The sequence below is a fragment of the Pygocentrus nattereri genome, chromosome 1 (genome assembly GCF_015220715.1).
Source record: "Pygocentrus nattereri isolate fPygNat1 chromosome 1, fPygNat1.pri, whole genome shotgun sequence".
Lineage (NCBI taxonomy): Eukaryota > Metazoa > Chordata > Actinopteri > Characiformes > Serrasalmidae > Pygocentrus > Pygocentrus nattereri.
In genome coordinates this window covers 48,115,615-48,187,703 of record NC_051211.1, presented here as the reverse complement: position 1 = coordinate 48,187,703, position 72,089 = coordinate 48,115,615, and the positions used below count along the sequence as shown (strand labels likewise).

General features: G+C 40.1%; 1 long non-coding RNA gene across 1 annotated transcript; it reads left to right on the top strand.

The window, feature by feature from the left end:
- The first annotated feature begins 44,656 nt into the window (after positions 1-44,656).
- On the top strand, positions 44,657-49,946 carry LOC108435992. The gene is made up of 3 exons (XR_001858485.1): positions 44,657-44,784; positions 47,603-47,714; positions 49,690-49,946. It is a non-coding gene; the product is annotated as an uncharacterized LOC108435992 (long non-coding RNA).
- Positions 49,947-72,089: the final 22,143 nt, after the last annotated feature.

Below are 72,089 nucleotides of genomic sequence, written 5' to 3'. Positions count from 1 at the left end.
AGGGTGATTACTGTTACAATGTGAATCTTTTCTAAAAAGGTTCAATACAAAACCATCAACAGCACGTTCTCCATCAATCTGAAGAACCACTTCACGATGTAAAGAACTCCTTAATAACGCAAAGGGTTCTTTGAGTGGTCATAGTTCTTCTTTACTAAAGAACCCTTGAGAAATAATCATTTTTAAGTGTCCCGCTAACATTGCTAGTTGACTCCCATTGAGTCTGAATGCCATTACATTTTAGCTTAGCTTGGCAGCATTAACCCTGTGATGGACTGGTGACCTGAGGGTGTATCCTGCCTTCCACCCAATGACTGCTGGGATAGGTGTGTGTGTGTGTGTGTGTGTGTGTGTGTGTGATGGTATCATTAAGAAATATTTGACTTGGCATTTAATGTGTTAACATTACACAACTGGGACCGAAACATTTTCCAAAAAACTCTGACAGTCCTCTCACGGGACACAAAATCTTGCAAGTTTCCAATTTTATTATCATATCATATTTATATTATAAATTAGTAAAAATTGTACGGAGATATTTTGAAAATTCTGAAACGTTTGAAAGTTTAAACGACAACTAAATAAATGAAGAGTTTTCAGGAGAAGGGCTGAAACAGCTTTTTTTTAAATCTATTGTTAAAACTCTCCTGTCTTCGCTCTGTAGTCAATTTTTTATTGAGTGCATAAAAAATACATATAAACAGCGATGTTCTTCACTGCTTTCCCCCCTAATTAAAATGTAATGACAAAGAACCAATAGCTGGACTGGACAGAATCAGTGAGTGAGTCAGCGCGCGAACATGACTGACTCAGAAGGATAGAGAAGGCGGCTGGGCCCAAGCGTCCAGAAGAGTGCGATGTGGACGCATGTTCCCGATTTATATCTTGGATGCTTGGAAATGCAGGGAGGCAGCAAAGTTCTGCTGAAAGTTCTACTTTTCAACCTTTTAAAATAAATGTGCTCAGATGAATCTCAGCTGATGTTTCTACCTATCAGAGCACACGCGGATGAATTATCTCTCAAAGTTTCAGAGTCTGCAATGAGTCTTTATTTGTCATAAGAGCTGGAGCTGGATGTGTGAGCGAATGCAATTAAAATGGAAAATATTGCGGCTTCATTTTGGCACTGCTGGGCCTCAAATGACGATTTTGGATTTGAGTTTAGCATTTTAGTGCTGGAGCCCCGCAGAGTTAATGGCTGAGTCTTTGCCATAAACCAGACAGCAGTTGACAAATAAAAGAGAGGAAAAAAAAAAAAAAGTCAGCATTGACATTTAGTCAGAATATTCACTTTTTGTTGAATCTAATTTGCTGAAGCTTTTGATGTGAGTGTCTCTTAATGTAAACAGACAACAGTGATATTTCACTGTGGACAAATGAGTGTCAATATGAGGCGCTAATGCTTCCTTATAATGGATAAATTGCACATTTATGCTGCAATTTGACGGTTTTGTTGCTCATGGCTGTGTGTGGATGTGCTCCTGTGTGCTAGTGTCACCATTTCCTCCACATTCCTCACAGCCGATTGCATTTATGTTGCCATTTCCAAATATTGTTGCTCATAGCTCCGTCGCTGGGTGAGTATGGCTGCTAATAGGCTGAGGTGCTTGCAGGTGATTCTCGGTTGTCGACTTCCTGCGCTGTAGGTAATCAGTAGAGATGCCTCGTTGAGTCACAAGATGACCCACTAAGAATAGCAGCCATTTGGCAGCCATGAATGTCTCAAAGGGCCCATATAGTGGAAGCCTGACTTTTTTACTTTAGATGTAAAGACTGTTCCATTCACTCCCCAGTCTGTGCAGCCCATATGTGGAAATTAAGCTGCAAAAACAGGCCATTTAGAATTCCCTGTTTTTGTGATGTCACACTTTCAGATTGCCGTCTTTTTAGCCTACAGCAGTTTAGCTCTGCTCGCTCACAATGTTTCAGCCCAGCATTTTCAAAGAGGTACAGTACAAAGCAACCAATCAGCACAGAGGTTTTTTACATATCGCTCTTGTTGGAACAAAATCTTTTATCTCAAATGGAAACTTTACAGGAGAAGGAAAAAAAAACTACTTTTCTTTTAATGTAATGAATTTTATCCAAGTCATTTTGGGCCATTTCTTTTGGTCCATTCATCATGAAATTTTCACATGATGTAAAAAAACAACAGGCATTTTCAAAGTATAGCAAAAACTGAAAACCATCAAAAATGGAGATACGAGGTTTTGTTCTGAAAACAGTGATATATTAGTCTTAAAGGCAGAGTAATAAAAACAGCCTGCTTAATTCTAAGGGATAAAAACAGGATGGAAAATTAAAAATATATATTTTGCGAAATGACTCAATGATTCAATGGTTTAAATGTAAACAAATTCATTTGGTTCAGCGTGAAATGCGCCTTTCTAGAGAAATTCCAGAGTCAGAATTGTTCACCACTGTAGCACTAGGAACCAGATGTCTGAGGTGTTTAATGGCTCTTAAAGCTACATTCTGTTAAGTTATTACACAAAGCGGTTATGAGTGCATTGCTTGACACCTGTGACATTGTTTTGTAATAGTTTTGTTATAACATTTTGGCCTAAAACGTATTTTTAGTATAAACGGTTACTCTAGGATCAGTTCTGTTTCACATTCTCAATGGAGACCAATGCGCACAAGTTACCTTGCTTTCGTCATTACTAGCCTGTAGCTAACTTTTGTAGCAGCCAGCTTTTGAAGAAATCCACTTTGCATTGTTTTCACTGCTCTTCAGTGGTCTTTGTTGGTGAAGTGGTCACTACACACAACAAAGCTGTTTGACATTGGTATTTGCGTGTTGCTTCAAAACAATTAGCCACAATTACAGGATTTCTGGTTCTTGTAACAGCAATAATAAAAACTGCCCCATACTTTATTTTTATTTTTCCACTTATTTCTGCATTCAGGTACACATACACAGTTGACCACCACTCTGAATAATTAATCAGCAAAGTGCCACTGTGTCTATAGAGCTGCTCCTCTGATGACTACTCAGTTCATCAGATCTCAATTACAGTAAAAGCCAAAGGGCAGGTGCTTTATTTAAAGCAATGCTTTAGCATTTTTCAATGTTATGTCTTTCTCCTACTGTAGCAAATGAATAATTACCACCAACAGTAATTTCAATGCACTTTCCTGTCCTTCGTAAATAAACAAAACCTGGTGACTCAAACCTTACAATAGAGGCCAATGTGGCGGTGCTTGATTTAAAGTCATGCTGCAGTGTTTTTCAACCTAATCTCTGTCAGCCCCATCTGTACGATACAGTCCATGCTTCCCTGTACTTGAATAGGACAGACAACCCGTTGACTCAAAGCTCACTTATATAGAACCAGTGGGCAGGTGCTTCAGTTGAAGCATGCACTCATTGCCTTCTATTATAAGTGTGTTAACAGTCAGCAGGTCTTCTGTTCTGCATTGAAATGATCGTCTGTGGCAGTCGACCCTGTGCTACAGATCCAGCTGACAGAGATTTGGTTGAAAAAGACGTGATGTATTTATTGTGGATGAGTCTTCCTAAGTTCAGCTGCAGAGAGACATAGATATGGAGGGCTTTAATGGGGTGGCCAGCGTGGCCAGTACGCTGCCTCAAATCTAATTGGCCACCCCAGATGCCACCCAAAATTTCTGCCACGTCTTTGGCTTCCAGCTCGCTGTGGTGGGTGTTTTTGCCTTTCGGCAATATGAGCCGAGCAGAACTCTCAGATCATTAGGAGCTGGTCACTTGTTCCTGCTGAAGGTGAAGACTAAACATGGAGAAGCAGCGTTTAGCTACTATGCTGCTCTTAAATGGAGCCAATTAACAGGGAGCATTAAAAGAGCCTAGACACCAGAAACTTTTAAATCCAGGCTTAAAACTTTTCTTATTTGAGCAGGCTTTCAGTTTAGTTTAAACACTGTGGGTGTTTCTAGCCCCTTTTTAAATCCTGAGTTAACTTTTCATTTTTAATTAGATTTTTAAATTTAATTTCTAATTGATTTTTATTTAGTACGTTTCTCTTAAATCTATTGCTCTAATTATGTTTTTCATCTCTATTCTCCTTTACTTTGCTTTTTTAAATGACTGTATTTTCTCGTTTGTGGCACACTTTGAGTGACAGCAGTGTATGAAAGGTGCTATGTAAGTAAACCTCCTTTGCCTTGCCTCGCCTTTCACACACCAGCGCCAACACTCCATGTCGACAGGTGCCGGCGCTCAGCAAATCCAAGCGCTGTTCAATTCCTGAGGTCGTCTCAGAGTACCACACTGACTAACGTTGCTAGTCTAGCCTTTTTCAGCTCGTATCTTTCAGTTCGAACATAGCCAGTTTTTAAAGAGGCAGTATTACCAAGTGTGATAAGTGATGCTGAATGCTTTATGTCATTTAATTTATATGGGTAAAGTCTAAAGATTAACTTGAACGTGACACATTAATCAACAGTTTTGTTGACACCGTGCAACACAATGCCTCCAACCTAAACAACAAAGAAGGCACGCAGGAAGAAACAGCACCCAAAAAAAAAGTTTTTTTTTTATTTAGAACTATTTTATCGTTATCAGCATGACATGTAAAACCATAGTAGACTCATGATAAATGGTATTATTTGTAGTGTAGACATAATGATGTCTGGTTCCTAGTACTACAATGGTAAACAATATTGACTCTGTAGATTTCTCTAGAAAGGTGCCTTTCTCTCTGAACCACTAAATAATTTTGTTTACATTTAAACCACTGAACGATTCAGCAATTTTGCAAAATCAGTGGAGTTCCCCTTTAATGAAAGAAAGGAAAACCTGTTGATTCAATCCTCACAATGGAAACCAATGGGCAGGTGCTTTATTCAAATCAATGCTCTAGGAGTTGTTTTCAACTTTACATTCATCCTATACATCTGTGGCATACTGATAATTTAATGAATTTAACTAATAATTCATATGAACATTCATTTCAGCTCTTTTCCTTGTACTTAGTAAAACAGAAGACCTGTTGGCCCCACACTCACAATAGAAGCCAGTGGACAGATGCTTCTTTTCAAGGAATCCTCCAGCAATTTTCAACTTATTATCTATCTGCTACATGTGTAGTGCATGAATGATTTACCACAAGCGTCATTTTACAGCATTTTGCTGGATTGAGGTTAAACCCATGGCTCAAAACGCACATTAAAAGCCAGTAGTAATTCATTTCAAGGAATACTCTAGTTTTCTCAGCTTCTACCAACCCCATTGGTAGCATGAAGTCATTTGTTATAGGCAAATTTTAACTCTTTTCCCTGTAATTAGTAAAAGAACAGAACATCCAGTGTCATGATTCACTTACAATAGCAGGCTGTAACGTGGAGCGAGGTAATCCCCACCCCAATCCCCACCAGGGCAAACACCCAACACTATACCAATAAGAGTCCTTGGGCAAGACTCCTAACACCACCTTGGCCTGCCTGTGTAAAATGATCAAATTGTAAGTCGCTCTGGATAAGAGCGTCAGCCAAATGCCATAAATGTAAATGTAAATGTAGTGGACGCATGTGCGGAGGTAAGCGAGGGCAAATCCAGAATCAGGGACATAATGTTCCAGGGTCAAAGAGCCGATACGGACAGATCGTGGGGCAGACATGACATACAAACTATAAACAGGTTCAAACAACACAGCAGAGATACAAGCAGAGATACAAGCAGAGATACAAGCAGAGATACAAGCAGAGATACAAGCAGAGATTCAAACAAACATCAAACATAGACCAATACATCCAACAAAGACCGATACAAAGACAAAGTGCAAACAGGGCTTAAGTAACAAAGGGAAAACAAGGGACAGGTGAAAACAATCAGGGGAGGAGACACGAAACAAGGGGGCAGGACTAGAAAAACCAAAACAAATACACATGGGCTAAACCAAAGCACGAGCACATGGACAGGACTGGGAGGGGCCAATCATGACACAGGCAATAATCAAGTGCTTGATTTAAAGGAAGACTCTAGTATTTTTTTTTTTTTCAATTTCATGTATTTTTCAGCTTTAATTCAATTTGATGTCTACCACATCTGTAGCATTCTGATGATTACTAGGAACACTAATGCAACGTCTTTTCTCTGTACTTAATAAAAGAAGAGAAAGGAAGAACTTGTTGACCTGAACCTCTGCTACCATAGGAGCCAATGGCCAAGTGCTTTATTAAAAGCATAGTCCAGCATTTTGACCTAATCTCTAGTATCCACATCCATAGTAGTGTACAGATGATTACTATGAATAATAAGTTCAACTCTTTTCTCCTTCCTTAGTAAAAGAACAGGAAACCTGTTGACTCAAATCTCAATTACAGTAAAAGCCAAAGGGCAGGTGCTTTATTTAAAGCAATGCTTTAGCATTTTTCAATGTTATGTCTTTCTCCTACTGTAGCAAATGAATAATTACCACCAACAGTAATTTCAATGCACTTTCCTGTCCTTCGTAAATAAACAAAACCTGGTGACTCAAACCTTACAATAGAGGCCAATGTGGCGGTGCTTGATTTAAAGTCATGCTGCAGTGTTTTTCAACGTAATCTCTGTCAGCCCCATCTGTACGATACAGTCCATGCTTCCCTGTACTTGAATAGGACAGACAACCCGTTGACTCAAAGCTCACTTTATAGAACCAGTGGGCAGGTGCTTCAGTTGAAGCATGCACTCATTGCCTTCTATTATAAGTGTGTTAACAGTCAGCAGGTCTTCTGTTCTGCATTGAAATGATCGTCTGTGGCAGTCGACCCTGTGCTACAGATCCAGCTGACAGAGATTTGGTTGAAAAAGACGTGATGTATTTATTGTGGATGAGTCTTCCTAAGTTCAGCTGCAGAGAGCCATAGATATGGGTGGCTTTAAAGGGGTGGCCAGCGTGGCCAGGACCCTGCCTCAAATCTAATTGGCCGTCCCAGATGCCACCCAAAATTTCTGCCACGTCTTTGGCTTCCAGCTCGCTGTGGTGGGTGTTTTTGCCTTTCGGCAATATGAGCCGAGCAGAACTCTCAGATCATTAGGAGCTGGTCACTTGTTCTTGCTGAAGGTGAAGACTAAACATGGAGCATAAACATATGCTGCTCTTAAATGGAGCCAATTAACAGGGAGCATTAGAAGAGCCTAGACACCAGACACTTTTAAATCCAGGCTTAAAACTTTTCTTATTTGAGCAGGCTTTCAGTTTAGTTTAAACACTGTGGGTGTTTCTAGCCCCTTTTTAAAACCTAATTTAACTTGAAATTAGATTTTAAATTTAATTTCTAATTGATTTTTATTTAGTACTTTTCTATTTTAAATCTATTGCTCTAATTATGGTTTTCATCTCTATTCTCCTTTACTTTGCTTTTTTAAATGACTGTATTTTCTCATTTGTAGCACACTTTGAGTGACAGCAGTGTATGAAAGGTGCTATATAAGTAAACTTGCCTTGCCTTGCCTCGCCTTTCACACACCAGCGCCAACACTCCATGTCGACAGGTGCCGGCGCTCAGCAAACCCAAGCGCTGTTCAATTCCTGAGGTCGTCTCAGAGTACCACACTCACTAACGTTGCTAGTCTAGCCTTTTTCAGCTCGTATCTTTCAGCTCGAAAATAGCCGTTTTTTGAAGAGGTAGTAGTACCAAGTGTGATGAGCGGTGCTTTATTTCATTCAGTCTATATGGGTAAAGTGTAACGAAGTACATGAACCTGGCATTAATCAACTCTCCCTTCTAGCATTCTGTAGCAGTGCTCTGTGATGTGATGCTACACGATGCGTCATGTCCAGTGTGCATTGGCCTTAAGAGGCAGAACAACAGTCCAGCCTCTCTCCAAAACCCCCGCCTCTGCTCGTACATTCACATTGTTACCCTGCCAAAACTTCCTGCTACGCCTTTGTTGCCCCTGAATTTCTAGAGCCACCTCGGACTATAGAGGAGGCTAGTCCAAAGGTACAAAGGCACAAAAGCAATGTCTGGCCTTCCTAAATGGGCCTTTATTTTAAAAAGCCCAGACCAAATCTGCTCTACCTACAATCACTAATAATCACCACAATCATTCATGCTCACCTCGTCTGCCACTGTTTCTGGCTCTGATGTCTGATAATGATAATGATAATAGAGATGACTCAGAAAGGATGGCTGTCCACGCTCTACTCCTGCTGATCTGTGCAAGGCTAAACATTCTTTATCTTGTAGGCCTTGGCTTGATCTAACTAGCAGTCAGTGCTCTGCCTTTCTGGCGTCCAGAGGGAGTGAAATTTTAATGTCACTCTTTCTCCCAGCAGTCAGTACATCTACTCAGCTACCTGCTCACATACGCACACACGCTCACCTAGTGTGGCAGCGGGGGGGTGTAGGGAAAGTAGGCTGAATCGGCGCCTCTGGCTAAAGAAGGGAGAGTGTGTGTCCACAGGAGGCTCAGGCTCAGTTCTCTCCTCCAGACTCAGGTGGTTTAATGGCAGCTTCTCCGTCGCTTTTATCTAGTTTGCATTGTTCATCTGGTTTTGTGCTGACATCTCTTAGCTTGCCTGCCTTAACAGGAAATTCCACTGATTTTTCTAAATGTCAGTACAGTTATATCAATAAAATGTAAACAAAGTGATTCAGAGTGGTTTGATGTGAAATGAGCTGTTCTGGAGACGGTTGCTGATTTAGAATAGTTCAGAGTGGTGGTGATAGGAACCAGATGCCTGAAGCGTTTAATACCTCTTAAAGCACAGAAAGCTGGGCAATGCTTTTTTTTATAGTTATGCACGATATGTACAGGTAACCATAAGGGACAAACTCCAAAGTACTAGATAATTATTTTGGGTAAGATGATGAAAAGTTCCAAGACAGTTTAACCAATTTATAATGAAATGGCCAACATATTCTAGGTAATAACTGGTGAAATGGGTGGTACAACTCCAAGATACTAGGTAATTATTTTGGGTAAAATGATAGACAGTCTAACTGTGTGTCAGTTCTAGATAATTGCTAATAATTGCTTTCTTTTACAGCCCAACTAGTTCATATCTAGAACCTGTTGGGCATTTCCATGTGATTTGGTTAGAGAGCCTTGGAACTTAACATCATACTATTCAAAATAATTCTCTACTGTTTTGGAGTTTGTACCTCACACTTACCTGTCTAACTTAGGGAACTGTAAAAGAAACTGTGAAAGTTGTTGCCTTTTATTATTATTTTATGATGATTATGATTATATGGCTTGATGCCTGGGATGTTTTATGATATGTTTGATAGAATTTTGGGCCTGAAATATTTTCATAAAATCCATTCGTGGCAGGGGGGTTCATGCAGGCTATTGTAGGGCACAATTTTTGGGGATTTTTTCTTTGGAATTTTTGTGGAAGGGGCGGCACGGTGGTGCGGTGGGTAGCGCTGTCTCCTCACAGCGAGGAGGGCCTGGGTTTGATTCTCTGGCCGGGTGACCGGGGTCCTCTCTGTGTGGAGTTTGCATGTTCTCCCCGTGTCTGCCTGGGTTTTCTCCGGTTTCTTCCCACATTCCAAAGACATGCAGTCAGGCCTGCAGTGTCTGTCTGCCCTGCGATGGACCGGTGACCTGTCCAGGGTGTGTCCAGCTTCCGCCCAATGACCGCTGGGATAGGCTCCAGCCTCCCACTGTGACCCTGACGGAGAAACGGCTTGGAAAATGGATGGATGGAATTTTTTGGATTTATCACTATTTTGGCTTTAACAACATTACATATAAAAACTCAGTGGACATGCATATGTACAGTGATCCTTTTGGACAGTAAATAAAATGGCTGTGTTTGCCTTGTAGACATTATTCACTGAGTCAAGTCAGTTTCTCTACAATGCGCCATTTCACACCAAACCACACTTTGTTTAGCTCTCAATGAATGAACTATGCAGAAATCTTGAAAAATCAATGGAATTCCCCTTTAAGACCCCTCACTGAGAGCTCGTATGTCTAGTTGTGCCTCTGGCATCTGTACTGTGTTTCCATACATTTGTTTTTATGCTTTCTTCCACTGGCTGGCTTCATACTAAGGTTTTATGCACAGGCTGGACTTCCACATGTCCAAGCTTTCTCTTCATTTCAGCCTGATTTCAGTTTTTATCCTGTAGGGGTAGATTGATACATGGCCGATAACATCAGCCGATATTGAGTTCCCATGCATCTGTCAGTATCAGTAAGACTCTTACTAATTATCAGCCTTTGTGTCTAGCTGGTAAATTTGAATAGCTTGCTTAACCCCTTTTAATCAGTCTTACATTCCCAGATTACATACTAAGGCTTATTATTCAGCAACTACAGGGACTTCAATGCAAATTTGTTGAGGTATCTTGAGGTTATAGAAGTGTATAATAAAATAAATGCATGTTTGACATTTTATGTATCTGCTGTTTGTTTGAGTTTAAGAAAAGTGACAATTGAGGACTGACAGTCATATTGTGAACTTCATAATTGACAACTGAAAATCAAATCGGTCATATTATACCAATAAATGATATCAGAAAATATTATCCATTAGTAAAACTTTCAGCTCCTTGATCACATAAACCCAAAAAAAGAAAGGAAAAAGAAATGTTTAAATCTGCTGCCAGAGGAGTGACATTGTGTGCATGTTGCTGTTGGCAATAGTAAAAATCAGTTTTCAGGCTGCAGAAACTGCTTGTAAATTAGCTTTCCACCTAATTTTCAGCTTTGTTACATTTTGTCACATTCTTTACATCTCAAATAAATGCAAGAGAATTCAAAATGTGCGCTATTAACAGGAAAGAGTACATAAATGGCATGAACAGCCATGTTTTTGTGTCAACCATAAAGGCTTAAAATAGGTATTGATATCAGTTACAAAATGTTTGTATCAGTTGGGCCCTATGAACCAAACTGACAAGGGACCCCTAATAAGCTACTGGGACTGTTCAGGTGAGAATAACAATGAAAAATGCCATGTTTATCACACTGTTTTTGACGGTGGTCCCAACAGCCTCCATTGCTGCTAACCAGCATAGCGTCTAAAAAACATACTGGTTTCTTGCTTGCAGGGCTGTCACATACAGTCAACATGCAAAAATGAAAATAATACTACAGCCTCTCTGACTGTATCACGCAGACTTTCTTCTGTTCAATCACATGAATACTTGAAAATTTGCAAACCCATTAGAATTTTCTATATTTCTGTATAGATTTGATCTAAAACTTCATCAGATTTTCCTAATTATAGATATAGAGGACTCATTTAAACAAATGAGACAAAAATATTAGACCTGGTCACTTGGCTGAAATTTTAGGTCAAGTTTATGCAGAAGTACAGAAACTTCTAAAGTCCATGTGTCAAAAACAAGACCTGCGGACCAGATCAGGCCCATGACACAATTCTATCCAGCCTGCAAAAGTATTTTAACTTTCTATTAATGTTGGCTCATTTCACAATTCACTGCACTGCAGTTCCCAGCATGCAATACAACGCAATATGCACTCTGACTCTGCTACACCAACAACAGTCTATAGGGCGGTGGTTACACCTTAGTTCTACACAATTCTACACAGTTCCACACCACTTGTATCATCAAACCCACTAACTGCAGTTTAGGCAATATAAACACCCAACGTTGTCACAGCAGCTCAGAAATTGAGACTAAGTATTAATGAACTTGCAGCAAAGAAAGGATGTCAGGTGTCTAGTTCAAACAAATAGGTAGGTTTAAAAGACTGAGCACCTGGGAACATTTGAATTTTAAAGCATTCATGTAGTATTTCAAGGTTTACTACAAGTGGTCAGTTTGGTTTATAGCAAAATGTTAAAAAGGAAATAAAACATAGGCGTTCTCTGGCCCATGGATTTGTTGAGATGTTTAAAATGGCCCTCTTAGTAGTGGTGGACGAAGTACACAAACCATGTACTTGAGTTATAGTAGAGATACCCAAGGTAAAATATTATCCAGTAGAAGTTCTTCCCTTTAGACCTCCACTTGAGTAAAATTACTAAAGTATTTGCCTTCAAATGTAATTAAGTATCGAAAGTAAAAGTACTAAAAGATTAACTTAATTCAACTTAGTTGCAAGTTTACAAATAAGTTATTTTTTACTATATTGCATCTGTAGGTCTCTGTTTATAAACATAAACTAGTGAATTTTTTTTACTATAACATGAAATAGTGTTTGTAGAAATTCAGAAAAAAGCCGCATCAGTCACGACTGCATATGTGGACATATTTCTATATTGTGCTCTATTTACACAAAGTTAGGTTAGTTCATCATTTATGTTGAACAGACTCTCCCAAAGTTTTACGCTGCTGCGCTGACGATGAACCGTGTGCTGCACTGGGTCGGTATGACCAACAGGTCAAAACCAGCTCTAAACAAAGGGACCGCTGTGCCCTGATTGGTGCTCTGGCTTTGCGAATAAAAAGTAAGATATTTGACTTGTAGTGTTAATGTAAAGTAAAATGGAAATACTTCAGTAAAACACTGATACACAAAAAAACTACTTAAGCACAATTACATTTACTTTGTTACTGTCCATCACTGCCTCTTAGCGGGTAAGTTTGACACCCCAGTTCTTAAGGGTTTACAAACTTTCAAGCACCACTCTATAGCCAGAGGGGAAGAATGGTAAAAATGAGCATTTACGCCATTTTGCATGATCAGAGACCAACACAGCTGAAGCAATATCTCCATTGCAAGGACGCAAATTCACGGGCGCTACACAAAATCCCTCAATGCAGCGAATCTCATTGAAATTGCTGATGAATGTAAATGTGACTTGGACTTAAGGACTGAAGTACATCTCTCAAAAGCCCACTGACCAATTCCCTCCTCATTCCTCACCCTCCTATACTACAGTAGCTCGTTACGTAATTTGTATTGGTTTTATTCCACAATGGCCTCACAGTGGAAAAAAAATCCATGTAGTCAGCGATTAGACAGGCTGAAAGTAGGTGGGTAGTTACTACTTTCTCGGCTGACCTTGATGCCGGTGATTGCTCACCTGTTGGTCAAGGTTGCCGTATAAATCATTCTGAATCATAGCCAAGCCCAAAAAAAGAGCAGCTGAAAGCAGGAAAGAAGTAAAGGTGGGAAGTTTCTTTCCCAACTGCAAACACAGCCAGGCTGTTCCCGAATATTGGACACCCTGCTGGCACACAATTGAATGAATGGATTGAGGTAAACAGACTGACGAGTGAGTGGATGCAGTTGTTGGTGCTGTAAGCAATAGAATAAGTACACTGGGGGAAGTAGTATGCTTGCAAAGCTGGTCTGCAACGAACAGCAGAATAAAAGCCAATTCAGTGAATGTGAAATGTGAGAATTATTAAATCCTACTAATATGCAAAAAGTGTGCCGAGGCTTTCAACAAAGTCTAGGATGGTCATAAATCCAGGTGCATCTTTAAAATAAACATGAGCTATGTTTACTCCAGACTATGCAAATCTTTCCTTGGCATTTTATGAAAATAAATATGTTTACAACAATAACCCCTTTGTACCGCGTAAGGCATACTGGAGATTACATACAGACGATGTGGTTTTATCTGACAGAGGGTAAGAAAGCAGTCAGGTCAGTGCATTAACATCTATGCTGATTCCATTACATTTAAAATGCAGTCAAACAGAAACAGAATTAGCTTTCTTTGTGTTGTTTGGGGTAAAAAAAAATGCAGTCTATACCAGTAATTGTGAATCAGTTGTCCATTCTGCTCCTGTGAGAAAGATCTATCAGTATTTGTACAAAAGAGAAGACAGTACTATATAAGAGTCAGAGACCATCCTTCATTTATTCAATATCCAGTCCAAAAGGCCATGAAGTAGAAGCTATTCATTTTTCAGGAGACGTTTCTGGGGAGAATCGATTTAAGATAATCCACTTGCTTAAGAAAGGGAAAAAAAGCCTGAAAATAAGTTTCCAAAACTGGAGTTTCAAAAAAAAAAAAAAAAAAAATTAAAACATGCAAACCTAAATGAACTGCTAATAACCACCTGCAAGACCCGCTGGATCCCCAAAACTCTCCCCACCAGATAAGCAACACTTAAAACTTTCAAGTTTGAGAGAGATGAAAGAATCAGGCTCCATTCTTGATTCAGGTCTGAAAACATCCACAGGTGTGTCTGTGCATCCTTCCACTGTGAGAAGACCACTCAGCGTTATGGGTCTAAAAGGATGTGTAGCTGGTTAGAAGTCCTCATTGAGAAAAAGGACATGGACACAAAAGAAGGACATTTGCAAATCAAACAAAGAAGCTGCTTGTGTTCTCAGAACAACAGACCACACCAAAGTCCAGATCTCGACATCACTGAATGTGTTTGGGTTTACTTGGATCCTCAGCAGAAAGAACATCTAGGCGTTTGAGAACTTTACAGAAGAAGGAAAAACAAGCTTTACTTTTAATGTAAGTCAATGGAGCCAGATGTTTTTCCAAGTCATTTTTGGCCGTTGCTGTCGGCCCTTTCATCCTGAAATTTACACGCAATGTAAAGGGCAACAGGTACTTGTCAAATCACCTTAAAAAGTGAAAAACAACAAAAATGGGCATAAGAGGTTCTGTATATATATATATATATATATATATATATATATATATATATATATATATATATATATATATATATAAATTAACATTTTGTTCACAAGGCACTTGTGACAGCAGATTAAATAAACGGACAGGGGTCTCTGACTTTTACACTGTTTATTAGTAGTCAAGTTTTTAGTCCACAGCAAATGTTTGCAAGTTCAGAACAAACCGTCCAAATATTATTGCAGTATGATGAGAGAATTTACAGGAAGAAATGACTCTGAGAACCTGGGCTGGATTTCTGGAGCTAGAAACTTTTTTTTTTTTTTACAAACCAAACTTTGAAATAGTAGGTCAGTCCCCCTTGTTGAACGCTGGCAGGGCTGAGAGATAGAACTGAGCAACAGGGAGGACATGTGGAGGTGATACGGTGTGAAAACTTTGTCAAAGGAGATGGAAAATTAAAATTTATAGGAAGTCTGATAGGAAGAAGGAGGGGCTTCTAGCATGGTGCTGCGCCCAACATCAGTCTTTCTGTGACTCCATTTTGCAGTGACCTGTGAAAAAGACTTCTGAGAAGAGAAAGACAATGTTCTCCACTGAGTTCCAGCTGAGTTTGTAGAAATGATCTGTTCTTGATGGAGTAAATGCTCATGTGTATTATTAGCATACATCTCTGCTCTTTGATGCAGATTTATTTAGAGGCACTCTGAAAAAGCCTCCATGTCATTAAAGATGACCCATTATACTTTTCCAGTTTTTCCGTATCCATTAGTATGTTATGTAGCTTTTTGTCCATGTGAACGGTCTGCAAAGTTACAAAGCCCAGAGTGCACACTCTGCCTGAAACGCTTCTTTAGAATTCCAGCCCTTTTCTCCGTTACAAGGTGATGTCATCTCGTAACACAGTGCTTACTAGGCAGCAACCAGCAAGCATGGCATGCCCTCAAACAAAGAGCGGCATTTGGAAGATGCGCAATGGAATTTCAGTTGTGACCATTCTGAACAAAGTGGGCGAGCTGACCAGTAATAGCACACTAGGTTCACTGAGAGGTGAGGCTTAAAGAAGAAGGAGTTCTAAGTATTTCAGGCAGAGGATGAATATACATGTACCATATGAGAAAAATATTGTGTTTAGGGAAAGCTGAAGTGTGTAAATCAGTTGTAGTAGACCCCAAAAATGAAATCATCAACATTGAAAATATGCATAATTTATCCTCTTTAACTGTGTAGCCTGTGCAGACCTGGGCAAACGTGAACATCTGTACAGAACAAATGGTATCATTAGTTATACAATCCCAGTTCGAAAAAAAGTTGGAACACTGTGTAAAATGTAAAGAAAAACAAAATGCAATGATGGGCAAATCATTTAAACCCTATATTTCAGTGGCAATAGTACAAAGACAACATATCAATTGTTATTGTTTTTTGAAAAATATATGCCTGGAGCTTATTTAAAATGGACTGAGGGGAAGTGGAAAAGTGTCTTGTGGCCCAACAATCAACATTTGAAATTCTTTTCAGAAATCATGGACACAAGACCACACAGCTTGTTATCAATGCACAGTTCAAAAGCCCAGTATTCATGATGGTATAGGGGACATTAGTGCATAGGGTGTGGGTGACGTGCACATCTGAAGGCACCATTAATGCTGAATGATATATACATGTTTTGGAAACAGATGCTGCCATCCAGACGACGTCTTTTTCAAGGAAGGCCTTGCCACATTTTTGCGGTTTGTGTTACAACAGCATTGCTCTGTATTAAAAGAGCCGGGGCGCTAAACTGGCCTGCCTGCAGTCCAGACCTGTTACACACTGATAACATTTGGCATATTATAAAATGAAAAATATGACATATAAAATATGTCTCCTTAGTTCCCAAACACTTACAAAGTGTTGTTAAAAGAAGCAATGATGAAACACAGTGGTAAACAGGCCCCCGTCCCATCTTTTTGAATGTGCTGTTGGCATCAAATTCAAAATGGGCATATATTTTTTCAAAAACAATTTCTCAGTTTCAACATTTGTTTTGTTGTCTTTGTACTATTTTCAATTAAATATTGGGTTTAAATGATTTGCACATCATTGCATGTTGTTTTTATTTACATTTTGCACAGCATCCCAACTTTTTGGAATTGGGGTTGTAGTTTTGTTCATCTTTAGTATGTTAGTAAAGAAAGATGGCAACTTTTTAAATACGATTTATAAAGACTCTGACTCTAAAATCGCTGAACACGATTGCCATTCATGAAGCAGACGTCTCCAATTGCCAATGTTTTGTAAAGCCAAGCCTCTGATCCAAGCTTCAATGAAGCAGGCCTTATTTCAGCTTCACTGTAATGCTATGAAACAAAAGCTTTTTCACACGGATGCTTGATCTATTTTCTCTCTGAGAACACAGCATTCTAATTGTTTTCAATGAACTAGACCTGTCATCTTTTATGAGTTGACTTTTTACATCATTGTATGATCTTTTTGGCGAGATTTATTTAAGGGAATTTAACCTTGCTCTGAAGATGGGTTGTATGGGTGCACAAAGATGCAACATTTTCCTTATACGTAAAAGATTTAACCCCTTAGACACTGCAGGTGAATATGGTAAAACAGACATCACAATGGATTTTAGCTAGGTGGTTATTGATAGTCTTACAAGTTTTGTTTGTAAAGTTTTCCCAATAACTACATTTAGATATGCAAATAAGATGCTATATAATTAAATATCCAATATGTATATTATAAAAAATCTAACTTTTTAGCAATATAATAAATTCTTTTGTATTTTCCTTTCAAATACAATTAAGAATGAATGTTTTATGTACTCTGAATGCTCCAGTTTATAGATTCTGAATGTAGAGAAATTCGATTTTGAGATTGGGCCTCAGAGCTGCATTATCCAGTGCAATCTCTGAAAACATTCAGCACTGGTGTGAATGCTGTCATTAGAAAGGAAATAGGCATATTTAGATTGTCTTGTTAGATTCTACAGAAAACAAGTTTGTCAGTTATGTATGTCATGTTGTACCCAGTGTGGGCAGAATCAAGCCTACATTAATGTTACTTTTAGATCATACAGTTAGATCAGATACAGACAGGATCAGAAAATAAACATACAACTGTTGAGTTTTGGCAATGTTATAATTACAGTTTAAGATATAAAATGTGATGTAGCCATTTATCCAAAAAATTGCTTTGTTATTACAGCCGTATGCAAAAGTTTGACAGTCTGGTTTTGTTGATTTTCTGAGTAGAAATAAATGAACACATCCTCTACAGAGACATACGTCTGTACATTTTAATGCACAGTTACTGTTTATTTGCTGTGCTTAACATACTCAGAAATCGGTACAGCATAAAATATGGTCCAATCAAAAGTTATGGTGCATTGTAATCGTTATGCTTTATTTTCATCCAGTATGTTAAAATCAGCAAATAAATAGACATTGTGCATACAATTTTGCTAAAAATGTCAAATTTAAGTGTGTTTTCTGTAGAGTATGTGTTTTCACCTAGACAACAAAACATGTCATTTCACTACTGGCTGTTCACTTTTGAATATGATTGTAAATTATTGATATTAAGACTTATCATTATCAAAGGTTACAGGTATGACTGTGTGTGTGTGTGTGTGTGTGTGTGTGTGTGTGTGTGTGTGTGTGTGTGTGTGTGAGGGTGGGTAAGTGATGGTAGGGATGCTTGCTTTTTTTGTATTTTATTTTATTTGATATTTATTTTATTTTATTCACTACATGTAAATGCTTGTCTGATACCGCACACTGTCAGCTCCTGTAAACAAAACCAAATTCTTTATTTGTGTAAGCATACCTGGCCAACAAAGCTTGATTCTGATTCATTCCTCTAGCATGAATTATTCAGTAACGACTATGAAACTACCGTGCAAGGTATGCAGTTATAAGGGCGAGTAACTGAAGTATAGAACTGGAAGTGAAGGGCCTCAAAGAACTGTAGAAGTCACAGTTATCACCAGAGCGCATTGTGTGATTTGAGATTAACCCCTTGAATGGCCAGAACCCACCAGCAAGCCCAAATTTATTGTACACCCTTCTATACCCTAAGAATAGCTCAGCTAATTTGCACTGAAGTCCCTTCAGTAACTAAACAATAAGCGTTGGTGTGTAATAAACATGGAATTATTAATAATTAAAGGGTTAATTATTTGTGAATTACTGAATATGGTTTATTGAAACAAGCAAATTAATTCAATTAATTGCACATTTGTATTCAAAAGTAGAATAGGAGAACACTTGAGTGCACTGCAATTGCTATTGCGGCCTCAGAGCAAGAAGGGCCTGGGTTTGATTCCCCAGCCGGGCGGCCAGGGTCCATTCTGTGTGGAGTTTGCACGTTCTCCTCGTGTCTGTGTGGGTTTCCTCCTACAATACCAAGACATGTAGTCACGCTAAATTGCCCCTGGGTGTGATTGTGTATATCTGGACTGATGACTTGTCCAGGGTGTTTCCTGCCTTCTGCCCAAAGACTGCTGGGATAGGCTCCAGCACCCCCTGTGACCCAGGAGGATAAGTGGTTTAGAGAATGTGTGTATGTGAAAACTGTTTACTGTGCACACAGTCCTGTTCTGAATGAAAAGCCACTCCTTACTTTTTTGCCTTTTTTTACCCCCCCCCCAAAAAAAAAAAATTTGGAAGTGTAACCTATAAATACAGGTTGTACTCTGAATTTAATAAATGAATAAATAATGATGATGTACCATTCACAACACTGAAGGGTAAATGAATCCTCCTAAGATGTTTGCTTGCTTTATTTCTTTATGTGAATGTCGCCAGTCGTTTCAATGTTTCTGAGGGACACATTATGAAACAACGTTTGTGAGCACATGTGCAACTGTCTGTACTTTTAACTGCACTGTTCAGCTTCCAAGTGTCTATTAGAGCAGAGTTCTCCTAAGGTAACAGATTAGTAATGCAAACAGCATGCAGGGGGAGCATTTGGAAGCATTGGATATTCAATCAATGTATCAGCTATCACTGTTAAAATGCAAACAGAGCCACGGAAGGCAGAGATGCATCTGCTGTGCTTGTGTGGGACTGGTTTATAAAGACTCTTTCTCTCTCTCCCTCTCTCTCACTCTCACACACTCTCTAAGAGGTGGTACTGCTTATGCAGCAGTTGCTTTAATTCTTGTCTGTTATATTTCTTTTTTCTAGATGCATTGTTTCGTATCTTGACAGGGGTCAGCCATAGCTGGGGGGGACGTGGGCTGTCTTTAATATGCCAGCCACATTTCAGCACAGCTATTGGCACGCACACACACACTCTCAGCACCCTCCTCAGGCGGGTGAGGCTGCCAGTGGCTGTGCCCCGCTGTTGCTGCTGGGTGGCTGCAGAAGCGCAAAAGTGGATGTGTGTCTGGAGGTGTGAGAGAGAGAGAGGGGGGGGGTTCTCCTGCTGCATCTCTGTGTGTGGGGATATGGGGATGCACGTGCTGAGACCTGGAAAACAAAAGCAAACAGTGAACTGGTGGTTGGAATCTGCCAGGAGAGGTGGGCTGTTTGCTTATCTCTGTCATAGTGCTGGTGGCGCAGTGCCCTGTAGCCTTCTGTGACCAGTTCACTGCTGATTAACCAAAATACACTATATAAATTTAAAACTAACATGAAAGAAGCGTACTACACCTACACAAAGCGGACAGGAGTAGTAGCCCCCACCTTAAGAACAAAATTGATCTGTATTTTTGTTTGTGCATTAGTACTGAAGGTCTTTTTTATAGTCTCAATAGTACTAGTACTTTTTATAGACTACATAGTACTCAGTAGGTTTTGAGAGTATTGTACTTGCACTTATCTTCGACTCAATAATATTTGTACTCAAATTTATCTTGGATAAAGTGTTTGTATTTGAACTTCAGATTGACTTGATTTTATTTGCATTCAGACTTGTCTTGGACTTGATTGTACTTGTACTCAGACTTGTGTTGGACTTGATAGTATTTGTACTCAGACTTGGACTTAATAGTACTTGCACTCAGACTTGTCTTGGATTTGACAGTATTTGTACTCAGACTTGTGTTGGACTTGATAGTATTTGTACCCAGACTTGGACTTCATATTATTTGTACTCAGACCTGTCTTGGATCTGATAGAATTTGTATTCAAACATGTCTTGGACTTGGTAATATTTGTATTCAGACTTAGACTTGATAGTACTTGTACTCAGACTTGTCTTTGACTTGAAAGTATTTGTACTCAGACTTGGACTGAATAATATTTTTACTTAAATTGTCTGTGGTCTGAACAAAGTATATGTACTTTGTCTCATTATGGTCTTGATAGTGTTTGTACTCAGACTTATATTGGAGATCATAGCATTTGTACTTAAACCTGTCTTGGACTTGATGGTATTTGTTTCTTAGACTTGTCATGGACATCATAGTATTTGTACGTAGGCATGTCTTGGACATCACAGTATTTGTACTTAGACTTGTCTTGGACTCAACTGTATATGTACTCTGACTTGGATTTGGTATTATTTGTACTTAAACTTGTCATGATCTTGGAAGTGTTTGTTGTTGGACTTTTTAAATACTTGATAATATTTGTATTCTGACTTGTACGCAACAGTATTTGTACTGATGTGCAAGTGGTTACAGCAAAGGGATGCTCTGCCTCGGCCTCACAAGACAATGGACAGTATCAGTGTGTGAGTGGTCAGTCATGATTTTCCCACCCTCGTATGCTTTACTACAGAGGTCCAGTGATAGCAGGCCAGTGGGCCAGTGGTGCCCAGCAGGTGGCAAGCTGGCACGATAAAATTCTGGCAGCTTTCCAATGCATCAAAGCCAAATTAAGTGATGAATTTAAATGAATTAACTGTTCAGTTTCTAAAAGGTACCAACTTGTTGGTTCAAAGACAAAATCTCCAGTATCTGTAACGAATCCCAGGAACTGCTGTTTGTAATGATACCTCTCCACTGTGACTCCATCTCAACTGACAGATTATTTGTGCTGCTCTTATAGCAGAACTGCATAACATAACATGTTTGGTACAAGCTTGCTTCATTTTACTTGTGGAGGTTCTGTAATCTAAGCTGATAAGTAATTGCAATCCAGTGTGAATGATACTCATGGAGTGAATTACCTTATGTCTTCCGTTGAACCCAGACCTCCTTGATTAGTAGTAGTCTTATTTGAACTTAGCTGATAACAAATAGTGCAAATAAACAGGATTTTGTGCTGTGTTGTTATTGTTATTGAGTGTAGCTCCTGTTGTGTAATACTGTGCACATCCATTATGTTTCAGTCCAAGATATTTGGGGAAATTGCACATGCATCCTGGATGAATGAGCCAATAATGTCCCTTACAAATTGCATTACAGAACCTCCTCTGATGAAAGTAATCCAGCTTCAATAGTGCTTAAGAGTAGAAGGATCAATGTGATAGCCACATAGCAAATAATTGGTGTACTTTAGTATGAGAGAGTGGGGGGAGAGGTGGATGATTACTCTCACTCATATTATTCTGCCGTTACTTATGTTCCCTCTCTCCCTCTACTGAGGTCTTTTGTTTTGATGTTCTAATTTGGAGAAAAGAGGCAGAAAAGAGACTAAGCCAGAACTGAAAGCTGACTTATTTGAGTTTTGTTAAAAGGACACTAAAATCTCTCAGGACATTCACCACATTGGGTCTGTTATGTTCTTCAAAACGTTATGTGAAGTTTCCCTCAAGCAACTTTTAAGGTATAATTTCAATGAAAGTGGGGAGAGTAGCCTAAAAGCATATTTCAGTAAAATGACTGTAACATCAATGAAATGATGACTCAAGAAGAAATAAAAGTAACAAACAAATCAATTAGAAGTCTAAAAACCTCAAGTGCTGAGTTCCCTGCTGAACCTAGTGCATCCAACAATTCTCATCACAGATAGTGAAGTTGGTTGGATGCTGTTCTTCTCTTTTTAGATTCTAAAATGAAATGATAGAAAAGAGAGGTATGGGAAACAATCAAATATTTTACCTAAAACATGTTTTAAAAACATTAAAAAAATGCTTTACTTATTTCTAATCATTAGACGCAACCCAATTTGGATAAATCCAATACTCATTTAATTGAATTGTACAAGATCTGTTAGATTTTTCCACTAATCATCTTATTAGGAGGCAGTGTGCCTGTGCAACAGTAACAGGACACACATGATCAAGCCATCATGATGAAGTTGCTTCAGCTGGCATGGTGGACATGAGATGTCCCTTTTTATTTTTACAATCTCCTGCCATCCTTTGTTATTCAGTGCAACTGCGATGAAACACTGATGCGTGTTAACTTAATTTGTGTTTTCAATGTTTTTGACCAGATATTAATGTTCCATTTTGCTTATTTTGAGAGATACTCTAGACAACAGCTAACTAGCCAGCTAGCATCCTTGCTAGGTCTGCTGTCATGTTAATGGGTGCAAAAGGTAGATTCAATAAACAGTGGCAGTGATTTATTGTGAACCAGTATATAAAGTTGTATTCCATTAATATTCAAATCAACAGTTAATGGCTTTTGTAACTGTAGATGACCTCGACACGATAGCATGGCATGAAGTGACTGATAGCGTTAGCTGGCTAACTGGCATGATGGTTAGCATGAGAGCTGCAAGGTGCAGATAAACATCTGCTGTAATTAATAGTTCAGCTGGGAGTGAATAGAAATTCTAAAGCAGGGAATTTGATCACAGCTGAAATCTATAAAGTTATGTTAGACTTGTGTCTTGTAATGTGACTCAGCAAATACTGTTTAATACAGTTTGTGAATTTAACATGTATTGTCAATTAATACATTTTCACAGCCTAAGTAATTGTGCTGTGAATACAGAAGGTACTATTAACTCTTTAGAAATACATAAATGTTACGTAAACAAATTGCATAAGTCCTACCAGTGCTTCTAATTTACACATTATTTAATTCATTCAGGTTTATTGAACGTGATTGAGAAACAAATTATAATACCGTTTACATTGGATTTTTGTAATGTAACGCGTAGACATATTATCATTACTCTTACTCAGATCTTCTTCTTCCTTCGGCTGCTACCTTTAGGGGTCGCCACAGCGGATCATCTGCCTCCATCTTGCCCTATCCACTGCCTCCTCTGCTTACTCTTACTCAGATACTCAGATAAAAATAATCAGTGCAAATCTTTGCTTACACATCTTAAGTACTAAATGCATGTAAAGTCACTGACACTGTGAGGCATGTCATTTTACGTTTTATTGGTTGAAGTGTGTTGGTTGACAGCATTCTACCTTGCTCTGATCCATCGTAATGGTACATTTGCAGTACAGAGTGCAGTTACATCAACAATCGCCCAAACACAGTCTTACACTGCTGTTTTTTACTTCATATGACACCCATAATATAGCAGTGGCATTAAGCAGGTTGAGGCTCCTTGGCTGTGGCACGTGAGCAGCTTGCTGTCGACCGGCTGCCCAGAGAGCGATGACAGCATCATGGGCTCAATTCTAGTGGCTGCTTTTGGTGGAACGCCAGCTTTGCAGAGAACGGGCTGCCTCCCAGCTAAAGAGTGGCTTTAGCTAAAATTCATGCCTTCCTTTTCCCCTTCTAACTGCATGCTTAGTGAAAGTACCTGCTGGATGGATGAGTGACAGTCATGTTCTCAATAATGTGGTGTAACTTCCTCGGTGTAATCAACAAGGTCCTTTGCAAGGCCATGCCTGCGAGTTACTAGGCAGCACAAACAGTGGTTAAACACCATGGTATTTTAGCCTTTACTAAGTCACGTTTAACATATTGAAGAAAGATTAATATTTTTATGGAAGCACCCCAAACATATCTGCTACAAATTAAAAAAAATTTTTTTCACATAACCTTTCAACCAAACGAGGCATGAGTGGAAATTTCAGTTTACAGTTAACTAGTTACATAGTCTGGGATAACTCTAACAGGTTGTGGTTTGGTGAATTGATGCAAAACATAACTATTTCATAACAGTTTTCCATTGTTAGGACAAACTGAGCTTTCCAGTCACACACACACAAACACACACACACACACACACACACACACACAAAAAATGCATTTCTATTTGTATTAGTGTTCCTTCTGTACTGGTAGTGCACATAGTGTAAGTATAGCACTGGTAGCGTAAGTAGTGCATATTACATTTACATTTATGGCAGTTGGCAGACGCTCTTATCCAGAGCGACTTACAATTTGATCATTGTTACACAGGTAGACCAAGGTAGTGTTAAGAGTCTTGCCCAAGGTCTCTTATTGGTATAGGGTAGGGTGCTTGCCCTGGTGGGAGATTGCACCCCAGTTTACAGCGTAGAAGGCAGAGGTGTTAACCACTATACTATCCAACCACATATTATAGTGTAAGTAGTGTACTGGTAGTGTAAGTAGCTCAATGGTAGCGTAAGTAGTGCATTGGAAGTTTAAGTTGTGCATTGGTCATGTGAGTAGTGTAAGTATAGCACTGATAGTGTATGAGTACTGTAGTGTAAGTAGTGTACTGGCTATGTAAGCAGTGTACTGGTTGTGTAAGCATTGTTATTCTAAATAGTGTAAGTATAGCCATAGTAGTGTAAGCAATGCACTGGTAGTACAAGTTGTGTACTGGTAGTGAAAGTAGTACACTGGAAACATAAGTAGTTAGTGCAGTGATAGTGTATGTAGGGCACTGGTAGTATAAGTAGTACAGCAGTAGTGTAAGCAGTGTACTGGTAGTGTAAGTAGTGCACTGCTAATAGTGGTAGTCGTAGTGTAAGCAGTGCACTAGATGTGTTGGTAGTGTAAGTAGTGCATTGGTAGTGTAAGTAGTGCAATGGTAGCGTAAGTAGGATACTGGTAGCGTAGGTAGTAGGCTGGTTGTTTAAGTAGTGTACTGGTAGTGTAAGTAGTACATTGGTAGTGTAAATAGTGCACTGCCAGTATAAGTAGTGCACTGGTAGTATAAGCAGGGTGGTGGTAGTGTAAGCAGTGCACTGGTTGTGTAGGTTGTGTAAGTAGTGCACTGGTAGTGTAGTAGGCTGGTACTGTAAGTAGAGTACTGATAGTGTAAATACTGACCTGGTTATATAAGTAGTTTACTGGTAGTGTAATTACTGCATTGGATAAGTAGTGCACTGGGAGTAAAAGTAGTGCACTGGTAGTATAAATAGTGCACTGGGACTATAAGTAGTGCAGTAGTAGTGTAAGTAGTGCATTGGTAGTGTAAACAGGGCACTTGTGTAGGTAGTGTAAGTAGTGCACAGGTAAGGTAAGTAGGCAGCATTCTGTTGCAGTGGACAGGAGATCTCAGCGGTAAGCTGTACTGAATTAAAAGATCGCTGCAGGGAGGAGCTAACGACTTCCCCCTGGCCTGCCTGTACCACAGGAAGCAGCCCGCGAAGCCACAGGGCGGGCCGGGCATCCCCCTGGGTCGGCAGGTGGAAGGCTATAACACTGGCTCCGGGAGTTGGGCCTCAAACCAGAACCCTGCAGTATCACACACTCTCCAGTATCACACACTCTCCTGCCAAATCACTGCATACCTCTCAGTGTGTGTTCCAAAAGCTGAGGACGGGGCTGAGGAAGAGAAAAGTAGAGAGGTGGAGGGAGGCAGAAAGAGACAAAGAATGAAAGAGGGATACAAGGACGACTCAGACCAAAGGAAAGCAATAAAGCGCTGAAAAAACCCTAACCTCTGATCACAAAGCAGAACTGTTATTCAGACTTTGGTGAATGGCAGGCAGAAGAAGAGCTTTTCAATGGAGAAAAAAAGAAAAGAGGGGTAGATCACTCTCAAGGCTCTTTGCTGCTTCTCTTAACCATGTTGGTGCGAGTATTTTCCTGCTTTTTTCGCTTTGCTCTGAAACGATGATTCTCCCCAGTTGACCAGTGCTCGTCCGTAAGTAAAAGCAATGTGTAATTGCGTCTGAAGTGCTGACCAAACATCCGTTGTAATTAAACTTGAGAATCTGCTGACGTTCACTGTAGCTTGTGGCATACTTACAACATTACTCCTTTTTTGTGGTCCCACCTCTACCTTGACACTTTCTCTCTTTTTTTAATAATCTCAAATCTATTTCAAAACAACTGATTTCAGCAATCACATTGAGAACATCAAAGAATCCTCTTACTTATTTATTTATTTTTCCTATAAATAAAAAGTGGCAATGCTGTGATTGGGGTCTCACGGCAGCCGCTGTATTGACCGGCTCTATTAGGCTGTTCTGATAGCCAGTGTTAATGTTTTATAGGAAAATTCAAATTGCTTGAAGAGATAATGCCTGAAAGGGGTATGAGAAACCTTTATTCATAGGCTTCCACATTCGTGGGCTGCACTCTTTAGGCTGTGCCAGGACATTAGCACTGACACTTGGCCATTAGCTCTGTGTTGGTGTAATGAGGTGGATTTTATTGCTGGAAGTCTCATTTGACTGCCTTATCTACATCACCAGAGAGTACACCAGAGCATGCTTGGTGTGTGGGCAGAGTAGGGTACATGATCCAGACCGCTGTGTACAACTCTGGTGCCAGTTTAAGATGCTCTTGGAGTTTACGAGCATAGGTGGCTAACCAGCTCTAGACAATGTCGCACTTCAGGAGATTTTTTCAGCCGAAACATATGAAGAACTATTTGCAGTCTGCTACTGTCTGTAATAGCACTGGCTGAAAATTTTAGGAATCATGTTCTTGCACTCAAGTGCCTTGTATTATTATTCTGTGATGGCAATTTAGGGCCACTATTAAAAAACATCAAAATAATATGTTTAATAAATACTATAGATAATACATAAATAAAATAGATAATAAAGTTGTGAAGTTACAAGAATAAACTCAACATGCTTTTTCAGGTGATAAAGTTGGCTAATTGTAGGGGGGCTGCCATAATGCATTGGGACCTTGATTGCTATATTGGCAATGACGAAGATGCTGAATGCACTCCTTTAGGATCGATCATTTGATCATGATTCTCACTGTCTCCTGTGAAACTGCATGCCCTTTCTGAAAGGCACAGAGATGTATCCGCCCATAGCCTTGTAGACGACACTGCCTAAGAGTCCATCAAGTTCATGTATTTTTTGTTCTATATAAAATTTCTTGCACAGCCATTTCAACCATTTCCTATTTTAATAACAATCAGGTGCTGTTGTGCCAGGAGACTGAGTTTTTCTCATGGGAGAAATTGATGAAGTATAACTCCACCAACTCCTCAAGGTCCGACCTTTAACACAAGGAGTTTGCTAACCATCCATAACCTTTTGGTTACAGTATTGCATCTTTTCCTGGTAACAACCCACTTTAAAGCTGTAATTCTACAACTTTATCAAAATATTATGACTTCATTTTTAAAATGTTACCATTTTATTCTTGAAAAATGGCTTTATTCTCAAAATATCACACAACTTTTTTTTTCTCAAAATATTACGACTTTATTCTCAAACTCTTAAATTTTAAATGTAATTAAAAACAGTGGAAACCTTCTATTTTGGACCTTGTAAATTTGTTTTTATCTCCTTTATGTCTTTGTTTTTTGTCAGCTAGTTAATGCATGTTAGGATGTTCATGCTTTTGTATGTTCCTGCCATGTTGCAATTTTCCTCAAGATCAATAGCGTTCTATGTATTATATACTGTATCTATCTATTGTATGTAACAGTTAACTATTGTAGCTATACTTTACAGCACATCGTCCCTTTTGAGAATGCCATATTGTGCTTCTTTTATATAGTGATAGATGATGTTGCAGCCAGTCAAGTGTTGTAACTACTCTGGAGGCAGATTTTGACACGGTAATTGGAACAAAGACTAAATTTCTGGATGTATCACCGATTTTTTTTAGTTGAATGCTGCTTAAAGATGAGATGAGCATCTACAGTGGCCCATTAACATATCGTCACTGTTCAAAGAAAACATCTCCAAAATAGTAGCTTTACAGGAGAAGGCTGTTCAATGTAAGTTTATGTAAATATATTTTTGGTTGGTCCAGTTATCAGTTTACTGTGCTTATATATATGCAGTATATTCAATTATATTGAAAAAATGGAGATACATGTATCTGTCCAGGGTGTATCCTTCCTTCCACCCAATGACTGCTGGAATAGCACCCCCTGCCCCACGCAGCCCAGAAGGTTAAGTGTCTTAGAAAATGTGTTTGTGTGTGTGTGTGTGTCTTTGGACAATGATGATATAGTCTTACCAACAACACACCAAAATTACCAACTTTTCCACACATCCTATAGCTTTGTCAGAGACAACCAATTGGCATGTGCCAGAGAACACAACCATGGTGTTTTGGTCTTGCTATAGCCTTCCTGATTATATGTGAGATAATCCCCAGCTTTACTGATTGAACTGAATACTCTTGGGGCCTGCTGCTGCTGCGTTGTGTTGGAATAGGTTGGCTACCTATTTTCTGGGCTTGTAGTTCATCAGTGCTTGCAGAATAGGCCTGTGATTCTCCCTTGAGAGAAGAGCCTATAACATTCCCAACACAAAAATGCCCATATATCTCTCATTCTAATTCCTTTCTGTCAGAAAATAAATCTATAGATGATACCAGAGTATTCTAGCTCATACAAGCCATGATATGGAGTGAGACCCTTATTCAAGGACTTCATCATCGTATCAGATCCTGAGCAACTCAATACTGTAACTACTAGCAATGACCTGCAGGCAGATATACACTAATATGGCTTTCTTATTGTAATGCAGGTGCCGCTTTGAATGCATCATCAAAGCTGGCTCAAGGTGTTCAGAAGTTCAGGTGCTATATGTTATTGTATTACACATAAATTACCAGCTACATGCATTATTCTCTCTGCCTTGTCCATACACCCTTTTGATGTAATGGAAACCTGAAAGCAGGTTCGGAGGCAAAAATGGCAGGTAGTCTTTGTCCTCCCTTTCGATTGTGTATGCGTGCATGTGGGAGTGTGTGTGCGAGTGTATGCTGAGCCAGATGTCACAGCGCTATTCAGAATCTTTTCCCCTCGAGTAGAAGGCTGGAAACTGATAATCCTCCTTTCATAGGCACTGCCACCAAATGGGGAAAATGTCCGCAGGTGAGGAATTAGTTTGCATAATAAGAAGTGCAAATGGATGACGTTTGCTGGAGCAGGGGAGTGATAACCTTGTCATCTGGTGTAATGTTGCTCCCCCTCAGGCGATAGGACAAGAGGTAGTGGTGGGTAGTGATGATTAGTTAAGTGCAAACACAGAATCTTGGGCCTTAGAGATGCTTGACTACCTCTGTGTCTCAATTTAAACTCTGTGCACTATATTCACACCAGAGATGGTGACTCAAATTAGTGATTTGAACTTGAGCCACATGTTGACCTGACTCATGGTGTGACTTTGACTCATGCTTACCTGACTCATGACAAGGCTTGTGATTTAACTTGGTCTTGTGCTGAAATGTGTCTTGACTCTGAATGGTGCTTAATTTACTTGAGACTTGTGTGTAACTGACGTGATTCAACTCAAATTTTGCTTAAATGACTTGTGACTCAACTCAGACTAGTGAGTAACTGACTGGTGACTTGACTCTGACTCACACTTAACTGACTGGTGACTTGACTCTGACTAGTGCTTAACTCACACACTTGGACTTGCACTTAACTGTCGCAAGACTTGCACGTAACTGAGTCAGACATGCACATAACTGAGTCATAAACTGGCTTGGGCTCTCACCAAATGATTCATTAACTGACTTGGACTCATGCTAAACTGACTTCTGACTTGACTTGGACTCATGCTTAAGTTATTCGTGACTTGACTCAAATGCAAGCAAGCAAAATTTATTTATATAGCGCTTTTTACAACAGGTGTTGTCACAAAGCAGCTTTACAGAACAATCAGTATTACAGAGAGAAGAGAAAAGAAGAAAGAAAATCTGGGTCCGAGCCCCCATGAGCAAGCCAGCTGCGACGGTGGCAAGGAAAAACTCCCTAAAAGAGGAAGAAACCTTGAGAGGAACCAAGACTCAGAAGGGGAACCCATCCTCCTACGGTCGACACCGGTTAGCAAACATTATTAATATGAAGTATTATAGTAAAGTGGGAAAAGAAAAGATCTGAGGGTGAGGACTGCACAGCGATGTAAAGCAAGAAGTTCAGTGGTGGTCAAACCGGTCCAGAAGGCTGGTGAGCAGCAGCACCAATCAAGGCAGAAGAGGCAACAGCATCAGACACACAGGATGGGCAGCTGATCAGCTCGGCAGAGAAAGGAAAGAAAAACACAGAGTCAGTTCTGTAAAGAGTGACTGACCACAGATTACAGTAAAACAGAGCAGTGGAGACTCCAGCAGGTCTAGACCTGACAGGGAAGACTAATCACCAAATGCTTGACTGTACAAGTAAGTTTTTAGCCTAGACTTAAAGATTGAGGCTGTGTCTGATTCCCGAATATTAACATGAAGATTATTCCAGAGCTGGGGGGCTTTGTATGAGAAAGCTCTCCCCCCTGATGTAACTTTATTAATTCTAGGTACCAGTAGTAAGCCAGCGCCTTGTGATCGAAGTAGGCGCGATGGTTCATAGTAGGAGAGAAGCTCACTCAGGTACTGAGGGGCGAGTCCGTTTAGAGCTAAATAATCAATGCGAAATTTAACTGGTAACCAGTGCAGGGTTGATAAAACTGGACTAATATGGTCGAACTTTCTGGTTCTTGTGAGGACTCTGGCTGCAGCGGTCTGGACTAGCTTAAGCTTGTTATGGCTTTTGCTGGGACATCCAGACAGCAGGGCATTACAACAATCTAGCCTTGAAGTAATGAATGCCATGAACTAGCTTTTCTGCGTCCTGTAGGGATAACGCATTTCTTAATTTAGCGATATTGCGGAGATGCAGGAAGGCTGTTCGAGTGATATTAGTTATATGTGTGTCGAAGGACAGATCAGCGTCTATCACTTTGTGAATAATATAGGTCCTAAAACAGAGCCTTGTGGAACACCATACATTACTTTTGTAAGAACAGATGATTCACCCTTTACATTAACAAACTGATAGCGATCAGTGAGGTAGGACCTGAACCAGGAAAGAGCTGTTCCTGTTACCCCTACAAGGTTTTCTAATCTATCTAGTAGGATAGAGTTTGTGTCAAATGCTGCACTAAGGTCAAGGAGGACTAGCAAAGACACATTTCCTTGGTCCGTGAATAATAAAAGATCATTTATAATTTTTACTAGTGCTGTTTCTGTACTGTGATGTGGCCTAAATTTGACTGAAATTTTTCATGTGGATTATTCCTATGCAAATAAGAGCTTAATTGTTTGTTTACCACTTTTTCTAGGATCTTGGATACATTTCTTGAGGTAATGTAAACGATTCCAGCCTATCTGCAGTGACTGTAATATTCTCAGAGTCTAGACTGGAATTATAAGCCAGCAGGTTTGTGGAGTTTAACTGTGTGTTCAGAATTTTCTGTCTAATTTTTTCGATTTTATCACTAAAGAAATTCATAAAATCATTGCTGCTATAGGCTGATGGCATCTGGGGTTCAGTGACTGTTTTGTTCTCTGTTAGTTTAGAAATTGTGCTAAATAGTAGTCTGGGATTGTTCTTATTGTTTTCTATGAGAGAGGAGAGATAGGCTGAGCGTGCTGCCGTAAGAGCTCTTCTATAGTCTATAAGGCTCTCCTTCCAGGCTGGAACACTTCTAATTTAGTCAGACGCCATTTTCGCTCTAGTTGTCTGGCAGTCTGTTTTAAAGCTCGAGTGTGATCGTTATACCAAGGGGCGAGTTTTCTCTGCCGTACTATTTTGCTTTTTAATGGAGCTACACTGTCTAACGTAGATCGAAGAGTATCCTCTGGGAATTTGGTCATAGTATCTAATTCAGTAGGATTAGATGGACAGCTGACAGAAGTTGATAACTGCGGGAGGTTTCTGATAAAGCTGCCAGCTGTGGAGGAAGTTATAGTCCTTTTAACCTGATAACATGGTGATGAACGCACATTACCACTAAACTGGATTTTGTATGAGATTAAGTAATGGTCTGAGACGGCTGTGCTCTGGGGGAGAACAGCTAAGTTAACTATGTCTACCCCAAAGATCAGTATTAAGTCTAGAGTGTGGTTGAGGTGGTGTGTGGGCCCTTTTATAATTTGGGTGAATCCCATGGAGCCTATGATAGATATGAATGCCTTACTTAATGTGTTATGAGGGTTGTCAATGTGGATATAAAAATCTCCGACAATTATTATTTTACTTGAAAATGTTATTAGGCTTGATAGAAACTCAGAGAATTCTTGTAAGAACTGAGAATACGGTGGCCTGTAAATTGTAATTAATAAAAATGAATTTTTATTTGTTCCTTGCTCAAGTATATTAAGTACAAGAACTTCAAAAGAAGAAAATGTATGTCCTACTTTCTGGCTCACGCCTAAAGCTTTAGTATGGGTGGTTGCTATACCTCCACCCCGGCCGCTTAAACGAGGGCTATGTGCATAGCTGTAGCCTGTGGGAGTAGCTTCATTTAGACTAAGGTACTCATCGGGTCTAATCCACGTTTCTGTGAGGCACAGAGCATCAAAATTATGATCTGTAATAATTTCATTTACAGTAATGGCTTTAGATGTCAGGGATGTAATGTTAAGCAGTCCTAGTTTTAGACCAACGGTGTGGTCGTTGTAAACCAGTGTAACTGGTCTGATATGAATGAGGTTACTAAGGCAAACGCTTCGAGGCTTTTTGATGTGTTGTTTTATTCGGGGAACAGACACAGTCTCAATTGTATTTACACAATAAGCATTTGTAGAAGTGCTAGCAATCGGCTTATTTCTGGCAGTAACACTAGCATGATGAGCAGTAACGTTTCTATTTTTGCCGCTACTTACGTGACCGCTTTGAAGTTAGCGGATGGCCCTCTCGATGTTCCGTGAGAGGACGACGGACCCCAGAGGACTAGGGTGAAGCCCATCCCTCCAGTAGAGCGCTGGCTGCTCCCAAATCGAGGACCAGTTGTCCATGTAACCCAAACTGTTGCAGGCGCACCAGCCGCAGAGCCAGGACTGCAGTGCGAAGAGACTGCTGAACCGCTCGGATCCCCGCCGGTAGGTGGGAAGAGGGCCGGAGATGACGATCCTGGTGTCCATCTTCTTCCTGGCAGTGTCCAGTAGCGTCTGGTAGTGCTCCTTCAGGACCTTGCTGCGTCGGTCGGAGATGTCGTTGGTCCCGACGTGGATAACCACGGTCCCGAAGGCGTCGCGTCTGCAGAGGGCTGAGGTGAGGCGCTTGGCGATGTCTAAAACCCGGGCACCTGGAAAACAGGAGACAGTGGCGCGGCTGTTTACACCTCTGACTCTAACATGGCAGACAATAGAACTACCAATAACATAAACCGAGTCCTGTGCAGAGCGACGAGGCGCTGGGGCGGGCGCGGGGCCCGAGGCGTAGGTGAAGACGTAGGCGGTGAGCTGAGGGCGGCGAATCGGTTCCAGGAGGTGAAGACCGGCTGGGGTGGCGGTGAAGGTCTGGAAGGCCGTCTGCGGCGCTGGCGTTCCCAGGGACCAGGTGGGGCTGGGGCTGGCGTGAGAACGGCATCTCCCGGTGTTCGAGGAGTCGAAGCTGGCGCGACTACAGAGGGGGAAACTTCCCGGGAGGCTTCGAGCTGCGACTTCTGCTGAAGGAGCTCGCCCTGCCTCGTCAGGAGGGCGGTGATCTGCCGGTCCAGCCGGGCCAACTCAGAGCTCAGGGCCTGGAGAGCTCAGTGCTGGGAAGACGCCATGTTGAAAGGGCTGAGGAGAATCTGTGTAAGAGAAGAGAAATAGAAAGAGAGAGGGAGAAAACAAAAAGAGGGAAAAGGCGTGAGGGGTTAGTGGTCTGAAAGTGTTAATTATTGAAGTGAAAGTTGAACGCTGCTCAATCTGAAGTTCTAAGCTGTGGTGCTCTCTGTCACTCGCAGTCAAATGTGTGCTTAAACGACTCTGGACTCAACTCAGATTAGTGATTGACTTGCGACTTGACTCGGACTCACAGTTAACTCGTGACTTGACTCAGACTTGCACTTTACTGACTCATGATTCAACTTGGAGTTAACTTAATTGACTCACGATCTGAGTTGCACTTTTCTCGGATTCCTGCTTAACTGCCTTGGGACTTAATTTGGACCTGAGACTTTACTCAAAAAACGGTCAAATTAATGAAAATTTGAAAATCTTTTTGGAAATCATAGATGCCACATCCTCCAGGCTAAAGAGGATAAGGTTGTTATCAGCTCACAGTTTGTACGGGGATGCATTAGTGCACATAGCATGGGTGAGGTGAACATCTGTGAAGGTACCATTAATGAAAAACAATATACACAGGTTTTCGCAACATATGCTGCCATCCAGGGGACATCTTTTTCAGGGAAGGCCTTAATTATTTTAAGCAAGACAATGTCAAACCACATTCTGCATGTACTACAACGGCATGGCTCTGTCATAAAAGTCCAGGTGCTAAACTAGCCTGCCTGCAGTCCAGACCTGTCACCCACTGAAAACATGTGGCAAAGGAGACCCTGAACTGTTGAGCAGCTGAAATTAATTATATCAAGCAGAAACAGGAAAACATTTTACAAACTACAACAGTTGGTCTCTTCAGTTCCCAAGTGCTTACAGAATGTCAAAAGAAGAGGTGATGAAACACAGTGGTGGACATGCCCCAGCTTCAACATTTTTTGGAACATGTTGCTGGCATCAAATTCAAAATGGCCATATATTTTTCAAAAAACAATAAAATTCCTCAGTTTCAGCGTTTGATACATTGTCTTTGTGCTACTTTCTAATTGAAATATAGGGTTTTAAAGATTTGTACATCATTACATTCTGTGTTTATTTATATTTTGCCCAGTGTCCCAACCTAACGTTTTTGGAAACATGGTTGTACAAACAACCTAGTGCAAAATTGATTGCATATAAATACAAATATTGGACATCTACCTCACATTTGAGATCTCAATTTTGAGTGGTATAACTATTGGGAGATAATGAATTCAAGTCCAGGAGATGCCACAGCCATCTGTGACAGGACTCCAAGAGAGTATAATGGCCTTGCTCATTTTGGGTGGGCAGCATTAGGATGGCCCTCCTTCTTGCCTCTGATGCTCCTCTGATGCGATTCTGTATAGGCTATGTATAGCATATTTCCCCAATTCCAGACCATCGTCCCAGTATTAAAACTACATCTCATTTCATTCCACAGAGGGTAATATGATATGAAAATGTACCAGAGTCAGTGTTAATCAGAAACCAGACCATTTGCAATGATTTTGAAGATCACACTGACCAGACTATTAATAGGATCCCATGGTCAGAAGGATGCAGATCTTTGACTGTGAATCTAAATGATGTTCAAAGTAAAAAGCTCCTGCCACTCGGTTTCTTTTCAGACAGAGCAAAGAACTGAGATGCTAATAGACCAGGTTACAGGCTGTGTTCTTTCTGATAAAGTTTAATTTATGGACAATTAAGCTGTAAGATTTATGTGAGCGAGGCTCTCTCAGTCTGCAGGTACAGAGATGAGGCCTCCTCATTCCTCTGGGTCTTCTAACCACAGTAACAGCCTACAGCTGGAGTAAATGGAAGGCGAAGAAACCAGATGACAGCGCCTTGGTCAGTGTGTTCCACAAGAATGGCTAATGATTCCATTTGGGAGCAAAGTGAACTTTAATCTTGAGCAAACTAGGCTAAACTTGACACTGCCACAAACACAGCCCACTTTCATCTTCTCAACGCAGGGACACAAAGCATTTTTCTTCTTTCTCTCTCTCTCTTTTTAATCATAGTTCTGTATCAGAGGACTTGTCACAAGCATAAATGTCAAAAGAAAGAAATGAAGAAAAAAAAAAACACCAGACATCAAACTACACCTATATGTCAAACTTCAAATGTTTCAATTTAGTCTGAAATGTGCACACCCGTGTATTTCCACCGGTTCCGCACACACAGGTCACATTCCCCGAGAAGGTCATCCACGCATTCTTTTCTTGAGAAGAAAGACATCCATGCCATTAAAGCTCTGTTCGCATGTAGCATTTGAGTTGTTTCCATTATTTTAACTAAAGCTCACATAGCTGTAACTATAACAATAGAGCACGATCATACCGGCCAGCTAAAGCAGGGAACGTAGCTCTGTTCACAGAAGGCTAAAGAACAGATCCTGCTCTAATACACGCATCCCTGTAACTGACTGACAAGCTGAATCAGGTCTGTTTGAGCCAGAAAATAACTGGGCTAAGACCAGGCCCAGCACCAGAACCTAACCACGCAGGGGGAGGGGCATGGTGTGCAGCATATCCACACAGCCCAAAAAACAAAAGGCTAAGAGAAAACTTTATTTTGAGAGTTCAGACTTTCATTAACAAGTCAAAAACATATTAGGGTCAAAAACAGGTTTTGGGTTAAGGTTAGGGTTAGGTTTTGGATAAGGTTGGGTAAGGCTAGGTCAGGGGTGTCAAACTCAACAACTCAAAGGGCTGTATTAAAAAAATCTCAACATTCTGTATCTGTGGGCCAAAGAACACTTATGCTTTTTTGTTTGTACACTCTTAGCCCAAATTAGTTGACTTTACTAGAAAATTACGTGGAAACTCGTTGCCTTCTCTGTTTGTTTTTACACAAGTTGAAACTAAACAAGTCGTATTAACACAGAACCTTAATTTAATGCAGTAGACAAATCAAGTTTACATCAGTAGTCTTTACTCAAAATCATTAGTTCACAGAAATCATCTTTTCTGAAGTTTCAGTTCTATATACTAACTATTTAAAGTCAAACATACAAAAAAATACAACCAATAAACATAACATTACTTATATACTTATTTTAAGTAATGTTTTCTTGTAACTTAATAAATTCCTTATTGATTTTGAGATTACTGTATTAAATACATTGTTTAAAAACAATTAAAGTTAAGAACTTAAACATCTATTCATCCAATGTATTTCATTGACCAAACATTGCAAAGTTACACTTCAAATGTTACTGCACCAATAGCAAACTTGTCAACCCAAAGAAAAGTGAAAATAGGCAGCATGTAAAACTGCTTGGTAACAATTTATAGATGATAAACTTGTTTGAGGAAGGAATATGTATGCATAGCATTTAACAGTATCTGCTGTATTTTGTCAATCACTGGACACAAAGACATACATTAAAACTTGATACAAGCCTTCAAAACTTCACTGATGAACTACATCATATCAACTGAGCACTAATATGCAGTTCTGAGCATATATTTCTGTATCTTGTACTGTAGAACACAAGTGGCTGAACATTCCTATCCCTCATTAAACTAAAATCAGTTCTTACATAATACAACATAAGCATCTGTTAAACATTTCTTTGGCATCAAAGGCAATGAAACCATGTGAGACATGTATTTTATCAAACTTTAAGTTTCAGAGGGGCTACTGAAGTGAAAGAAGGGACAATAAAAATATAAACACAGAGGCACCAGGTTGTAGTGGGAAAAGAAAAAAGAACAGATAAAACAAAATACACTTCAAAAAACAAAAGCAACCATTACCCAGCATTTTATTTACAGTATAAGCTGGTTTTTCAGTGTTTGTTATCTGGTTTTTAGTTCACTGTGGCCCAGCGTTGAGAAGCACCTGTTGGATGAACTGAAATTTGTTCTTCATAGACTTGGGATAGCTGAGATGCAGAGCCTATGTAAGCCCAAAAAGAATGCACATAGCTTTTGGCAGGTCTTGAATATTGTCCATCACAACTTCTCCCTCAATGATGACCTTCAGTGAGGCTGGATTGAGATGGAGGGATGAGAGCACAGCACCTTCATGCAGAACGAGGAGGATCCCAATCTCATTATGGCAGAGTCAGAGTCCTAACAGCATAAGAGCACAAATATAACATTACTCATTGATTATCCATCAATAATGTTAAGCAATATAGTCTAGTCATCAGAGTCAGACACATAAGGGAAGGTATGAGATTGGTATGACTGTTAGTAGATTATATGGTATGACTGTTAGAGTAGATTAAAACAGCCACATCACCCAATAGTGATTGGAAAAAGCTCATAAAGAGGTGCTGCAATTCATTTTTCCTTGTGTTTTTTTTTAGCTCCATGCACCCTTAAAAGATGCTTAAGTAGTTCTTTAATAAAGAAAATTGTCCTCTACGGCACCAAAAATTGTTCTTCTATTGTTAAGGTCAAGCGTGTATACAAAAGAACACCTTTGTGATATACAGAAGCATTTTCAAAAAGACAAAACATTCTCCATCCACTCGAAGAGCCCTTTCACAATGCTAAGAACCCTTTAATCATGCAAAGGTTTTTTTGTTTTTTTTAAATTTCATTCATTTTCAACTGGTTCATGATTATATATAACAATTTTCTGAACTTAAGAACCCTTGAACAACTTTTTAAGAGTGTGCACAAAAGAACACCTATCCAGTCTCACTTTACCAGGGTGCTGGAAGATAGAGGACATCATGGCAGACTGGAACCTGACTAAATAATACAAACTGGATGGACAGACAGTACTAGTGATATGTGGAACCATATTTTATTCTTTAATTGTATAAAACTATGCTCACAGGATTTATCAAAGCCAGGAACTATCAAATAATGGTGAAAATTCATGATCATGGTCCTTCTGAGAAAGTAAGAGGTTACTTACAAAGCCTGTTTTGTAGAAGTCTGTGGGGTCGTCACCAAGGACAAGTGGAAGCCCTCTGAGCACCAGTGTCCGAACATCAGTTGGCTCTTTAGTCTTTCTGAGAATAAACTGACAACACAATTATACATAGCTTGAATAACAAGATAAAGTTGAACCAACCAAGGAATTCTGACTGTACTGTACAACCAATATAGTAGCAGCGTCTGTGATATATTTCTATTACATAAGCAATGCAAGAGTATAATGGCTATGGACCAACCCTAGTCTGTCATGATAGCTGTGCCAACAGCTGCCCAATGTTCCCTCTCTTAGACTGAAATATCTCGAAGACATGAAGACTGTGCCGATCGATGCTTTCATAAAATTCCTTGCCCACAATCCTGTTGAACTCCATGTACAGCTATAAAATACAAAGAAACAGAGAAAAACACAGACATTCAAGACTAATTATTGCTGTGGCCTGAGGGCACATCTTGTTCCATCCCCTTGTAGCCCCCTGTCATTCTTCAGGGAGACTCCCACAGTGTTGCCAACTCCATCTCCCATGAAGCCATGGGGGAACATGTGACTGCAAACTCCCCTGTCAGATCGGAGTCCCAGAGGAACTCCATATCCCAGGAGTCAACAGGGGATCACGTGACCAGTGACGATCAGCTCTGAACCTATCAGCGATCTCGGTCACTCAATTACAGAAGGCTTTCACCTGTGTCTGTTATGTTTTGATTAGAGACACTCAGTATTTAAACACGGACTCTCGAAAGACCAGATTGCAAAGTACTGTTTCACTTATGAATGTACTGAGCGTCTACTCTGATTGTTGTGTGCTGTATTTTGTCACTGACCTATGCTTGTTTTTACTCTTGACTTCGATTTCTCCGTGCCCTCTTGGATTTGTTCGCTGGTTTTTGGGATTCATGTGTTGGACCTAGTTTGCCTGTATTTTTGACTACAATTCCTGGATTGTCCTTTTGTTTGGAATCTTGTGTATCATTATTAAACCCACTTCTCTTGCCTGTTGATCCGCACTCATCTGGAACTCACTGACTCATTATACCCCCTTTGTTTCTTACCCAACCAGCAACACCTGACCAATATCCCAAGCGACATACATTCTAATTTGGGGCTTGAAGAGTTAGTGGCCAATGGAATAAATTAAGAAACCATGACAAAGATATATCCAGAGACAACAAAAATGGGCAAAATGGGCAAAACCATTAGCATTATCTCTCTTGAACATACCTGATCTTCCATGAAAATAGCAGGCCAGCGTTCTACCATCTCGCTTATGGCAGGTTAAGACTCCACCACCTCTTTTCTTCTCAATGCAAATGTCACGTCCATCTTCTGTTTTACAAGTTGTCCATCCGGTGTTCTTTTCTGCATTTCATCAACCAAGAGTTTTCGGGCACCCTCGAGGCCTGACTGATCAAATCCCTCTGGAAAGTTTGGTAAGTTGTTGAGCTCACCTTTCTTGGCCTTCTTGATATTCTTGTTAGCTGGTTCTCCTTCGGCTGAATGCCCTCCCCGTTTACCTGGGTTTACCGCAACATCAAGGCATCCTGATTTCCTACGCTTCGTTCTGTAATTGGCCATTTTATATTTCAGACTGGTTTTCCAGCCTCTACAGCGACTAGTTGAGCCTCGTTCCTGGAGACACGGGTGCTTGCTTATTAGTGCTGTTGCAGCACTTTCAAACTGAGCATTATTTTGGTATGCTGTGTAGCTATACATGCTCTCTGCCAATCTTTCAAGGATTTTGTGTTTTAGCACTTTTGATACTTTTAGGTGTGTTCCATCTCTAAGATACAGTAGATCTGCCTGTCTAAGTCTATACTCCACATCAAAGGAAAAAGTAGGAATATCAAATAGTTCTGGCCATGGTGTCTGTCGCTCCTGAGAAGAGCGTGAGAGGGCCTCTGTATCTGCTGTACTGTATCACTCAAGATTTCATCAGACATCGAGACAGGTACCAGCTCAAGCATAGGGATGACTTTTAACTGTTTGTTTTTCTGGAGCTCTTCAACATCTGTCAGACTGCATAGTTCGTAACTGAATTCAGGATCTTTGTACTGGAGACTGAAGCTGTAATCAAGTCCTAGTGATTCTTTAAGCTTGCATATCAAATCCTCCACTGTAGTAGGCCTCATGTTCAGGGTGACCTTTCTGATATCCGCCTCTGGGAGAATAACCCTCAAGATCATCTTCTGGTGTGCCGTCATCTTGGAAATAAAAATAATAATTAGCTTACTAGAAATATGCATGTCTTCAAGAACAGTTGGTTGCTAAGTCATTGGTAGCTAGTTGGTAAAGTTAGAGTGGTTGCTAGAGCCAATAGTGGAACATCCTTTACTTTAGTTGAAGTAATAATACCAAGTATTTTTGCTATACTATGTATTTGATATACTATGATGCTGTTTTAGGATCACTGTTGAAAGAATTAAAAATAACAGGCTTTGAGAATAAATTATAAAGAATTAGTAACATTTAGAGAATAAAAAATTGTCTGTTTTGTTGCAGGAGAATGGCCGTGCCATTTGAAGAGGGCATGCTGTTTCACTGGGGACAATGATAATTAAAATGATCGATCCTGGCAGCCCCCCTACCATTAGTCTTCTTTATCCTTAAAATATCACATTTATTCTTGTGACTTTACAACTTTTTTTGAAACATACTTTATTCTCAAAATATTATGACTTCATTTTCAAGATGTCATACCATATGATTGTTTATCTCAAAATATTATGACTTTTCTTGAAATCTATTCTTTATTTTTTTCCCAGTGGCCATAAAACGCAATTCTAGCACTATAAGTGACTTTTTAACAAAGAACATATAATGCCCGAGTGTCACTATTAAGTTGTCTCCAACTCTGTACACTGGAGGGGGGAAAACATCATTCAGCTCTTTAATTGTACCACACACAAAGCGGAGCTGTCACAGATTTCAAAAGATCTGAAACACTCATGGTACCATGCAGTCATCACTTTGCAGACAAACAAAATCTCTGTGTTAATTGCCACAATCTGTTTGATCTGCTTACAATTATGGAGACCTGAGCATGAACCAACAGAGAGTATCATGTCAGCACAATACCCTAATACCATCTACAAAGACTCCTGAGGCAACAAGAAATGCTGCAGGAAGCTGAGGAACTCTCTGGCAGAAATGTTTTTGGACATTCTCAGGGTAAGATGTGATCGATGCTATAGTGACTTTGTCCATTTCAACTGACGGCTTGAAAAATGAACTTGTGTCTAAATGGTAAGCTATCATTTTCTGATGCCTTACAGCCAGTGTAAGAGCTACATTTCTGAAGTTGTGAGCATTACAGATGACCTGTTTGAAAAATTTGTGCTTTCCCCTCAAAGCGTATAGTCCAGACATCTGAAAGTGGACCGGATGCCTTAATCATCCCAGGATAATGCTCAATGAAGTGGTGTTTTGGACGTAAAGTGAAATTAGGGAATGTAGTTTGCAACAGCTCTCTGTGTTCAGACACGTTGCAATCAAGGAAATGTATTGACACCTCAGTGTGCCTTGTTGCTACAGCCAACTCCACAATGCCTTTGAGGAGCATCAGAATGTACCTTCAGGTACTTAATGGCCAATGAGAAGTGGAAGTAGTCTGATTAGAGCCCAGTTCCCATTTCCACCTATGGTCCCTTTGGTAGAGAAGCCTTAGGCAATAGGCTGAGGCTGGAAAGTTTTGTCATTAAAAGCATATGCAAATGTTTTGATAGCATGATTTAGTGTTGCTAAAGTGAAATATTTCTTAGAAATCATGTCTGAAAGGCAAAGCGATAACTCGTGCAGGATGTCAGGGGGGTAACCATGAACAACATGAAAATGATGCAGACTGTCAGTCAAAACACATCCTCCTTTCACACCATACTGTTTAGCCACAGTGTGATCCTGCTGTACCTTCTGCACCTGCTGGTTGCGACGGTCTTTAGTTAGGGGTTCAAAGGTGCCTGAACATCCCTCCTTGTCTTGGATCTCACTCCTTATCGCCATGCAGAACCTGCAGAACCTGTCAACTGCAAAGCTCTCAAAGAGTGAATGAGCAGCCAAGTTATCAGCAGCCACATGTAACACTGTGCCTTTGATAGATGTTCCTAACCTCTCCACATATAGACCAAGTTGCTCCAAATAAACCAGATCTTGGATGAGTGGGTGGAGAATTTAAGCATCGCCATATGCTCTTTACAGCAAAGAGCAAGCTGAATGGAATGGAGCGTGGGCCTATATTTTGATGACCCATTAGCTATCACTCAATATATTGCACTCATTTTGTGTTTCTTTTTAGATGTTCCTAAAGGATTGGACACTTCAAATTCATCTGTGTAAAGTCCAATGGTGATTTTTAACTCCTCCCTTTAAGGTCATTTTCTTTACAATATGAACCATCTCTGTATGTGCTGCACTCATGTGGCACATGGTTTTGTACTATAAGAGCTTTGTCTCAAATGTCTGCTCTGTTCAACATTTTAGAGCAACATATACAGCAGTACATGTTTTCCCTCTATCAATAACATACTCCACGGGCACAACCACTATGAAGTTTTTGCTCACATATGCTGCTGTCCTTTTAGTGGTTGATGAGGAACCATCCTTGCCACAAAATCTTGTTATAACGTTGCTCTCTGAGGCAGCCCTGACTAACTGTTTCACAGTTGAATCATCAACATCTGTGTGTTGTTTCAGAATATCATTGACTGAACTATGCAGCAGTGGCTGGGACAGTTCACATATCTGTAAAAGCTGTGGTATGACTTCTTGTATAGAATTTTCTGGAATATGAAGGATGGTTTGCATCTTTAAGAAAAGAGCTGCTAGGCTGTGTTCCAGCTGTTTCCCTATATCATGAAGCTCTTCATGGTTGGAATCCTCACTGTCCGCTAAATCAGGTGTCAATTGGAGGCACATGTTCTTCATTGGTTACACTCGCAGAGACTATTTCTGGCTTGAACATTCTCCAGTTGTCTGTTCTGTGCTCTTATATGTGCACTGAATGTGGAGTACATGTTAGTATGAAAATTGCATCCTCTATATGGACAATGGACTCTATGATTAACTTTTAAATGTGTACTGTATTAATGTGCAGGTGAGTGAAAAAAAACTGCTTCTGTGCAAGGTGCAGAAAAATGACATAAATGACTGAGTTACTTGTGCAGTTTCACATAGTTGTGGATCCTGAGCTTTCCAGTGAATCTTAGATAAGTGGACCTTAAGTGCATTAAGAGTTAAATGTACACACTCTTGGTGTAAGCAAGGAAAAGGCACGGTTCTAGTGTAGCTCCCATGTTTTAACCTGTAATGTTGTAACAGGTAACCCCTTTTCTCACACATAAACCCACAATACTTCCACTTCCACTGCATCTTCCCAAGACCCTGCAAAAACAGAACATAAAAAAAACGTTTAGCACAACCGCTGCGGCTACCTTAACTCCACTGCAAAACCTTAACCAACCTCTGCTAACGACTAGGACTACGATGATAACCGCGTTACTGCAGAGAGAAGGGAGCGGTGGTCACGAGACGTGAGGCTCGTACGGGACAGGGGCGTGGTGGGCGCGAGACTGGTACGAGAGAAGAGCGGTGGGCTACAAACGTGAGGCTCGTACGGGAGAGGGGCGCGGTGGGTGCGAGGTTGGTACGAGAGAAGAGCGGTGGGCTACAGACGTGAGGCTCGTACGGGAGAGGGGTGCGGTAGGCGCGAGGCTGGTACGAGAGAAGAGCGGTGGGAGATGCGAGGTGAGCGCGGGAGGCGCGGCGCGGGGGCAGGGGTGTTGGATTGCGGTAAATCGCAAACCGCGGGGAAACGTTGCTTTTTCACTGCACTAAAATGCCATACTGTAAATAATCTTGTCTTTTCCTGTCCTCCTGATAGAAAAAAGACCTCATTTTGAATCAGCATGTTAACCTACCATAGCCAACCGACATAAGCTAGCGTTAGCCAGCAACACATGCTAGCTAGCGGTTAAGCTAGCTAACTAACGTTATGACCTGTGAACCGACAAAAACACCAATTTAATTGCCAGCGAACGTTATAACTAAACTGGGCCTCGACAGAAACACCACAACTACATGCAAACACTGCTAACGTTAACCTGTACGTTTTTAACCGCCAAAAAACTAACTTTAGCATGCAGCTAACTTCTTGTCACTTGACCAGTGTTTTGGGTGATATATTTTCTCAGAAAAATGTCTGCAAGTAGTTATTTTACATACCCACCATTCCACTTAGAGTCATGCTGCTTTCAGAAACCCAGTTTTTGGCATCAGCAGCAACAACAAGCCGACGCCTCTTACAGCCTACAAAGCCAGAGGAGCGCCTCTTCACACAGACCTGTGAATTTCAAATAGGCCCCTCCCCCCCAAAACCTGTGCTTAACATAATTACTGCGCTGAATATTTCAGTCGACTATTGCAAACAACTAATTTGATTTAGTAATTACAACATTTCTTTGCAAAACATAAAAGAATAATTAATGATCACTCAACAATTTAATTAAAATAAAATCCAGGTTTACAGTGTAAGTACTAAAGCCAAAACTGGGTCTTGCAGGGGGTTGGCTGGGGACTTTGGGGGGCCTGCTGGAGCCTATCCCAGCTTTCATTGGGCAGAAGGCAGGATACACCCTGGACAGGTCGCCAGCCCATCGTAGGGCAGATGGACAGACATATGCATCCACACAAACAATCACTCACACATTCACACATAAGGGAAATTTAGCCTGTCCTATTGGCCTGACTGCATGTCTTTGGACTGTAGAAGGAAACCGGAGCACCCAGAGCAAACTCACGCAGACATGGGGAGAACATGCAAACTCCACAAAGAAAGGATCCTGGTCGCCTGGCCGGAATTTGAACCCAGGCCCTTCCTGCTATAACCGACTGCGCCTCCATGCCACCCAAAACCCAGACTGGCCATTATTTATTAAAAATATGGCAAATTGTCAATGGCAAACTACATCCACTTGTAGTAGACCTTGAAAGATTACACAATTGCATGAAATATTCCGAATTTAAATGTCCCGAGGAGCTAGGTCTTTTAAACCTGCCTATGTCATTGGATTAGATACCTGGCATCCTTTCTTTGCTGCAAGTTCATTAAGACTTGGGTTCAGAAGTGTTTATATTGGTTGAACTGCAGCTGAAATGCAGCTTGTGTGTTTGCTGATATGACTGGTGTGGAACTGAGGTGTAACCACTCTCATACACTTTTGTTGGGGTAGGAGAGTCAGAGCACACGTTTTGTTGTGGTGCATGCTGGGTACTGTAGTGCAGCGATTTGTGAAACAGACTAATATTAATAGAAAATTAAAATACTTTGGTGGGCCAGGTAGGATTGTGTTGTGGCTCTGATCTGACCTACAGGTCTTGTGCTTGACATATGGGTGTAAGGTTTTGCATAATCCAAGTAACATGTTATCAACACATCTACTGAATGTAAGTCATGTATCAACAGAACATCTACAAGATGTTTAGTTCAGTGTATTCAGATGCTTCACTACTGCTGCTTCACTGATGTGTTGTTGAAGTGTAACTGTTGAGGTTATTAATCATCTACAAAGGACCACTCCAAATAGTGTTACCAAATTTCGGACAATAAATTCTTGGTAGATCTGTCCACACGTTCAGAAAAAAATCAACAGGAGAGCCACGTTTACAGCAAATTATCAAAGGTCCACCTTTTTGTCTGCTGACCTTTTAACACTCGGCGCGTCCCTTATTGCAGCCTGTACAATGGGATGCCTGGAAACCCTGCTATGTTAATCAGTGGAGTCTTATATTGTGGATGCATGCAGCTAGTGTAAACAAAATGCAGCTCACATGAAGATTACATTCACTTTGTTTTTGTCACATTCCACTACAAAATCATATAAAAATCATATTGAGATTAGTGGGGCTTGAAGATTGGTTAATGGGGCATTGCTCCAGAAATGATGCCGGGCCTTACTAAGACACTCTAGGACAAGAATTGCTCAGTTCCTGAGTCAAAGTATAAGTACCAGATATATCAGTCAGTTTTTTGTTGTTGTTGTTATTAAGAAACCCTAAATTGCTTTTTCTTCTCCTTTTATTTAGTCAGATGATTAAACCCTTAATATCCCATGCTTATTACACACTAAGCCTTATTATTCAGAACCTACAAGGACTTCAATGCAAACTGGTTGAGCTTTTCTTAGCTATAGAAGTGTGTAATAACACTCTGGGCCTGCTGTTGGGCCCTGGCCACATGAATGGTTAAAAAGCACTGATGACACAGCACATATTCCCAGGCTGGTGTGTGTGTATGGAGGGTATTTCTGACCATGGAGGGGCAGGATTTGAACATATGGCCTCCTGTTGAGCAGACCGTTAGACGGTTGCACCACTCTTGAACCATGAAATCACATACATGTCTATGTCCAAGAAGGAATGAAAGACAATGAAAGTGTGCCCAGGGAGTTGCCTCATGCTCAGACGGTAACTATCTATGTTTAAATCAACTTGAGTCTTTTATATCATTGTTTATATTGTGTTATTACTCATTGTACATGCTTTCTTTCTTTCTGTTATTTCACAGGTCTGGAGCTGTGTAGCTGTGATGTCTAACTACTCAATCATAAAGGGACAGGAAATCATTAGTTCAAACCCAGGTGACCCCTCCATGGTCAGGAGTCTGACAGCCAGTTGAGGTTTGTGGTTTTACTTAAGACAGGGGTGTCCAATCTTATGAGCAAAGGGCTGGAGTGGCTGCAGCTTTTCACTCCAAACAAGCTGAAGCTCACCCGATTCTACTTTTTATCAGATAGTCTTGGTCTTCAAACATTTCGTCAGGTGACCTCCTGCTTTGTTGGGGTGAAAACCTGCAGCCACACTGGCCCTCTGCAGATAACATTGGACACCCCTGAGTGAAGCTTACACTAACATAATGTATTTTCAAATTCATCAGAAGCACCATGAGTTTGAATTTGTCATGTCTTTGTGGGTCATGCAATTGAAGATGCTCTCGCAGTGGTCATGTTCTTCCTCATTGTTTTGGAACCTGCCTGGTAGAATGTAACCAATGCATGGAACTGTGGGATATATGCCTGGTCCAGTAGTGCTTCCATGGGGTGTTTGGGGAAAAAGTGCATATAGTGTGAGTTGATTGTGGCCTTGAGCACTGTGCTTTTGTGTGTTTGAGAAATGGATCACACTTGTACACATTAACATGCACACAGTACTTAGAACAATAGGTAAAATCTTTCAAACGAGTTTAGGAAAGAATCGCTCACCCACCTTCCACCCGCTTACTCTCCGCAGCCTGGGGGCATCTTGTGATGGGGAAGCCCTAATGTGCTGGTGGGAATTAGAAATGAACAAAATGACAGAGGAGAAAACTAAAAATCCAGCAAGAAAAAAGTCCAAATTAAACTGTATTGTTGACTTCAATTAGATACAGGAAAAATGTGAGTTAGCAGAGACATTTGACTAAGTTGAGTTATTTATTAAAAAAAAACAAAAAAAAATGTCAGTTGCCTTATAAATCTAAGTTGATTTACACTTTTAAAATGTTTTTTATTTTTTATATTTTTTATGGATGCATTAGCAGAAGCAAGGGTTCTGTATAGAACCATGAACACTCAAATAGCCATTTGCATTCATAAATAGTTCTTTGGTTCTGCATCTTCCTTATGATGGAAAACATGTATGTAGTCCTTTAAAGAACCCTATTAAAATGGTTCTATATAGCACCAAAAAGTGTTCCACTATTGGTACAAGTCAAATAATCCTTTTTCAATACTATATTAAGATATTCTAGAAGAATATGGGGGTAATCTAGAACTGTGAACAGTCTAGAGAGTGTAAGTAGAGAATATTCTAGAACAATGTTACAGAGCCCTGCTGGTGATACCGTATAAATAATAATAATGTGTGGCCATGACTTATTAAAGCATAGGGACAAGATAATTAAGTCATGGCCATGACTTAGAAGGGTGTGGAAATGAGATCCTAATGCGAGGCTACAACTTAGTAAGGCATGGGAATGAGATCCTAATATGTGACCACGACTCAGTAAGGTGTGGGAATGAAATAATTAAGCCTTGGCCACAGCTCAGTAAATCATGATCTTGTGCCCATGCCTTAGTAAGTAGTGGCCACAACTTAATTATCTCTCTCCCATACCTTACTAAGTTGTGGCCACATATTAGGATCTTCTTTCCACACTCGTTCTAGAACATTGTGGATGAGGAGAAGATTGAACATCAATGTGAATGAGGACAACATTTTAGAATAATCAGAATAAGTAGAATATTCTAGAACAATGTGTATAAGGAGAACCTTCCAGAACAGCTATGACATCATTTACCTATATATATATATATATATATATATATATATATATATATATATATATATATATATATATATATATATATATATATAATTACCTATAGATAAATATACTTATAGATCATTTGAGTATGCTGGTGTTTGTTGGGTTGGTGTGCTCTGGTGTCTTCTCTCCCTCTTCTGACCAGGCATTAGCACAGCCCGCTGTGGCTGAGAAGAAAAACGAATGTGTGAAATGGCACAGTAAATTGGAGAGATTTATGTTTTTACAAGCTGAATATTCTCCTCAGGTGTAATTACAGCTAATTAGAGGCTGATATTATTTTCTTCCAGTGGTGGTAATCTGGGTGTTGGGCTGTGAGGAAGGGAAACATCAGAAGAGTTCCTCTGATCTTCGTGACGGGGCGTCCGTGTCTTTCTCTGCAGCTCCTCTCTGTGACAGTAGTCATTAAAAGTCATTAATCTTGCTTTGATACTTTACCGTTTCCCACAGGCTACATGCTCTCTCTCTCTGCCACTGCTCTCTCGCTCGCTCTCTTTTTCTCCCCTCTGAGAGGGAATTGCATTAAATTGGTATTTGTTCCAAATCACTACGTGTTTAATCACCTCTAATTTGAGAAAAGTCCCTGCAGCTTTCTGAGGGAAGAAGAGTTTTTTTGTAGACCATCAATACTTTCCATTGACTTTCACTGCTGGCTGTTTCTGCTGCACTGGTTTGAGGGCCACACACATACACTTCTCTGAAGATATGCTGTACTGTGCAGCCTCATAGTAATGTATAGCTAGCTTTTGGCTTCTCAGTATGTTTTATTCACTAGTTTCTGGATAAATGCAGGGATTGTGCATCTTCCTGTAAAAAAATTACATGTTCAAGGTTTTTCACCCTGATTCTATCCGCCACATCTGTAGTGTACAGTTGATTAACATGCGGTTTCCTTGTACTGTAAAAGATCTGATCTAATCCTGGTGGTGACAGTGTTGTTTACTGTTATAAGTGCCTTACATTCCACATATTCAGGTAGTTGTTATTTCTTTTTTGGCAGCTCCGCCTCATGTTATGCTCTTTGTGATAAATGTCATGCTTTCATCATAGCCTGAGTATCTAAACCTGGATTAAACCTGGATTCAACCTGGATTAATTACAGTCTGAGTTTCTAAACCAGGATTTAACCTGCATTAATCACAATATGAGCATCTAAACCTGAATTAATCAAAGTGTGAGTATCTAAACCTGGATTCAACCTGGATTAATCACAAAATGAGCATCTAAACATGAATTAATCAAAGTATGAGTATCTAAACCTAGGTAAAACCTGGATTAAGCACAGTCTGAGTATTTAAACCTGGATAAATCATGGCCTGAGTATCTAAACCTGGATTGATCACAGCCTAAGTGGCTAAACCTGGATCAATCACAGTCTGAATATCTAAACCTGGATTAATTAAAGCATGAGTATCTAAACCTGGATTAAATCTGAATTAATCACAGACTGAGTATCTAAATCTGGTTTAGACCTTGATTAATCACATTCTGAGCATCAAAACCTGGATTCTTCTCAGCCTGATTATCTAAACCTGGATTAATCACAATATGAGCATCTAAACCTGGATTAATCACAACCTGAGCATCTAAACCTGCACCAATCTCAGCCTGAGAATCTAAACTTGGATTAACAGAGAAAGTTGGTGACTGAGTCAAAAAAAGTTGGTACTTGAGTTAACAACATTTGTTTATTAACTTTGTGAAGGTGAAACTCAGTCAGAAAGCCTGTCTAAGTTGAATATATTTTGTTAGACAGACCCCAGATTCACTACTTCTTGTTGAACACCACAAAAAAAATAACCGAAGATTTTTCTTCTCATCTTCTCTTAGCTCCAGATGCATACATTCCTTTCTGAGAAACGGTTAACTAGTTGCTTTTCTCCCAACATTCAAGCATCTTAATGTGTTTCACAGACAAGGTAGGAGAGACCTTCCCAGCACAAGGTCCCTATTCAGTGCTCAAATGTAGAACTTACATTTAATTACATTTCATTTTAAACCGGTGCCATGACATCCTGTCATTCATGCCCATTCCCTCCACTTTTCAAATTGTTTGTGCTGTGCTGTGGCAGGAGGATCTGTAAGAATAAACCAACCTCATTCCTTCAATTCTTAAAAATGAAGCACACATTTTTTTGGCCCCATATGAAGGATTCCACAAAATGGGACAGCTTTCAGTGACACTCTGTATTGTAATTTACTGTATTGTATTGTATCTTATTGTTATTGTATTGCTTTGAATGGCACAGAGTTCTGCGTTCAACTCTGTTTCTTTTTCTCTTGGTGTCTGCAGTGACATGTTTCTAGCAGTATCTGAGCCCAGGACTGTCTTTTTCTCTAAGCTATTGGTAACTAGCAAAGATACTTTCTCTAGATTGACAAAGCACTTCTTGTAAGTCGCTCTGGATAAGAGCGTCTGCTAAATGCTGTAAATGTAAATGTAAATGACATAACAGCTGAGACATGCTGCCTTAACCTCCGTGACTTGGCTATAGACAACATAATGTTACAGTAATAATTCAGAGGTTGAAGGAGGGCCCTGGAATCCATGGGAGCCTACATAGCTGCTTATGTTGCTTAAGATAGAGCTGGCAATATATGCCAATTTTTACACAATTCAATCACTGAGATGTTAGCAAATTTGTTCAGCGTGGCTTCATTTGAAATAAAGCATTATACAGAAACTTACCATCTCTGATTTCTTTACAGTGGTGGTGATGGGAACCAGGGGCCACAATGTCTACAACACAATATAGCCATTATGTGTACTATCCAAAAGAGCCGATAAACCTACACATCATTATATGTGTGATGTTAATAACAGTGGTATAACAGTAAGACAGTGGTAAAATAAGAAATAAAGCTTTTTGCCTGCATGTAAAGTCTATGCAAAAGTTTGGGCACCCCTGGTAAATGACATGTTTTGTTGAACATTAGTGACAATAATTTAAAACATCCTCATTTTTAATGAAAAAAAATGTCTTTCATAATTTATTTTGATTCCAACATGTTAACCTAACAAATAAATAGAAACTGATTACACACACACACACACACACACACAAGCACACACACATACATACAAACGTATGTATGTATGTGTGTGTGTGTGTGTGTGAATCTTCTATGCAACAATCTTTTCAACACTTTCATAGGACAATGTCTCAGGCATCCATCACTCTTAACCATTTCATGCAACACATTCCTTAAGTAATAAAACGAAGGAGAGGCATGAAACAATTCCGACATCTGGTTCTTGTCACCACTGTAAACATTTCTGACTCTAAGCTTCTCTAGAATGGAGCATTTCACACCAAACCACTCCAAATGGCTATGTGTACAATCTTAACTTAATTATGCAGAAATTTTGGTGGAATTCCACTTTAAGGTGTAACATGGTCCTATATGCACTCCACTGTGAAGAGTTTCTTATTTACACTCTGCACAATTCCTTTGCATGCCTTAGGATGGCAATTTCTAGTGGTAAAGCACCAGCACCAAGTAAGCATGAAGAGAGAGAGAGTGAGAGAGAGAAATCTGGACACGGGCATAGATTTGAAATTCAGATCAGTGCTAATCCTCAAAAATCCACACAATCAATCAGAGCAAATTAAGATGTTTAAATGGAAGGGCGACCCTCTCCATCGACCTCAGCGTTACCATGGAGACCAGATATTACAGGGATCTGGGCCAGTTTCAATGGTTCATTTGTGAGGCAGTGCGGAAAAAATGGGCAACAAAATGAAGCAAAAAAACTGGTTATGTGCTCTTTAGTTGTGTGTTAGTGGTAGAAAGTTTGTCTCTTATTCTGGCACAGTTTATAGTAGAGCATTCAGAATTTTCCTCCTGTGGGAGAAGAGGGAGAGAGAGAGAGAGAGAACTTTGATAACTGCGGCCATCTTTGCTCTGTGCCCCCCAAAAGACGAGGAATGCTCCGTCATACATTACAAAAGACTGTCAAAAAGAAAAAGAAGCTTGGGAGCAAGGTGACTTTATAAATCACAAAGCTTTGGCAGAGTGAGCACAACAAAAGTGTCTTTAGATGTTTTTTCATTCTATTCAAAGGTCGTGGCGTGATTGTGATGGAAGAGAAGGACTTGCGATGAAAGAGACTTATTTAAGTCTGTGCTGCTTAATTAAACATGTACTTTGGGAACATATGCTGCTCGATCATCTCGTACAGCTTCTCTCACTTACTGCAGTCTGGTGTAGTCTTAAGTTTAATTATATTTAAAGTTCATAGATAAATTTTCAGCATTAGACAGGATTTCTATAAGAACATGGAGAAAAATAGCAGGTAATTAACGATCATTGATGCCAGGCAGCTGCATTTGTTGGCTAATAAAGCAGCGCTGCTTTTGTCCAGGTGTGAAGGACATTTTTTGAATATAGTCACTGTTGAGCAAAATACTTCTACTAAACACACTGAGCTAAATGTATTCACTAATATGAAAATATATATTCAAAATTGGCATAGAGTACATGTAGAATACATATTGACATACAGTGCCCTCCATAATTATTGGCACCCCTGGTTAAGATGTGTTCTTTAGCTTCTAATAAATTGAGGGTTTTTTTTAAATAAAATAGGACCACGATGGAAAAAAGAGCAAAATCCAACCTTTATCTCAAGTGCATTTATTCAGTAGGAAAAAAATCCCACATTAAGAAATAATTGTTTAACATCAAATAATGTGTGCCACAATTATTAGCACCCCTGATGTTAATACTTTGTACAACCCCCCTTTGCCAACAAAACAGCACCTAATCTTCTCCTATAATGTTTCACAAGATGGGAGAACACAGAAAGAGGTATCTTCGACCATTCCTCTTTGCACAATCTCTCTAAATCATCCAGCGACCTGGGTCCTCTCCTCTGCACTCTCCTCTTCAGCTCACCCCACAGGTTTTCAATGGGGTTAAGGTCTGGGGACTGAGATGGCCATGGGAGGAGCTTGATTCTGTGTGTGGTCAACCATTTCTCTGTAGATCTTGCCATATGTTTAGGGTCATTATCTTGCTGAAAGACCCAGTGACGACCCATCTTCAGCTTTCGGGCAGAAGCCACCAGATTTTGTTTTAAAATGTCCTGGTATTTCAAAGCATTCATGATGCCATGCACCCTAACAAGGTTCCCTGGGCCTTTGGAAGAAAAGCAGGCCCACAGCATCACTGATCCTCCCCCGTATTTCACAGTGGGCATGAGGTGCTTTTCTGCATACTCAGCTCTTGTGTTACGCCAGACCCACTTACAGCATTTGTTGCCAAAAAGCTCTATCTTTGTTTCATCTGACCAAAGCACACGGTCCCAGTTGAAGTCCCAGTACTGCTTAGCAAACTCCAAACGTTTACGTTTATGATTGTGAGTGAGAAAAGGTTTTTTCCGTGCATGCCTCCCAAACAGCTTGTTGGCGTGTAGATAGCGTCTGATGGTTGTTTTGGAGACTTCGTGACCCCAAGATGCTACCATTTGTTGCAGTTCCATAACAGTGAGCTTTGGAGAACTTTTTATTTCTCTTATCATCCTCCTCACTGTGCGTGGTGGCAAAATAAACTTGCGTCCTCGTCCAGACTTGTTTACCACTGTTCCAGTTGTTTTAAACTTCTTAATAATTCCTCTGACAGTAGATACGGACAGGTGTAGGTGAGTGGCTATTTTCTTGTAGCCATTGCCTGACCTGTGAAGGTCAACACACATCTGCCTTACTTGAATGCTATGTTCCTTTGTCTTTCCCATGTTGAAGAGAAATGGCCTCTGTGTCACGTCATAATTATACCCCAGGGAAACAGGAAGTTGTGAATTGCTAATTAAATGTTCCTACATACTTTGATTAACTTCGTAAACTACTGTAGACGTGACAGAAATTCTTTAATTACATTTATTTCCTAAGAATTGTTAGGGGTGCCAATAATTGTGGAACAGGTGATTTTATGAAGAAAAATTATTTCTTAGTCAGGGATTTTATTTTCCCCCTAAAACTCTACTTGAGTTAAAGGTTACATTTTTCTACAATTTTCAGTGTGACAGTATGTTTCCACAATAAAAACTGAATTTATTTTAAGGCTTTTGACACATCTTAACCAGGGGTGCCAATAATTATGGAGGGCACTGTATCTGACTCCTCACTGGTAGTGGTTGGCAGTTTGTCATGTAAGTGAAGTTATTTTGTCTTTGATCACCTGCTTCAGTCTACTGCTACTCCCAAAATCTCACTGCTGCTCCCATAATCCCACTGCTGGCTCATGAATGAAGTGATTCACCAAATCCTAAAAACTAAATCTTACAAATTTGACTGTAAAAAGTGGGTCGCTATGAGATTTTCAGGTAATGATGAACTGGCCATAAAGTCCACTGCAACACTGGAGCTAAGCTTATCTCTCGTAAACCATGTGCACTAATGTGTCAAGTTCGATCATCCCTCAAAAGAGCTCAGTAATGCTGAGATGAATACCTGGTTCATCACATTGATTTATCAGTCTACTCAGGCTTTAGCAGGAACTTCAGTATTTGTAAAGAAGCCTTTACATGCCATGCATTGTTTTTTTAAAATAGTTACTGAAAATGTATTGATTCTGATTATTTAAAAGATGGCTTAGTAAGTGTCCTCCTAAAAATGCAAAAGGTAACTGTGGTTTGAATACATCCTTTACTTTTCCAGCCTGGAATATACAACACACACACACACACACAAACATTTTCTATGGAGCCTGGAACCTATCCCAACGGTCACTGGGCAGAAGGAGCATGCAATACTGTATGTCTAAATGTATCCAGATATCTAGACACCCTGGAGGACCCTCACATGAGCTTAAGGTCACCATGCTCAATGCTAAGCGTCGACTAGAGGCTTGAGCACTGGGCAGTGGAGCAGTGGAACTGTGTTTTCTGGAGTGATGGAGCTCCATCCAATATCTTTGGGATGAGTTTGGGATAAATGTTGTCAACAAAGTCTTGGATATTTAGTGCATGTAATATTTGTTGGGGAGACATTTGGAGAGCATGGCTAGTATAATTGTTAATTAATGCTTTCACATCTTTGTAAATTTACTTAATCCTTGTTTTATTCAACGTTTTTAAATAAAGTGTATGTATATTAACCTGTTTCATCAAAAATGTAGTCAACTGCCACTTTTTACAAAAATCAGGGCAGGGAATTGCGTTCACCCTTGTTTTTAGGCATAAAAATAACCCTTATTGTAGCATTATATTATATCATTGTGTCTGATTCTCCCACTGTTGTACTTAATGATGAACTCTTTGATGATTGAGAGGACCAGTTCTGGAACCACAGGGTTTTTTGCAGGCAAAGCATATTACTGCTGTTGAAACAAAAACCATAATTTGAAAGTACCCATTGTCTTATATATTGTATGTAAATTTTATAATGAATGGACTAAAAGAAATGGCCCAAAAGTACTTGGGGGAAAAAGTCTGGTTCCATTGACTTACATTAGTATGTTTTTTCCTTCTCCTGTAAAGTTATAATTTTGGAGATTCAAGGTTTTGTTCCAGCAACAGCGATATATAGATAGGTACTTCCTATTGGAGGATGGATTACAACCTTCAACCCTGCCCTCTTATAATCTGCTTGTCCAATCTACCAGATTCTCAGGCCTAAACTTACATAACCTTAGTAACGCCTTCAGCTGAGTGTTGGCCAGGGTGTAGATGGCTGTATAGCACACTTGACAGTTTTGAGTCATCTTAACATAGCCAACCAGTGATAACATAGCCAAACCAGTGTAGGTGGCACTGGGCAACTGTTACCTTCTGTTATTGGTCTTCTGCAAGTATTCTGTGGGCACAAGATCAAACCAGATGACCCGCAGCAACACTAGTAGTCGGTTGGTCACATAGAAGTGATGTGCCGAGCAGGCTGTAAAGCTTGGAGGCTGAAGTGAGATGGCTTTTTGTACTGTGAGGGCTAATCCTCAGCCCCAAGTGGAACGTCCTCTCCTCCCACAGTTCCGCCACAGGCTCAGGCCAAATAAAAGCACACACAGCAATCCTGCTCTATTGTGCTACCTGAGACACAATTACCTCCAAGATCTCCCTTTCCTCTCACCAACTCCACAAAGACCTGTCAGCCCATTTCAATCAGATTGGCTCTAACAACAGACTTGTCCGCACACAGTACAAGATGATGAAGGCATAATCCCGAGATGTACAACCGCCTATTGTTTGTATACTAATAGTTTCAGCACTTGGATTGCACTTGAAGTTACTTCGGCAGGTGTTTTGAACTTGGGAATGTGAGCCTGAAGTAGATGCGAGTCTATGATTCATTATCCAGGCTACAGATGATCAAATGATTGCAACTGAACAACGACGCGCAACACTTTAAAGTAAACAAACTCAATGAGGGAAGACTACAAACGTCTGGAGCCAATACAAAGCCATTCTCCACAGCCGTGCAGAATAAATCATCATCTTCTCTACTTCAAAGTAGTGTTAATCATTAGTTCAAAGCGGCTAATGTTTTCTACCCAATTACATCTCTCAGTGCCTAGACCAGAAAGCATATCTGCAGACTAAATTCATTGTGTAGGGGAGGAAAGGACTGCAAGACAACTCATTTATTTTGCTTGGGAGTCTTATTCAACAACTTGTTTTAATTTATCGCTGTTCAGCGATGCAGGAGCGCTTGAAAAAACACCAGAGAAAAAGTAATAATTCAATCAGATCTTCACAAACGCTTCAACTGATTCAATTAAAGAGCACCGGATAATGACAAAAATTGAAGTAGTGTCTATCTGGAAGCCGTGTAAATAATACAGTGATGAGCCAGCCCAGAAAATGGTTCAAAAATTCACGCTCAACTGAATTATACATTAAAAGAGTCAGAAACCATAACAGTGAAAGTGGCTGACTACTTATGTCTCTTAGGAGAGAGCAATGGGGTTTTTCAGTAGGAGATCAATACAGTTGAAGGCCACGCTTTTCATACAAGATTCCTAAAGTTCACAAGTGGAGAGCGCCTTAGGGATTTACAACCCTCCATCTCAACCCAGTGACCTGCCCAAGGTCTTCTCTTGCTCTCCCTCTCTCCACGGCCTTTGTTGTCAGAGGATGAGAGAGAAAGAGGAGGATGAGAGAGAAGGAGGAAGAAAACGGAGTGGTTTGTGAACAACGTTAGTCTGGAAACAAGGTATGGGACTATATGCCTGCAAGGCAAAAACCCTTCTGAGGCTTTGTCACTCTGTATCTGAGCAACAGAGGACACACTTGAGAATCACATCTACTGCACAAAGTGCTGGCTCGGTGAAAGTAAAGAGGTCTTGACCTTAAAAAATGCAGAAGTCAAATATAGCATTGCAATGTCTGTCTGCTTGGGAGAGTCATATTCAGACGGCAGAAGTTTTCTGGACATACAGTACTGTGAAAAAGTCAGAAATCATCTTTCATATATTCATTTTAATCCATTTGATGGCCAGAGCCATCCAGGGTGTCCCAGGTTTTATTACACACTTATATTAACTAAGAATAGCTCAATGCGTGTGCGCTGAAGTCCTTGTAGTTGCTGATTGATAAACCTTTGTATGTAATAAGCCTGGAATTTTAATTGCCAGTCAAAATGGCCAAGTACAAGTTATTCATTTTATCACCATCTGGAAAAAAGAAGAAAACATATTTAAAAGGAAATTAGGCAGAATCCTAAACAACCAAACATAATTTTTTTTTTCATTTGAGTATTTTGCATGTCCACAATTTGCTTCCCTTCCTTTAAAGGAAACTTGTGTTCACGTTTTGAACGGAATATTGAAGGAATATTTTTCCACACGTCCAAAGTTCAGTCTTACAAGTTTCTCACCATTCAAGTAATCTCAATCACAGCTTTAGGATCATCTGTCCGTTAAATCTTTGTCCACATCTCAAATGTCCAGTTTTGGTGTTCTAGTGTAATTTTTGTCTATTTCCTTTTCTTATCAGTGACCCAGAGCACCGAGCTATCTTCTCAAAACGGAAGGATGGACAGAAACACCTGGATTTTTATTTTTTTATTTATTTGCTTAATGTTCTCTTGCCTCTCAAAGATGAAAGTTGTAAATTCTTTTTATCTAATGGTGAGTTTTTTTGTGGCTGTTAGTTCCGTTTTTCTCCACATCAGTTAATACTTTTTGAGCTCCAGTTTTGAAAATTCTCATTTTTACTTTTCTTTGACTTTCCCTTCATTATGTAAGTGGATCTTATTTTATATCTAATTTTCTCAGAAACATCCCCTGAAGAATGAATAACTTAATACTTAATGGTCATTTTGACTGGAAATGAAATAAATGACAGATGGTTTTTGACTTTTATCGTACAATATTGTACCTGATGCTGAGATTTTCGTTGGGAGTGACAAGGCTGGACAAGATTAGAAATGAGCAGATCAGAGGGACAGTGAAGGTGGAGCAGTTTGGAGATAAAGCCAGAGAGACCAGGTTGAGATGGTTTGGACATGTGTTGAGGAGGAATAGTGGATATATTGGGCAAAGAATGTTGGAGATGGAGCTGCCGGGTAGAAGGAGAAGAGGTAGACCTCAGAGAAGGTTTATGGATGTAGTGAAGGTGGACATGGAGATGGTTGGTGTAAAAGTACAGGAGGCAATGGATAGGGCAAGATGGAGGCAGATGATCCGCTGTGGCGACCCCTAAAGGGAGCAGCCGAAAGCAGAAGAAGAAGTACAATATTGTACCAGTCACCTGACCCACTTACTTTCCTTTCTCATGGGCATTGTTAGTGCCCGAGCCCTTCACACCAAAGAAGACCACAAGGGACAGCAGGAGGAGGAAGTCAGCTGCAAAAGAGGGCAGGAGAATGATGGCAGCCTTGAGAGGCAGGAAGAGAGCTCCAAACTCCACCTCTCACCTGCCTACTGTTCCACAGCAAGGCCGCCAGAACACACCCCACGTTCAATCCCGATGGCCTAGCTGTGGAGAGGGGACAGTGATGGGGAGGCACTGAGCTCTCTTTCCATCTCAGCTCAGGAGCTCATGCTTCCCTTAATGAGAGCCAGCTGAGGCTGATCTGGAAACGGTGTTAAAAAGATCTGAGAGGGAGCACAGAGAGAAGAGGAATGAGCAGAAAAAGACTGAAGAGCTGAAGAGCTTCGTTTTGAGAAAAGGCCTGAAAAGTCTAGCTTTGAAGCCATTGTAAAGTGGCCAGCTTTGGAATTGAGGTGTTTTTTGCATTCATTTGGAGTGAAAATGAAAAAATTGCTGCTACAACCTTCAACCCTGCCTCAGCAAACTTCCTGTGCCATATGGGTAGCATATGGCATGCTACATGTCTAAGAATGTATAATATGTAAAAGAACTTGATGATAGGACGTCTGTAATGTTTATGACTGACTTACACAAAACGAGATCTGTATATAGATTACAGAGATTGGAGTGTCTGCTTAATGTACACATTTGTTGTCACACCAAAATGTTCCATATGCAACACGTTCTGCAGTTCACCAGTTAAAATCATGTCCATTTTGGGTAATTTCACTTAACCAGTGTCCCATTACCATTGCAAAGTAGTTTACAGCCTGCCATCAAAATGATCACGTAACATCAACCCTTTTTTAATCCACTTGAGGCAGGTCTATACTTATTGGCTGATCTGGGGTACAGAGCTTGTCCCAAAAGCAAGTGACATGAATGAGTGACAATGACAAAACTACAGTGCTTCCATTATTATTAGTGAGATCGTCTACACCAGCTGCGAGTGGCAGAATGTGATGTGGTGAGATGTGACATGCCATTTTTGGCAAACACCCCATTTCCATTTCTGATGTATCCAGCTAAAAATAAATAGAAACTTAAGTGAGGAAAGAGAGGCATCTCTATGACCCTTCCAGTTAATGTTATATGGATGTTAACAGAAAAGAAACACTTTGGTGTGAAATTGTTGAAAGTTAAAGGTGAACACTTTGCTTTGTGTCACTGATTGATGAGGATACTGAGCTGACCAACACCTGGGCAGTAAGATGCTGTTGTCATCTAGACTATATATATGTTAAATCTGGGGATAACACAACCCGTTACACATGCTTATTAATTCAGTGTCCCAAAACACAACTGGACATTTCCATCAGCACAGCAGCTCTTTTCTGAAAGGTCTGTGGTCTTTATACATTTTGATTTGAAATGCTTACTTGATGTACATAGTATAGACATCCTGAAGGCTTTGCGATGAAGTGGTACTACTTTCAAATGCTTGCTTGCTATTAGGACACAGTGTAGGGGCAAATATGTCTATACCTATGTCTAAATCTCTATACATGCTGAATGTCATAATAATTACCAAAATATCAGTCCACACTGATATGATTGATATAACCTGGGGTTGTTTCAGGGTAGTTCGTTTTCTAGCAGGTAAAATCTATAATCTTGACAGTCTGTTCAGTCTGAAGTGAGCTAATTAAACACACTTTCCCAACAGTGAATACATGTGAAGTGTAATCTAACAAAAGTTTGCCCGTGTATGTATTGGAAGAAAGTTTGTTAACAACCACACACAATTCAGCAACAGCTCCGAGACATGGGCTTTCACCTACAATCAATCAAAACACATTTCCTGACAGCTGCTGCCTGGCTGAAAGCGGCCAATGGGATTCCTTCAAGAAACTGGATGGCATAACTACACAGCCTGTCTTCCAGCAATTTCTATTCTAATTCAGACAGCATAGTTGTTGCGTGCACCATAGACCGAGGGGAAGGTTTCACATTCATATTTCGCATTTTATGAAATAACAAGTGTGGATGCAAGCTTTGCTCTCAAGAAACGTAAACAGTGTTCAGGCTGCAACACTAAAACGTCAAGCGCAAACCCCTAATTAGGCAAACGGCCGTCTCTGGTAAAAAAACCTCCCACACCAGTGGCTCGAAATCTATATCCTTATTTGTCAGCTTGGAAATACAGAGCAGTTAGCTGGCGAGGGCCTTTTTTCCATTCCCCAGCAGAAGGCCCGGAACGTTCCGCAGTCCGTCGCTCTCCTCCAAATCGCAATCTGTCGCCGTCTTCTCCGCAAACACAATTATGGGCATCATCCGTATGCCACAGCGCTACGGCGCGGGCAGCTATTACAGAGACGCTGAAAAATATCTGGACAAATGTGTAACTGTGAGAGACCTGAGCTGCTGTCATCATCCAGAGCCGGCTAATGACAGCCATGAGACGACCCACACTCATCCCTTAGGGAGATATCTCTGCCTGCTATCTCTCTCTCTCTCTCTCTCTCTCTCTCTCTCTCTCTCTCTCTCTCTCTCTCTCTCTCTCTCTCTTGCTGCATTCCGCCACATACCCCTCTCTATATTACCTAATAAAGGCTGAGAGAATCCACCATGGCTCAGCCAAAGCACAGCTGATGAGTATCAGCGGGAGAAATCCCTCACTGCTCTCTATCCCTCTCTCTCTCTTTCAGTGATGAGCTTAGACTCACTCTCTCGACAAGGCAACTGACACACTTTACACCTGACACTCAAAACACAAAGAGTAAATCAACACACAGCAGTTAAGGTGGAATTCCACTAGAAATTCTTCCTAATTCAGTGGCTCAACAAAGTCATCTGGAGTGGTTTGATGGGGAATTTTTCATTAAAACATACCGACAAGGATTTCTTTACAGCGGAGAAAAAATGGTCTATATTCCCCTCACAGTACTACTTATATGGTAATATTAATAACAATAGATTGACGTAATATCAGCTCATTAATATTGTGACTTCATAATGCCAGTGGCAGGCTATTCATCTTCATTTGTTATTATCAGCATTATCATTTTTGACTGAATTATTTACCAGCATATTGTTGCTGTCATAAGAAAACTTCAGAACACATCTACTACTTTACCATTTGAGGGCCATGCAGGGTGTTGTCAGGCAAAGTAATCCCCGAAGAAACTTTACTCTCACAAACTTTGCGTATGAAACTGGGCTGGTTTTGGAGAGTAAATAAAATGGCTGTATTTGTGTTGTAGGCATTGTGACCTCTGGTTCCTTTCACCACCACTGTCAATAAATCAGTAAGATTTTCTACAATGAGCCATTTCATATCAACCCACTCTGAATGAGCGTTGTGACATCTCAAGGATTGAATTGTGCAGATTTTTTTTTCTTTGTGGGATTTCCCTAAAATTTAAAATTAATGCTTTTGTATTATTTATATATATATATATATATATATATATATATATATATATATATATATATATATATAATGTAGTATTGTAATAGAAGTTCAGTAAGTAGAAGATCAGAAGATCAGATTTGAGCATGTTGGTACAGCTTTTTTAGTAGTAGTTCAGTTGGAATTTCAGTGGCTGTCTAGTCAATTAGGATGGCAGTAAAAAAATAAATCATGTTGACTAAAAAGGCTCTCAAGGAAAGCAAATGAAAAAGCTCCTGTATTAAACATTTTGATGTATTGGCATTCATGACTGGCAGCAAAAAGGGCATCTAGAACCTACATTAGTGAGCATAAAGAGTAGCATCATTGTGCAACAAGGACACAGATTCAGCATGTAAAATAGGAAACACTGTCTTTTCTTTTTAACCGTTTTTAATAGTAATACTGTCGCTCTACTACAATAACAAAAAAAAGGTAACATCACACAAACAGTTCTCCAACATTCTCAAAAGAGATGATTCTTCAAGAGTTCTTTACTCAAGGGAATTGTTCTACTTAGAAGCATAAGCTCTATATAGAAACATGTCATGTTCAACTTCTTAAATAGCCAGGGCCTACAGATGGCTCAAAGTTTTATTACACACCTCTATAACTTAAGAATAGCTCAGCCAGTCTGCACTGAAGTCCCTGTAGTCTGTAGTAAGATTTAGAGATTTTGCATGGTGAAATGGTTCATCAGACTGACGGAGAATTTGTTTAGAGTTCTGTAGATCACCTAAAAGGGTTCTGCTGTTGTTATATGCTTGACACTGCAACAACCTCTTTTGGTTCTTCTATTGTGCTACATAAAACAATATACAACGCATTCTCCATCAGTCCGAGGAACCACTTCACAACGCAAAGAACCGTTTAAGCATTAAATGGTGCTATGTAGACGTCACGATTCTAAATCAAGCCATTTTTTGAGAGTGGCAGTACTCCAGGAATGCTGCTGTCAACAGGTGGGAGCAGCTTGTGAACATATGCAGTGGACATTGGACAGGTCACCAAGCACATTGACTCATCAAATCTCAAGACTGATGCCTCCCGAAATAGAAAAAGTGGAATGTTTCAGTCGGCTTTAGCGCTGTCTTTCACTCGTCTAATGGTGGAGTGACAGCCTGGCTGCTTCTACAGGTGTGCCTCACTGACAGCAACTGTCAAACTAGTCTGTCTACACACACACTCACACACACACACAGTCATATGCCTCGCTCTGTTACCACTGACAACCAATTAACTGGGACGTTTAGAGATGTTACAGATGTCACCATCTTTCCACAGGACAGAGTTTCATAGTACAGGTGACAAATGCTTCAATCAGGTAGGGGATCAATCTGGTCTTACGGAACCAATCAGACGCTGATTAATTGACTGTAAATGTGAGAATCTCGGTAGAATATCCTACCTTTAAATTTGATTCTGAGATGCCGTACATCCATTAGAAGATGTTTCCATTAATGTGAGGGGGAAAAAACAGTTTCTCAGTGGCATATTTAGTCCATGAACACACACTTGACACATACGCCTACACAACTTCCTCAGAGACGTTATTTAGACATTGGTGCACCAATAAGAATCCATGGGAAAGGCTCTTAATGCTGCTTTTGCCTACTTCTGTAACATGATTAAACTTGTAAGTCTCTTTTTGGCACATTTTTTAAAGATGTACTTCAAGTAAGAGAGAGAGAACGAGTGAGTAGATGTTTGAACCATACATCTTGCAGACCAGTCTTCCAACTATTATAAGAAACTGATTTCTGCATCGTTTTATCACTGAGATGTAAGCAAAGTGATTAAGAGTGGTGTGATGTGAAATAGTTGATTTTTGAGGCACTGACCAACAAATATGTTCTCTACAGTGGTTGGCGATTGGAATCTGACATCATGATACTGTATCTACAATGCAAATATAGCCATTTTTTTACTATCCAAAACCACCAATGAACCTAGTGTAACGCAGGGGAGAGGTGATGAGGCGGACGTACATGCTGAGAGAAGCAAATCCATAATCAGGGTCTAAATAGTCCAGGGTCAGAGAGCCAACACGGAGAGATTGAGGTTCAGACATGACCGAAAGAAGCACAGACGAAACACAATAACACAGACTAGGAAATATAATGGAGACCAGAAGAACAAACACCAAAGAATACAATACAAAGATCAAACAAAGACCAGCAAACTAACAAGGGAAAACACAGGGCTTAAATACAAGGAAACAACGAGGGTTAACAATACACAGGTGAATAACATAGGTGAGAACAATCAAGGGAGGAGTCAAGGAACAAGGGGGCAGGACAGGGAAGAAACAAAGAAAAGAAGCACATGGACAAGACCAAAACAAAAGCACATGGAGGACTGGGAGGGGCCAATCGTGACACCTAGATATGTCTTCTGAATTTTTATATGTAACGTTGATGCTGGTAAAGTAGTCCTGAATCTGAAAAAAATAACTTTTCTTTGTGAACTATTTTGCCTTAGAGTGAAAAGCATGTACCCCTCTGCCATGGATACATTTAAAGTAATACAGTTAAAGTCTAACTTTTTCGAAAGAAAAGAAAAAATATTGTAAAACAATGCATCAGACATCAGGTAGTGTATTTGTAGCTTTTTTGGTGGAGTTTGGTCGCATTTAGCTGTATTAAACTCGTTGGACATCTGGTTCCCATCACTACCACAGTGAACAATTCAGGACAATTGTGTTTTTCCCAAATGGAGCATTTCACACGAAACTACTCTGAATTAAGTTTGCATCTTAACTGACTTGTGAATCCATTTGGTTTTGAGCTTAATTGAATCGTGATTTGACTCATATGTTTTGCTTAAATGTCTCGTAACCTGAATTGGACTCGTGATTCAACTTAGACTTGTGCTTACCTGACTCGTGACCTGTCTCAGACCCGTGCTTACCTGACTTGTGACTTGACTTGGATTCATTCTTAACTTGACTAGAGACTCACAACATTTCTGCTAATGGAAAAAATTATGAGCAAGGCTGACTTAGAAAGGCCAATCTTAATGCAGTAACAAATACAGCTTTTCGTTTACAACCTCATGTCTGACATTGCTTTTTTGTTTTACTTGTGAGGAGTGTTGGGGTTTGAGGGCATTGCGTTATAGGGATTGTACTGAATCCACAGGGCCCTGGCCATTTAAGAGGTTAACCATTAAATTCTACAGGAAAAATGAAAATTGCTTCCCTCTAATGTGGTCAAGAATTGTCTACTTTGAAACCACAATGCTACTTAACTCGTTTGGAAAGCAACCACTGGCTAACCATTGTTTCTGCATGACATGCAGGGACAAGTGATTGTTGAAATGATGCTACAACAAAAACAAACCTGTTTGGTATACATTGCACAGCGGCCACCTGGAAATGCTGTGCTAAAGCTCTTAAAGGATAAAAATCTGAACACAAACCTTTTTTTTTCACCCAGGGAGCCTTGAAAGGCCTATTATCATCATTGTCTGCTTAGCAGGCAGCCTTCTGCAGTTTCTTGCACCTGACAAGATTCCTATAGATGCCGTTTGTAGCGTACAGTATACATCAGAAGATCTGTATATATTTGTGTGCAGAATGCCTGATGTCATGACCAGGGCTGTGGTGGCTCTGATTTCATGCAGTACAGCAACTGAGCTTGTTTGTAGAGGGCAGATGCATTTTCTAAAGCAAGCAGGTTTCTGTAAACACAGGCACACACACACAAACACACACACGCGTATTAAATGAATGATAGATGGGCAAGCAGATGTCGGTGGCATGCGAGACAGGACTGCAATGGAGTGACCTTGGCCCAAACTGACAAGCATCATCATCACTGCACACACAGTAGGGGTGGTGGAAGAGGACAGGCAACAGATGCAAGTGGAAGCGTACCGAGTGGACAGCATTCACAGCTGTCTGTGTGATGCTTACATTCACTTGCCCTGCCCGCTTTTTAATACTAATGGAGCTTTTCTCTTAATCTTACTGGAGCTACGTATGTAAAACAGTGGGTTCTTTAGGGGTTCTTTAGTAAAGGGAATGGTTCTATTTACAACCATGGTGGCATCATTCAGATTGATGGGGAATGTGTTGTATGTGGTTAAAAAATGATTCTATATAGCACAAAAATGGTTCTGCTGCTACAGAGTTGACATCATAATAATAGCAGATCCCTTTTAGGTGCTACATAGAACCATATATAACACATTCTCCACTCATAGCTCACCAAGAGAAAACATTCAGCAAAGACCCCATTTGTGTTCATAAGAAAAATATACTATATGGCGGTTTGGATGTGATAAAAAAGTTCTAGTTTTTGAGAAAGAAAAAAAATCCTAATCATTTTTGTCATTTCTTGACTGCAAAACAAACAGAAAAAAAGTTGAGCATGCAGACTTGAGTCGGCTGACTGAAAGTTAATTCAATATTAATGTAAAATAGTTTGCAATTAAGTTATTGATTTTGCAATAATGCAACAATTTTGAAATATTGTAGCACATGCAAAGACTCCAGACTTCTATGGGTTAACGTTCACTGTTCTGTAATGGCCTGAAAAGTTTGTTTGCAGGAAAAATGCAGAGAAGTCTCAGTTAATGAGAACGTCGTTAGGCTGCTCTCTCGAGTAGTAGCTCTCTCCACTGAAAACAGTCATGCATTTACTTGTTTATGTGTTTATTCATTTCCACATGAATAAAATATATTACATCAACATAATTTTGTCTTTCAGTGGGCAATAATTATGTTGGTTTACATCAGTTGTGTGCAAAAATTTGGGCACTCCTGTCCAACATTGTATGTTGATTTTTAAATGAAAAGAAGTAAACAACCCACCACACCACCACACGCCCAGTAAACATAACCCTTTTTTTTTCCATTAAAATAAATAAATAAATAAATTCTCTAAATAATACATCTTCAAGAATAGTAATTGTGGCACATGCAGTGCAAAGCTGAGATACTGTTCTATTTAGAAAGTCTCAGTTTTTACTAACACTTGCGACCATGGGCTTTTCTGAGCTGCTGGCTCAGGATATGAAAATGAAGCTTGTTGATGCCTTCAAAGCAGCAGAAGGCTATGAAAGGATATCAGGAATGTCCACTACCTAAAATGTCAATAAGAAATGTCAGTTAAGGGGAACTGTGGGAGTCAAAGGAGAACTGCTAGAATGCTGACTGTAAGTCAAAGCAAAACCCCCATATGGCAGCAACAGAACTGCAGGAAGAACTGACACAAAAGTAGTAGTGCACTGTTCTACTGGGGACACTTGCTTGCACAAACATGATCTGCATGCAAGAGTCATCAGAAGAAAAACTTACATGTGATATGGACATAAGTCCATGTCTGAAATATGCAAAACAACATCTACATTGTTACAAGTATTGTGGATATAATAATTTAGTAAAAATATAATTCTTTGTTCACAATCAATCACCAAAGGTACATTATGTGAGAAAAAGGAGCAGAATTTGATGAAGAGAACTCCTTGCCATCTGTTAATGTTGGTGATCTATTTTGTTTTGAGGTTGTGTGGCTCTCAGTAACACAGGAACCACTGAATGGGTCGATGGAAAAATGGATTCCACTAAATGTGTGTAAATTCTTGAAGAAAATGTGGCACAGTCAAGAAACTGAAGCTGAAAAAGGCCGACTTCTACAACAGGACAATGATCCCAAACATACCTCAAAATACACCATAATTTATACACCACAAAACATAAGCAGAAGTCTTTGGAATGCCCCTCTTAGTCCCCTGACTTGAGCATAATTTGAAATCTGCAGGTAAATCTTAAACGTGTTGTGCAAGACAGCCCAGGAATTTCCTAAGAGTGGTTGAAAATTCCAAAGTCAGGAATAGAAAGACCCTCAGATAACTACAAACAGAGTTTTCAAGCTGGCTATTAACTTTTTAACTGGTTATGTTACTTCTCATCACTTCAAAAGCTGACAAAAGTTGTCATGTGCCCCAACGTTTGCATAGAATGCTATTCATGTGGAAATGATGTAGATATGTAAAGTATAGTCAATGCATTCCTTTCTTTGGTGTAGGCAAAATTCACAGCTGAACGCAATGCTTGTTCATCATTTGAATGAAGATTGTTTAAAACTTTCAGTTGCCGACTTCGCCTGCCTGCTGCAGAAAGAGCTATTTAACTCATCCTTCATACTGCCCACACTCTGAGTACTGCAGACTGTGAAATGAGTCTTGCTTCTGTCCGTGATCGTGACTAGCAGGTTATCGAGGGTTCACGGCCCACTTGTCCTTACAGGCCTCATCCGCGCAAAGGTCAGGAGGTCAAGAAGCATGTCAAAGCCCCCTGTGACTGAATAATCTCCTCCGCCCACTCCGACACCTGCTGGTTTAATTGGCAGACAGGACCTGTGGAGGGAGGGGTCAGGTGGTTAAGAGCAGCTGATTAGTGGAAATACATGAGCCCTCAGCTCCCCGAGAGCAATTATTTCCAGATATCAAAGAAGGAAATGAGCCACATTAATATCTCAACACCTGATTCCTCTTTCGTACTCATGCATTTTCCGAACAATCCTCCTCCGGAGGGCCTCCACTTTCTTTTGCCTATTTTTTTTTTTTTTTTGACCAAGACGAGCTAATAAAAGTTTCAGAATCTTGTACGGAATGTTGTATATCACTTTTTTTTTTTTGGTCTTTTCTTGCAGAATCCTGACTCCATGTTTTGATTTACGTCCAAGAATTTCTCCTCCTCCCCTCCCTCACGCGGCTGAGCAATGTTACTCCGTAAGTGAGGAAGTTCTCCAGGCAAATGACTTTCATTAAAAAGCAATCGAAATGGAGCCCCACTCCATTTCCAGGAAAAAAAGACCCTGTCTCTGCACAATCCAGCGAGTCATAAATAGTGTCCCTGGGCTCATGGCATTAGTTAACAGCAGCCTAATAAAATAATGCCACGGTGCCGTGACCCCATCGGAAGAAGGATGATGCCGATCCTCAAGGTTCGAAAGGAAAATTCCCAGAGTCATGCTCCCGAGGAGCATTTATTCAAATCAAAGAACCTGCTCTCTCCCTTAGAACAGGTAATTACAGGTAGCATTCATTTCCCACTGAGAAGCGAGCAGCGAAGAAAGGGAGCCATACAGAGACCCAGTGTAACTCTCCATAAGCTGGGGTATAGATAATAAAAGAGTGCTTTGCAATTAAAATGAAGTCTGCCAATCATGGACATACTTTACGATTCGATATAATTAGGACATAATTTTAATGCTGATGAGAATCATACCGAAGCTCATGTTTGTAATCAGAGCATATTAGTGCTATGAACTGTGAATAGATGAGAAAACTTATGCATAAACATCATTTCTAATTTGTGAGCAAGGTACAAAAACATCTTCATAGAGCAGATATCAGGAGATTACGAAAAGGGCACACCCAGAGGGATTCTGGGCTTATTTTTGTTTGTCATTTTTCTCACACTCTTCTGCCCAATGACTTCTCTTTGATTTATTCTTTAGGGAAGGTCTTTTCCTGTCCAGCTATAAAGGATTCCTCCATTATTTCTGAGTATGTACTGTATGTGGCCTGGCTTTACCATTGAGGTGAAAATATGGTAATTTGCTTGAATTAGAAGGTAGAAGATTTTACTTACATGATGGCTCTTTAGTAAAGAAAAGGGTTCTTTAGTGAAGAAAGTGGTAGAGCCATGAACAGTCAAAGAACACTTGGTATGCTTAAATGGCTCTTTGCATGGTTCTTCAGTTGTGCTGTGTATGGTTCTATATAGGACATTTTTGAAAGGGTTCTACATAGCACCAAAACGTGTTCTTCTATTATTATGATGTTAGGCTTTTTATGATCGAAAAGCCTTTATGGTGTTATTAAGTGACCCTTATTAGTCCCACAATGGGGAAATTTCACCTCCGCATTTAACCCATCCGTGAAGTGAAACACCACATACACACTAGTGAGCACACACACACTAGGGGGCAGTGAACACACTTGCCTGGAGCGGTGGGCAGCCCAATCTGCAGCGCCCGGGGAGCAGTTGGGGGTTAGGTGTCTTGCTCAAGGACACCTCAGTCACGTGCTGTCGGCTCTGGGGATCGAACCGGCGACCTTCCGGTCACGAGGCTGGATCCCTAACCTCCAGCCCATGACTGCCCCAATATAGTGAGTTTTTATAGAAAGACAATGATTTTGAATAGTACTCAATGAATCATTTGCATGCTTAAAGGGTTATTTGCTGCATGAAATTGTTCTTATTTATGATTAAGGGTGAATGTGTTCTATATTGTTCTGCAATGTTTTGAAAAAAGTTTTTCTATTGTAACAAGCTTGACATCATGACAGTAGAGCCTTTTGTGGTGCTATTTAGAGCAATTTTCAAAAAAGGTTCTATATAGAACCATCTACAGCACATCCTTTGTCTATCTGAAGAACTCTTTCAAGTCGCAAAGAATCCTTTAATTATGGAAAGGGTTCTTTGACTGTTCTTGGTTCTGTATAGAATTTTCATTACTAAAGAACCCTTGAAGAACCATCAGATTTAAGTGTAACTATTTGGTAAAACTTTATTTGAGGCTACCTGCATAAGC